Source organism: Argopecten irradians, chromosome 2 (genome assembly GCF_041381155.1).
Source record: "Argopecten irradians isolate NY chromosome 2, Ai_NY, whole genome shotgun sequence".
Taxonomy (NCBI): Eukaryota; Metazoa; Mollusca; class Bivalvia; order Pectinida; family Pectinidae; genus Argopecten; species Argopecten irradians.
Window position 1 is genome coordinate 50,395,072 of NC_091135.1, and position 72,089 is coordinate 50,467,160.

A 72,089-nucleotide genomic window follows, 5' to 3' on the forward strand; every position below is an offset into this window, starting at 1 on the left:
AAGACACCATAATAGTTTTTAAAGATGGTAGTTTCTATTCGTACTTCACGACCAGAATAAAGGGAGTTGAACAACTGATTTGCATACTATCAGTACAATATTACTGACTATGGTATGTCAGTGGCTCTAATGGCATGTGTCGTGGAGATAATACTATAAAAGGACAAACATGTAGCTATTATAAACTGTCACAGAACATACTAGGTCGTCCTTAACCTACTTGGTTGTTCACAGGAAGTTAATAAAAACAACCAACCGCCAAACTAAACTAATCGTATACTAAATATGTATCCACGCAATATATATCACAAAGATCTACAATGAATCTGAGTTGATTTAATGTTGTTATTTTAGATTTAAATGTCATTTGAAACATGGGCACCAGCAGTCATATGGACAAGTTCCGCGTTATTTAATATAGGTCAGTGAAAGGAAGCAACCCAGCGGGAAATCATGGACAAAACCAAAATAGTGACCATCCTCCAAGAGATAGAATTACTTGTAAGTGATCTGATAAGAAAGCTTGACAACACGCCTGCGTACATTCAGATACAGCGTGAAAGTCTTCTTCGTTTGAAATAAACCTTCAATGTGATTACACTAAGACGAAAATATCCAGTTTCTAGTTTTTAGTTTTAAAAGCAAAGGTCACTTGGATATTAATTTTGTTAATCTGACCTACATAGTTACCCCCCCCCCCCCCCCCCCCCCATTCAGTCAGATATACTTATGTTTCAATCTAAACCTAGTTTCTATGCCTGGTATTTCAACAATACTGCAGTCATATCAAGCATACAATGAAACATTTTATATTTATGATGCAATTTGTAGTGTAAAGACTTTTATAAGCTAGGTATATAAAGATTAACAAACGACCCTGTGTAAATGTCGAATAGCCACAGAATGGCCGATTGTTACACGAGAACGTGGCTGTGGTCGACATTACAATTTAGCATAAAATATTAATGAGACTGAAAAGGCTAGTAACTTAAAGGAAGAGTTCTTTAAGAAATTCTTAACACTGCCGGTGAAACTCACGTATTACGTCCCATTAGTTACAAATAAATCGTAAGCTATATGTGTCTCAAAACCGTTATTCTTCTGATATCGTTATTTTGTTTTATGAACCTTGTTGTGATAAGGAGACTATAGTAGTCATCGTATTAACTATTTACCATTTAGCAGTGTTTGAATAAAACAGTGATTATAAGAATGATAAGGGTAAACAGTTATTAATATAGAGCGGGTATTGCTCATCGGCTAAATCGCACACTTTGGTGTCCGCATACTTTTAAAAAGCAATGCCTAAGTATGAAACAGCGATTAGAAGAAACGTAATCAATGAGTTGTATTAAATGATTTAAACAGAAATTTTCCATAGATATATGAAATACATTTGTCACAAAGATATAACAGACAAAAATCTTCCACAACAAATCTTTCATTGCTTTATCAAATACACTGTTTCGTCTAGCACGTAAAGATGTCTGCAGTCTTAAATATAAGTTTTTATTGCTTGCATTTACATTTAGGTTAAAGTTCGCCTGTGGCAAGCAAAGACGTGTAACCTACCGTTAATGTAGCTGGAGTTGACTGCCACATTCAAGCAGCTGGATTGTGCCCAGCATGAACATTCATGTGTGAGTAGACGCCTCTACGACTTTTTACGCCTCTCTTTGAAAGGTAAAAAGCAACATACATACAGAGTGCCGGTGAATTACTTACAATTCCAGCACGTCTTGTGAATCGATAACTCCTCGTCCAGCCGCAGCTCGACGAATTACTTTTATCTTTAATGTGGTTTCTCTTGAGTTTGATTCTGACACAGTTTCAGGTAGTTCCTCTGCTGCTATTCTTCATGGAGTGTTGACAATCTACACCAGTGATTTTGTTTCTATTTGAGAAGAATTTCCTAGTGTAGTTAAATCTGCCTGTGGTTTTGGTTTTTCACTTTACGCGTTACCATACCTTGGAGATTTGGTTACTTACCTGTGATGATTCGGGACCAATGGGCGCGGAACTCCGAGTTCCTCTTGTCGTGTGTAGGGTTTGCAGTAGGGCTAGGGAATATCTGGAGATTCCCCTACCTTTGTTACAGAAATGGCGGCTGTAAGTTTAACATAAATTTTGCCACTGAGATGTAACTTAATACAGAATGTGGAATGAAAATAATGCATGCATTGATATGATTAAAAATGCAATACAAATAGATGTGAAAATATACATTGCTTCCAATTTTATACGCAAGACAATGCCATTTATGGATACTCAAGAAATACTTGGAAAGAACAAGGGATTTGTTATGTGGAGTTGCTAAATTTCGTTTACGAGTCTTAAGCGTCATTTCAAATAAATTTATTTCATCAATATTCGGTGTGTAAGTACGTCAGTAGACATGTGCTATAACCAAGGGCACGTGCATTTTATGTGGCATTAACTTTAAATATTTTATTAATGCGGCAGAGAATTTAAGAATGCAACAATTAGATGTAGATTCTTATCTGTGTTAGAAAACAGCGAGAAAATGATCGCTAAGATGAAAACAAGAGCATGGTTCCAGTAAGCTTTAGTTACCTAATGTGTGAAAGCATTAAATAAGATTTTGATTATATTGATGCTTAAGTACACGTGGTGTTTTCATCCGACATGTATTACACTCCTTCGTTATCTGTACTGTTAAAATTACCCGATTGTTAATTTGTTGAGTCCGCTAAATCAAGGATATGGTATTTTAATGAGATGGGAAGTATGTTGGTCTGCAATGCCTATATACACATACCGCACTATTTACCTGAGCAGAGACGCGCCCCATTCTGCATACCGTGTTAACACTTATACAGACACAGGCTAACATGCTTTACAATCTGGTTATAACACTATACACTACGTTATAAGACGCAGCATAATCCATGAAGCGTACAGTGAAGATTTTTGTTTTAATCTGATTGGCCTTATTATCCCTGTATCGAACCTATCCATATTCATTTTTAATTCGTTTTATTTCTCTTTTTCATTATGAATACACAGAGATAACATATTTACAATATTATATACAATCATTAGTATTCGAAAAAGGTATACAGTAGCTGTTTACATGAATAATATGAGTTAAGGAGAATAATATTGTTAAATATCCTAATAAAAGTACACAATTTCTTCAGTGTTTTTATGTAAGCAGAGTTCATAAATTTAATAAACTTTATAACATTTGGTCGTAGCCAAAAATATCGATCAATATACAAAGTTCTTTGGGCAGATAAGGTACTACATTCTAAAACATAATGGAATGCATCGCCAATTTGCTGACTATTACAATGTTAACATTTTCTTTCTGACTATACAATATGTTGGCCTGTTTCAACAATAAATATATGGTTGGTTGTACAAAATTTGCATAATTTTATTCTGTCTTTATCATCCATAATATCTACATTTGTAAATAATTTTAAAAATATTTTTAAAAATTCTATAATATATAGATTCTGAGGAGTAAGTTACACCACTCTGCCAGTTAAGTAAGTACTGGTCATGTAATCTTAATTTAATGATATGTTTTAACCATTGAAAACCAAAACTGTCGACATCAATAACCAACTAACTACACAACGTAGACCACTAACCCTTCCCATCTGACCGCATGTTACCATTCTGTGCTAACTACACAGGGATGACCACAGGTTGGTTTACACCTGATTACAAATGTAACTATTTACATTGTAACTACCGATCTGACTTATTTCAAAGCTGGAGGAAACCTTTATCATCACATTTCTTTAGAGATGAAAAGTTATTACCATTACTTGTTGAAATATCTTAGTCACCTTTCCTAATGCCTCCCTTGGCAACGCCTCACTTTTGGCCTTGAGTTGAGCGTTCGCCCCTGTGAGGAAGGCTGTGGGTTCTGTCCCCTGGCCGAGACACACCAAAGTCTATAAAAGTGGTAGTTTCTTCTCCTGCTTAGCGCTCAGCTTACAGGGAGTAGGACGACTGGTTCGCCCGTTGTCAGTATAATGTGACCGGGTGGGGTTTGTTGCTTGGTGTCTTCGGCGGCATGCTTCAGTGATATAGCACTATAAAAAGGGCAACAGTTCCACTATACAAGAAGACACTACATGAATATACCGCAGTCTCCCAAAACACACACCTCGCACAACATACACGCAACACACCGCATTCATGGGAGGCCGTCCTTACATGACCATAGCTGTTAATAGGACGTTAATAAATCAAACAAACAAACAAATCTTGGTCAGAAACACCGCATTAGCAACAATATGTATCTACAACAATGAGAATGAATAGATTAGATCGTTCTTCTTGTTATAAATGTCTTAATTGACGACATTGTATGCAACATAAGGTGTCAAAAGTATATATTTTATGATCAATATAAATATTTCTTTACATATACATTGATATTTAGATGTAGGTCGATACGTTCATTTGTAGAACTCATCTGTGGTACAAATTTCAACCCTTGTCGCTATCTCAAATACATGCTACATCGTGTTCCATGTTACAAATGGCTTCTATACATAAAAATGGTGTCGGAAATTACATCTTTCTGTCTTTCTTTGTATAAAAGCGTACATTTACACTGTAGGTAGGGCGCTAGGAATACTCCCTCCCATTGTAAAAGGTGACGACTAATTTGAGTTTTCTATTCTTTCTAACTGACATTCCTCTTCCTAATGTCTCACTTGACATCGCCTAACCTTTGATCATGCGTTGAGTGCTCGCCCCTGTGAGGTAGGCTATGGGTTTTGTCCCCTGGCCATAACACACCACAGTCTATAAAATCGGTGTTTTCTGCTTCTGCTCATCGCTCAGGACAACTTGTTTACCTGTTGTTAGTATACTGTGATTGGGAGATGTGCTTGTTCGGCGTGCTTATAGCACCATAAATAGGACAAAAAGTACCAACACCAACATACTGCAGTCGCCTAAAACACACAAACACGTCACATGCAACACACTGGCTACGCGGGATGTCATCCTTAGAATGACGTTGGTTGTTAATTGGGCGTTTAACATAATCCAATCATAACGTTAAAATGACTTTGACTTGCAATCATGTAATTACAGTACAATTTTTTTGGACTTTGTGTTCATTGATTCTAAATTCTGTATATGAACGGTTTTGTATATCAGACAAAATTAATAGCGCATGTCTCATTTGGTGAAGATAAATCACTAAAGAAATGGTGTCGTTTTCTTTTAGAAAAAAAGTATCTTTATTTGTCATCACAAAATGTACAAGATTATGCATTGTGTAAAGCTTACTTGAAACATTCGACGTATAGAAAATTATTATAAAATCGTTGGTCCTAAAGATGTTTTATTGATAGTCACTTGCCTCATATTAATGTGCCGGTCTACCTGGTTGCCAGTATGGGACCATCATTTTACATAATCAATAATTTCACCATAGTTGCTATAAATCACGATTTCTGAGGCTATGGAAAAAATACATTTAATGGAGATATCAGGTAATTGCCGACTGGATCTTATGTGGTTTTTGATATGTTGGTGATAATCAATTAGTTTGATATGATTTATGAAAAATGATACATTTTCTGGCCCTGCAGGTAGGGCGTTAGAATTGTACTTGCTGCCCCTATTGCATGATCGTAAAAGGCGACTAAATTTAGGATCTTATCTTTTCTATTCTTCCTAACTGACTTTATCCTTCCTAATGCCTCCCTTGGCACCGCCTCATTTTTGGCATCTTATCTTTTCTATTCTTCCTAACTGACTTTATTCTTCTTAATGCCTCCCTTGGCACCGCCTCATTTTTGGCCTTGAGTTGAGCGTTCGCCCCTGTGAGGAAGGCTCTGGGTTCTGTCCCCTGGCCGAGACACACCAAAGTCTATAAAAGTGGTAGTTTCTGCTCCTGCTTAGCGTTCAGCACACAGGGAGTGGGACGACTGGTTCGCCCGTTGTCAGTATAATGTGACCGGGTGGGGTGTGTTGCTTGGTGTCTCCGGCGGCATGCTTTAGTGATATAGCACTATAAAAAGGGCAACAGTTCCACTATACAAGAAGACACTACATGAATATACCGCAGTCTCCCAAAACACACACCTCGCACAACATACACGCAACACACCGCATTCATGGGAGGCCGTCCTTGCATGACCTTAGCTGTTAATAGGACGTTAATTAATCAAACAAACAAACAAATGATACATTTTCATTTGTAAATGTGTTCTGTGGTATAAGGGTGAGGTAGGAGGGGGTTCTTTCCGTTTAAAAGATAGAAAAAAAATGATTATTGACTCCAGATGAAAAATACTCATTTTAACTAGTTGACCTACTGCAGTATAATCCAGTGCCTTCCAATGCATGAAGTGTAATAGCATAAATTGTGATAATAAAATGTGTACAGATTATGCTACCTCAGTATTCATTAGTATGCAATGATTCTCGCTGCAAATAAACCGATTTACTAGCCTAGCAATATTTGTTAGCATTCTTCAGGTCACTACCTTTCCCCGGGCATTATTCATAAAACACGTGTCTCCATGGTAACAAATACACTTTCTATACTGCTTTAATGTATTGAACGGTTATCTATGGATAAATCATTGATAGACGGATTATGGTGGAAACGCATCGCCGCAGGATAGCCAATACATTGATTCTATATGCACGCTGTTGTTGTTGATGATGACATATTAAGTACAAAATCTGCATCGCCCGAGATCTAAACCTACCTGTAGATCATTTCAAAATATAGCGAGTTCATGCCCAGGAAACATCAAGTGATATTGTATATCACCGTTAAGAGTACATTGCTACTTTGGAACATTAACTAATGGACATAGTTTGAAGTGGGGAATGCGATTTGAACGATTGCCTCTATCAACTTAAACATGCACTTTTCGTATATTTGCCGAAATCTACTCAGTAAATACGAGTAGCTCCCCATATGACCTATCAACAACAAGACATAGTATAGGCCATGAGGCAAACTAACAATAACCACATCATGTCAACTACACCAGTGGTGCTACAAACTATTTCAGTACAGATATAAGTCAATGTTCTATTGCCATCTAATTGTCGATTGCAACTATTATAGGATATATCATTAGTTAGTCATTGGTATGACTGACTTTTCTTGTTTCAGTTGTCTTGTGACCATGTCGCGACCGAACACATAATGCTACGAGTTGGTAATAGTGATCAGCGTCCTTGTCTGCAATAAAATGTAATCATAATCAAATTATGATCTGCTCTAAATAATACCACACTTCACAAAAATGGAAAATGTTCCCATATATTCATAAAGGAAATGTTGAAGCTGGCCTTGAACCAGGCATGTTTAAAACAAAATCGATTTCCTGTTGCCACAGACTTCTGGTACAGTGGATCTAGCCAGACGATCTCTATATTGTGTTTTCTTACTCTCCTTCTTATGGAATGAAGTTGGTGAAATAATTTAATGAAAAGAAAATACAAATGTCAGAATAATCAATATTGGCGCCATGTTACCTATGGCAGGTTGGCTTAGTATTTCGGTTTGTCGCTGTAATGTGTTCTAGATCTCTGGAAGGAGTGAGATATGTGTCAATGTGAAAAGTCTGGCACGTTTATCACTCCGGAACACATGACTCTCAAGTACAAGCCCATACATGTACATTCTTCAAGTCGCGATTGTTCACTTAATTTTGGGAAATGCAATAACGGATTTGGTAATAATATTTTAGGTATTAATGATATTGGTAATTTTAGGTATCAAATATGAAATATGGTACATCTTTAGACAATGGTCACTTGTCTTTGTATGTGTATTGATTGAACAAATGAGAAGCGAAAATGTAACAGAATATCAAAATCCGTTATATTTGTCTTTGATAACAAAAAATAATCATTTCACAAATTTATTTCATTTCAGGCGGCAGCGTCGACCATTTCATTAACGCTTAAAATTCGTTGTGCTTTACAGATTGTGAATATACAAAAATGAAGTGAAGCCCAGTGTCATACATGTAACATCATTTATCTATTACCCTCCGTTTCCGATCTAAGGGGAAACGGGTCAAACACCAGTTTGTTAGTGTGATGTTTAGTGTTAATATGTTACATCATCGTTCAATTTACAAGACCTGTCGTGCCTTTTATATACAGAGGGGGCAATGCGTCTTCGCCATACAATAAAGAGTTATTGCCGATATAACACTTGGCGGTACGCTACTTCATCTCTGTCCCAGGTTTCTCTAGGATACGTATACCATCAGCCATAGAAATTGGTAAAGCATGAATGCATATATGAGAATAGCTAATATACAGATGGAAACATTAACAAAACATATTATGTTAGGTGTACCATTAACACCAGGATGTTTTGATAGTTTATGCATAATTAGTTTGGTTCATTCCTTAAAGTATTTGGCCAAAAAAGAATCTCACACCAGTATGTAATGAAATTAAAAATATGTTAAACAAACAAAAGAACCACAACAGGAAGATAATTTATGAATGAGATATGCGTTTCTCGTATTCAGACCTAATCACAACATATACTGTATTGATTAGCAACAATAGAACGCTTACCTCCTAGGGACACATGTTTCTATTTCCCTGGTACTCTTCGTGTGTCCTTGAAAAACTCCGTATTATGCTTTGAGTTCATGATACTAATATATATTAATCTGAATACTAATTAAATGAAGCGCATCCTTTTGAAAATATCCAGATTGAACGAAGTGAAATATTAAGCTTAATCATGATATTAAAACTTGGCTTTCTTAGAAAAAAGATCATTTTCGTGGTGATCTTCAGAAATTAACATCTGTAAAGTGCGTTTATTCTGTATAAATTGAAATACTCGACAGACGAAATAGCGAAATTACGATAACAGTACCTAATATCTTAGTTTATACATATATAGTTCAATTTCATATGTTACACTCATTCCTATCGGTTAAATCTTTGAGAAATCCTTCCGTTTTTTGTCTATGACTTCATAAACCCAAACGATATTGAGAATAATGCTGAAGTAATAACGAGTGATAATGTTTATTTTTAGCCCACCATCATCAGATGGTGGGCTGTTCAAATCGCTTTTTGTCCGTGGTCCGTGGTCCGTCCTGCCTTCCGTCAGTAAACCATTCTTGTTATCACTATTTCTCATAAAGCACCGAAGGGATCTTTCTCAAATTTCATATGTAGGTTCCCCTAGTGCAATAGTTGTGCATATTGCATTTTGGACCAATCGGTCAACAAAATGGCCTCCTGGCAGCCATCTTTGATTTTGATACTTAAAGTTTGTTACCGATCTCTCTCAAATTTCACATGTAGGCCTCTAGGGGTCTTGTTGTGCATATTGCATTTTGGGACCAATCAGTCAACAAGATGGCCGACAGGCCGCCATCTTTGATTTTGATAGTCAAAGTTTGTTAGTGCTATTTCTCAGAAAGTATTGAAGGAATTCTTCTCAAATTTCACATGTAGGTTTCCCTAGGGCCCTTGTTTTGCATATTGCATTTAGGGACTGAACAATCCACAAGATGATCGACAGGCCGCCATCTTGGATTTTGACAATTGAAGTTTGTTACCGCTATTTCTCAGAAAGTACTGAAGGGAGCTGTCTCAAATATGATGTGCATGGTCCCCTAGGTCCTTGGTTATGCATATTGCATTTTGGGACCGATTCATTGAACAAGATGACCGACAGTATGCCATCTTGCATTTTGACAAATGAAGCTTGTTACCGCTATGTCTCAGAAAGTGCTGAAGGGATCTGTCTCAAATTGCATGTGCAGGTTTCCCTAGGGGTCTAGTTGTGTACATTGCATTATGAGACCGATCGATGCACAAGTTGGCCGACAGGCCGCCATCTTGGATTTTGATAGTTGAAGCTTGTTACCACTATTTCTCAGAAAGTACTGAAGGGATCTGTCTCCAATTTCATGTGAAGGTTCCTCTAATGGTCTAGTTGTGCATATTGCATTTTGGGACCAATCAGTCAACAAGATGGCTAACAGTCCACCCGTTTGGAATTTGATAATTAATGTTGATTACCGCTATTTCGGCACAGATTACATCCATGGATGTGTATACATGTTGAGAAAGTTATTGATGAAGGTTTTTAAAGGAATGGTATTAGAAAATCGTTTTTAATCATACACAGAATTAATAATATTTGGAGAAATCTTAAAACTAAGATCAAACATGTAAGTTAAAGAAGAAGTTTGTATGAATTAAATGTTTTTTTTAAGATTTTGAGTATTATAAGAAATAATCACCTTCAAGTTGTCAATCGTTATCTTTTATATGTCATCTTTCACGCAAAAGCATGCAAACATCATTGCAAAATATCGGAATGTGTAATGCGAAGAACTACATGTTTGACCACTGTGGCTATTTGCGTATAGGTCACAGCGATACCAACTTATGTATAAAACTGCAATAAACCCAGTCATCAATACATACTTCACACTAAATTATCTCCATAAAGAAATAGAAATATTACATTTAACGTGCATGCTACATTTCTCTTGAATGCAGGTAACCGTGTGCAACTAGGTATAGATCAGGGACATGGAAATTAGTTAAAGTCTTTACATTTGTATATATTTAGATTTGATTGTTTATTGTTGGTTGTTTGTAGTCAAGATTTAGGTTACAACCTCTACTCGAGACTATGTCCCTCCTCCTTTCTCAACACGGGGGTTCATATAAATATGAAGCAGACCAAAGTAGATTTGTACAATTTATGAAATTAAGGCAAAATACTGTGAAGTGTAAAATATTTATAGTGACAAAAGCATAAACTGTATCTAGAACAAATCAGCAACATGTATTTCCCACAGTTGAAGCCTAGAATAGATACTAATATATGAAGACTGTAGCTAATTACATGTCCCTATGGTGCATGCCACGACTGATAATCAAACAGGACAATATTTATGTTTATTTGAATGTATGAAAACATTTTAATATAAAAGGCGTGCATATACACCGGATACAGCCTTTAAAATCTCTGATATACATAATCAATGTTATATAGGGCAAAGAAGTAATTCTAACAGTGTGGACAAAAGATTGTCGAATTTTCGAGGCGATATGTCCCTTTGTCAAGACACAAGAACAAATAAAATTACATGTTAAGGACGGTCATGGACATTCACAAAACTATAAACAAAGAACACATATAGAGCAAACAGATAAACTATAGAGACAATAGATATGCGTATTGTCAATGTTATTTATGTATATATATAAGAAATATGTTTAGAAAAAAGAAATATGTGTGGAAAAAAACCCATTCGTGACATCTACAGATGTGATAGAAAAGACACTATAGCTCTCTTATAGTGCAAATTGATATTTTCAGACGAAATGCCAAAAAATACAATGTATAAGAAAATAACATCTAAACATCCATTATGTTCCATGCTAGAATTTTTTTCACAAACAATGGGATTTGTTATCCGTGTAACCCGTATTGATTTCAAGCCACGGTGTACAATGTACCTGTATGTGTATCGGTCACAAGGTGTTCTGTCTTTTAACTTTTAGGCGGTCGAATTATTTTGTTGTATACCACCTAATGGGCAATATTTCAGCAGGAGTTTTTGTTTCGTTCTACACTTTGATTTGTCTATAAGTAATATGATTCCATTAACCTTCACTACTTTTGGTTCCGGCTGTCCCGGACAAGAGTACATTAAAGACTGTATGTACTTGAGACGGACGGCAAACTGTGCTGTTGTTGATGTAGTAACTACGTACCCAGACAACATGCTGACGTGATCCTGCGTTCGTAATACGAGTGTGTATTGCTATACGTGTACTACCAGACACTTCATCAGATTAACCGATTTCCTTAGTAGCACTGTTCCCTATCAGACTAACTAGCTTCCTCCTTGATTTCTGTTTTTATCTTCATCTGAAAAATAGATAAACCAGATTTATGATGTCATTTATAACGTGGCCTATTTTGATGAACTTTAATGGGTTTTAGGTCATCTGACCCGAAGGGCTAAAACTTTCATGAAATGATCCTGACATGGTCCCGACAAAGTGTTGTTATTTTTCCGGCAGATCCGAAATCCAAGATGGCCGCAACAGCCGCCATTTTGAAAACACATTTTGAACTTCTTCTGAAGTTCTACCCGTGCGAATTGGCTGAAACTTGCATGAAATTATCCTGACATTGTCCTGACCAAGTGTTGTTATTTTTCGGGTCTATCCGAAATCCAAGATGGCCGCCACAGCCGCCATCTTGAAAACACATTTTGAACTTCTTTTCAAGTTCTACCGGTGCGAATTGGCTGAAACTTGCATGAAATGATCCTGACATGGTCCGACAAAGTGTTGTTATTTTTCGGGTCGATCCGAAATCCAAGATGGCCGCCACAGCAGCCATCTTGAAAACACATTTTGAACTTCTTATCGATTTATATCAGTGCGATTTGGCTGAAACTTGCATGAAATGATCCTGACATGGTCCCGACAAAGTGTTGTTATTTTTCCGGTAGATCCGAAATCCAAGATGGCCGCCACAGCCGCCATCTTGAAAACACATTTTGAACTTCTTCTCAAGTTCTACCGGTGCGATTTGGCTGAAACTTGCATGAAATGATCCTGACATGGTCCCGACAAAGTGTTGTTACATCTCTGGTTGATCCCAAATCGAAGATGGCTACCATGACACTATATCTAATTCATTTCCTATATGGTTATTGCCAAGGTAGTCAGATGACCGTTAAGGCCCTTCGGCCTCTTGTTATGTTATGAGGATATATCGTGATAAATCACAAAAACTTAGAGTGTACTTAGAATTACACCGCGACAAGAACACAGTCTGTTTATAGTGTTTTACTTAAATAACAATTAAACATTCTTTTCGAGTTCATCGATACAATTCAGTGAAATTTTAATTTTTAATTTCTCGTCATTATTGCTACGCCGTTGCATAGGACAATAAAATGTGTCAAAACTAAATATATCAACCGTAGGACTTTTCAAAAGTACTTTTATTCCTTAGAAAAAGGTAAAGAAAATCAAATGAAATACAAGATGAAAAAACATGAAAGAGAAATACTCGGTAAAAATTAAAAACAAAAATCTAAAATGTATGATAAGCTTTGCATTGGACGTTTGCCACGCCTAAACGAATTATGACTTGTATAATTTAAAATCTAAATTAGATGGATGTCTTTATATTGGCCTCTGTGGCTGATTAAACCTCTGTAGCTAAGGTACAATGTAAACTAGGGTTTGTGAAAGTTAGGTATGTGTTGTAGCTAAGGTAAAATGTAAACTAGGGTTTGTGCAAGTTAAGTATGTTCTGTAGCTAAGGTACAATGTAAACTAGGGTTTGTGTAAGTTAGGTATGTTCTGTAGCTACATACAATGTAAACTAGGGTTTGTGTAAGTTAGGTATGTTCTGTAGCTACATACAATGTAAACTAGGGTTTGTGTGAGTTAGGTATGTTCTGTAACTACATACAATGTAAACTAGGGTTTGTGTAAGTTAGGAATGTTCTGTAGCTACATACAATGTAAACTAGGGTTTGTGTCAGTTAGGGGGTATGTTCTGTAGCTAGGTACAATGTAAACTAGGGTTTGTGTAAGTTAGGTATGTTCTGTAGCTACATACAATGTAAACTAGGGTTTGTGTAAGTTAGGTATGTTCTGTAGTTAAGGTACAATGTAAACTAGGGTTTGTGTAAGTTAGGTATGTTCTGTAGTTAAGGTACAATGTAAACTAGGGTTTGTGTAAGTTAGGTATGTTCTGTAGCTACATACAATGTAAACTAGGGTTTGTGTAAGTTAGGTATGTTCTGTAGTTAAGGTACCATGTAAACTAGGGTTTGTGTGAGTTAGGTATGTTCTGTAGCTACATACAATGTAAACTAGGGTTTGTGTAGTAGGTTAGGTATGTTCTGTAGTTAAGGTACCATGTAAACTAGGGTTTGTGTAAGTTAGGTATGTTCTGTAGCTACATACAATGTAAACTAGGGTTTGTGTAAGTTAGGTATGTTCTGTAGTTAAGGTACAATGTAAACTAGGGTTTGTGTAAGTTAGGTATGTTCTGTAGCTACATACAATGTAAACTAGGGTTTGTGTGAGTTAGGTATGTTCTGTAGCTACATACAATGTAAACTAGGGTTTGTGTGAGTTAGGTATGTTCTGTAGCTACATACAATGTAAACTAGGGTTTGTGTAAGTTAGGTATGTTCTGTAGCTACATACAATGTAAACTAGGGTTTGTGTAAGTTAGGTATGTTCTGTAGCTACATACAATGTAAACTAGGGTTTGTGTGAGTTAGGTATGTTCTGTAGCTACATACAATGTTAACTAGGGTTTGTGTAAGTTAAGTATGTTCTGTAGCTACATACAATGTAAACTAGGGTTTGTGTGAGTTAGGTATGTTCTGTAGCTACATACAATGTAAACTAGGGTTTGTGTGAGTTAGGTATGTTCTGTAGCTACATACAATGTAAACTAGGGTTTGTAGTTAAGGTACAATGTAAACTAGGGTTTGTGTAAGTTAGGTATGTTCTGTAGTTAAGGTACAATGTAAACTAGGGTTTGTGTCAGTTAGGTATGTTCTGTAGCTAAGGTACAATGTAAACTAGGGTTTGTGTGAGTTAGGTATGTTCTGTAGCTACATACAATGTAAACTAGGGTTTGTGTGTAGGTTAGGTATGTTCTGTAGTTAAGGTACCATGTAAACTAGGGTTTGTGTAAGTTAAGTATGTTCTGTAGTTAAGGTACAATGTAAACTAGGGTTTGTGTAAGTTAGGTATGTTCTGTAGTTAAGGTACAATGTAAACTAGGGTTTGTGTAAGTTAGGTATGTTCTGTAGCTAAGGTACAATGTAAACTAGGGTTTGTGTAAGTTAGGTATGTTCTGTAGTTAAGGTACAATGTAAACTAGGGTTTGTGTAAGTTAGGTATGTTCTGTAGTTAAGGTACAATGTAAACTAGGGTTTGTGTAAGTTAGGTATGTTCTGTAGTTAAGGTACCATGTTAACTAGGGTTTGTGTAAGTTAAGTATGTTCTGTAGCTACATACAATGTAAACTAGGGTTTGTGTGAGTTAGATATGTTCTGTAGCTACATACAATGTAAACTAGGGTTTGTGTAAGTTAGGTATGTTCTGTAGTTAAGGTACAATGTAAACTAGGGTTTGTGTAAGTTAGGTATGTTCTGTACTTAAGGTACAATGTAAACTAGGGTTTGTGTAAGTTAGGTATGTTCTGTAGCTACATACAATGTAAACTAGGGTTTGTGTGGGTTAGGTATGTTCTGTAGTTAAGGTACAATGTAAACTAGGGTTTGTGTAAGTTAGGTATGTTCTGTAGCTACATACAATGTAAACTAGGGTTTGTGTGGGTTAGGGTTTGTGTAAGTTAGGTATGTTCTGTAGCTACATACAATGTAAACTAGGGTTTGTGTAGGTTAGGTATGTTCTGTAGCTACATACAATGTAAACTAGGGTTTGTGTAAGTTAGGTATGTTCTGTAGCTAAGGTACAATGTAAACTAGGGTTTGTGTAAGTTAGGTATGTTCTGTAGTTAAGGTACAATGTAAACTAGGGTTTGTGTAAGTTAGGTATGTTCTGTAACTACATACAATGTAAACTAGGGTTTGTGTAAGTTTTATGTTCTGTAGCTACATACAATGTAAACTAGGGTTTGTGTAAGTTAGGTATGTTCTGTAGCTACATACAATGTAAACTAGGGTTTGTGTAAGTTAGGTATGTTCTGTAGCTACATACAATGTAAACTAGGGTTTGTGTGAGTTAGGTATGTTCTGTAGCTACATACAATGTAAACTAGGGTTTGTGTAAGTTAGGTATGTTCTGTAGTTAAGGTACCATGTAAACTAGGGTTTGTGTGAGTTAGGTATGTTCTGTAGCTACATACAATGTAAACTAGGGTTTGTGTAGGTTAGGTATGTTCTGTAGCTACATACAATGTAAACTAGGGTTTGTGTAAGTTAGGTATGTTCTGTAGCTAAGGTACCATGTAAACTAGGGTTTGTGTAAGTTAGGTATGTTCTGTAGCTACATACAATGTAAACTAGGGTTTGTGTGAGTTTAGTAGTAATGTTGTTCTGTATGTCTAGCTACATACAATGTAAACTAGGGTTTGTGTAAGTTAGGTATGTTCTGTAGCTACATACAATGTAAACTAGGGTTTGTGTGAGTTAGGTATGTTCTGTAGCTACATACAATGTAAACTAGGGTTTGTGTAGTTAGGTATGTTCTGTAGCTACATACAATGTTAACTAGGGTTTGTGTAAGTTAGGTATGTTCTGTAGCTACATACAATGTTAACTAGGGTTTGTGTAGGTTAGGTATGTTCTGTAGCTACATACAATGTAAACTAGGGTTTGTGTAAGTTAGGTATGTTCTGTAGCTACATACAATGTAAACTAGGGTTTGTGTAAGTTAGGTATGTTCTGTAGCTACATACAATGTAAACTAGGGTTTGTGTAAGTTAGGTATGTTCTGTAGCTACATACAATGTAAACTAGGGTTTGTGTAAGTTAGGTATGTTCTGTAGCTACATACAATGTAAACTAGGGTTTGTGTAAGTTAGGTATGTTCTGTAGCTACATACAATGTAAACTAGGGTTTGTGTGAGTTAGGTATGTTCTGTAGCTACATACAATGTAAACTAGGGTTTGTGTGAGTTAGGTATGTTCTGTAGCTACATACAATGTAAACTAGGGTTTGTGTAAGTTAGGTATGTTCTGTAGCTACATACAATGTAAACTAGGGTTTGTGTAAGTTAGGTATGTTCTGTAGCTACATACAATGTAAACTAGGGTTTGTGTAGGTTAGGTATGTTCTGTAGCTACATACAATGTAAACTAGGGTTTGTGTAGTTAGGTATGTTCTGTAGCTACATACAATGTAAACTAGGGTTTTGTGTAAGTTAGGTATGTTCTGTAGCTACATACAATGTAAACTAGGGTTTGTGTAGGTTAGGTATGTTCTGTAGCTAAGGTACAATGTAAACTAGGGTTTGTGTAAGTTAGGTATGTTCTGTAGCTACATACAATGTAAACTAGGGTTTGTGTAAGTTAGGTATGTTCTGTAGCTACATACAATGTAAACTGGGTTGTGTATAAACTAGGGTTTGTGTAGTTAGGTATGTTCTGTAGCTACATACAATGTAAACTAGGGTTTGTGTAGGTTAGGTATGTTCTGTAGCTACATACAATGTAAACTAGGGTTTGTGTAAGTTAGGTATGTTCTGTAGCTACATACAATGTAAACTAGGGTTTGTGTAAGTTAGGTATGTTCTGTAGCTACATACAATGTAAACTAGGGTTTGTGTAGGTTAGGTATGTTCTGTAACTACGGTACAATGTAAACTAGGGTTTGTGTAAGTTAGGTATGTTCTGTAGCTACATACAATGTAAACTAGGGTTTGTGTAAGTTAGGTATGTTCTGTAGCTACATACAATGTAAACTAGGGTTTGTGTGAGTTAGGTATGTTCTGTAGCTACATACAATGTAAACTAGGGTTTGTGTCAGTTAGGTATGTTCTGTAACTAAGGTACAATGTAAACTAGGGTTTGTGTAAGTTAGGTATGTTCTGTAGCTACATACAATGTAAACTAGGGTTTGTGTAAGTTAGGTATGTTCTGTAGTTAAGGTACCATGTAAACTAGGGTTTGTGTAAGTTAGGTATGTTCTGTAGCTACATACAATGTAAACTAGGGTTTGTGTAAGTTAGGTATGTTCTGTAGCTACATACAATGTAAACTAGGGTTTGTGTAAGTTAGGTATGTTCTGTAGCTACATACAATGTAAACTAGGGTTTGTGTAAGTTAGGTATGTTCTGTAGTTAAGGTACAATGTAAACTAGGGTTTGTGTAAGTTAGGTATGTTCTGTAGTTAAGGTACAATGTAAACTAGGGTTTGTGTGAGTTAGGTATGTTCTGTAGCTACATACAATGTAAACTAGGGTTTGTGTAAGTTAGGTATGTTCTGTAGCTACATACAATGTAAACTAGGGTTTGTGTAGGTTAGGTATGTTCTGTAGCTACATACAATGTAAACTAGGGTTTGTGTAAGTTAGGTATGTTCTGTAGTTAAGGTACCATGTAAACTAGGGTTTGTGTAAGTTAGGTATGTTCTGTAGCTAAGGTACCATGTAAACTAGGGTTTGTGTAAGTTAGGTATGTTCTGTAGCTACATACAATGTAAAACTAGGTATTTCTGTAGATACATGTATAGGTGTAGTTAGGTATGTTCTGTAGCTACATACAATGTAAACTAGGGTTTGTGTAAGTTAGGTATGTTCTGTAGCTACATACAATGTAAACTAGGGTTTGTGTAAGTTAGGTATGTTCTGTAGCTACATACAATGTAAACTAGGTTTGTGTAGTTAGGTATGTTCTGTAGCTACATACAATGTAAACTAGGGTTTGTGTAGGTTAGGTATGTTCTGTAGCTACATACAATGTAAACTAGGGTTTGTGTAAGTTAGGTATGTTCTGTAGCTACATACAATGTAAACTAGGGTTTGTGTAAGTTAGGTATGTTCTGTAGCTACATACAATGTAAACTAGGGTTTGTGTAGGTTAGGTATGTTCTGTAGCTACATACATGTAAAGGTTTGTGTAAGTTAGGTATGTTCTGTAGCTAATACATGTAAACTAGGGTTTGTGTAAGTTAGGTATGTTCTGTAGCTACATACAATGTAAACTAGGGTTTGTGTAAGTTAGGTATGTTCTGTAGCTACATACAATGTAAACTAGGGTTTGTGTAGTTAGGTATGTTCTGTAGCTACATACAATGTAAACTAGGGTTTGTGTAGGTTAGGTATGTTCTGTAGCTACATACAATGTAAACTAGGGTTTGTGTAAGTTAGGTATGTTCTGTAGCTACATACAATGTAAACTAGGGTTTGTGTAAGTTAGGTATGTTCTGTAGCTACATACAATGTAAACTAGGGTTTGTGTAAGTTAGGTATGTTCTGTAGCTACATACAATGTAAACTAGGGTTTGTGTAAGTTAGGTATGTTCTGTAGCTACATACAATGTAAACTAGGGTTTGTGTAAGTTAGGTATGTTCTGTAGCTACATACAATGTAAACTAGGGTTTGTGTAGTTAGGTATGTTCTGTAGCTACATACAATGTAAACTAGGGTTTGTGTGAGTTAGGTATGTTCTGTAGCTACATACAATGTAAACTAGGGGTTTGTGTGAGTTAGGTATGTTCTGTAGCTACATACAATGTAAACTAGGGTTTGTGTAGGTTAGGTATGTTCTGTAGCTACATACAATGTAAACTAGGGTTTGTGTAAGTTAGGTATGTTCTGTAGCTACATACAATGTAAACTAGGGTTTGTGTAAGTTAGGTATGTTCTGTAGCTACATACAATGTAAACTAGGGTTTGTGTAAGTTAGGTATGTTCTGTAGCTACATACAATGTGAACTAGGGTTTGTGTAGTTAGGTATGTTCTGTAGCTACATACAATGTAAACTAGGGTTTGTGTAAGTTAGGTAGGTGAAGTTTGTGTAGTATTTCTGTAGCTACATACAATGTAAACTAGGGTTTGTGTAAGTTAGGTATGTTCTGTAGCTACATACAATGTAAACTAGGGTTTGTGTAAGTTAGGTATGTTCTATGTTCTGTAGCTACATACAAGTTGTAAACTAGGGTTTGTGTAAGTTAGGTATGTTCTGTAGCTACATACAATGTAAACTAGGGTTTGTGTAGTTAGGTATGTTCTGTAGCTAAATACAATGTAAACTAGGGTTTGTGTAAGTTAGGTATGTTCTGTAGCTACATACAATGTAAACTAGGGTTTGTGTAAGTTAGGTATGTTCTGTAGCTACATACAATGTAAACTAGGGTTTGTGTAAGTTAGGTATGTTCTGTAGCTACATACAATGTAAACTAGGGTTTGTGTAAGTTAGGTATGTTCTGTAGCTACATACAATGTAAACTAGGGTTTGTGTAAGTTAGGTATGTTCTGTAGCTACATACAATGTAAACTAGGGTTTGTGTAAGTTAGGTATGTTCTGTAGCTACATACAATGTAAACTAGGGTTTGTGTAAGTTAGGTATGTTCTGTAGCTACATACAATGTAAACTAGGGTTTGTGTAAGTTAGGTATGTTCTGTAGCTACATACAATGTAAACTAGGGTTTGTGTAAGTTAGGTATGTTCTGTAGCTACATACAATGTAAACTAGGGTTTGTGTAAGTTTAGGTATGTTCTGTAGCTACATACAATGTAACTAGGGTTTGTGTAGTTAGGTATGTTCTGTAGCTACATACAATGTAAACTAGGGTTTGTGTAAGTTAGGTATGTTCTGTAGCTACATACAATGTAAACTAGGGTTTGTGTAAGTTAGGTATGTTCTGTACTTAAGGTACAATGTAAACTAGGGTTTGTGTAAGTTAGGTATGTTCTGTAGCTACATACAATGTAAACTAGGGTTTGTGTAAGTTAGGTATGTTCTGTAGCTACATACAATGTAAACTAGGGTTTGTGTAAGTTAGGTATGTTCTGTAGCTACATACAATGTAAACTAGGGTTTGTGTAGGTTAGGTATGTTCTGTAGCTACATACAATGTAAACTAGGGTTTGTGTAGTTAGGTATGTTCTGTACTAATGTAGCTACATACAATGTAAACTAGGGTTCTGTAGCTACATACAATGTAAACTAGGTTTGTGTGAGTTAGGTATGTTCTGTAGCTACATACAATGTTAAACTAGGGTTTGTGTAAGTTAGGTATGTTTGTAGCTACATACATGTAACTAGGGTTTGTGTAGTTAGGTATTTTGTAGCTACATACAATGTAAACTAGGGTTTGTGTGAGTTAGGTATGTTCTGTAGCTAAGGTACAAAGTAAACTAGGGTTTGTGTAAGTTAGGTATGTTCTGTAGCTACATACAATGTAAACTAGGGTTTGTGTGAGTTAGGTATGTTCTGTAGCTACATACAATGTAAACTAGGGTTTGTGTAAGTTAGGTATGTTCCCGAAATCTCTGTACGTTCGACATGCATCTATTTACACAAGTAATTAAACAATTACAAAAATGGTAAAGCTGCAAAACTCACTTCATGAGAATGTCCAAGTAAAGCTTACAAATAGGAAAATATCGTAAATTAAACTTACTTCAGATTGTGCAGTCTCTCTTGCCCTCATCATTAGTTTTTGGTATCTTATGATATCCTGAAAGTCAATTAAATGCATTCAATGTAATTAATGAAATTATTCATTAATTAATTAATATGAACTGTTTACAAACCTTTTTTTTCTGATGAAACTTTGTTTTACTTAATACGTATACCCCAAGAGGGTCGCAGTTGCTCTGCACAGTATGAAAACCCATTTTATGTGAAATCAGTTAGAATATACATTGTATCAATTACTAGACACCAGTTAACGTTATCTCCAAGTTTATACAAGCATTAGATGTTATTTAATACGATCGCTCAATCTAAATGTCGTTGAGCTGCTGCGAAAAACAAAACGGAAAGACAACACGAACCTGCATTATCCCTTGTCTTAACATGGTGCATTCCTCAACCAGGTAATTCCTATGACTTTCCAAATTTTCCACTCTAGATCTGTTTCTTTCTCCTACTTTTCGCAATTGTTTCTGTCTCTCCTCTAATTCTCGTCTCTCTCTTTCCTCTAATTCTCGTTTCTGCCTCTCCTCTAATTCTCGTCTCTCTCTTTCCTCTAAATCTCGTCTCTGTATCTCCTCTAATTCTCGCCTCTTCTTCTCCTCTAATTCTCGTCTCTGTCTCTCCTCTAATTCTCGCCTCTGTCTTTCCACTAATTCTCGTCTCTGTCTTTCCTCTAATTCTCGTCTATGTCTCTCGTCTAATTCACGCCTTCGTAGACTTTCATCGAATGCCCTTCTCTTCCTTTCCAAACACGCTTCCCTTCGCCGTATTGCTTCCAACCGCCTCCCTTCTATTTCATCTTTCTTTTCAATAAGAAGTCTCCTTATGTGTAATTCATTGGCAATTTTCGTGAACTTTCTTGCGCGCATTTTATAGCCAACGGACTCGGAAATAGTACGACTTCCCGTGGTCAGCAGACACAACGTGACTGGTTTATGAAACCAAAGCCTAATACTGTTTACATGACAGATTCTATTGATCTGTTTATTAACAAGCTACACGTATATATGTCTTACATATGTCTGTATAACGGTATCATTGTTCCCTCAGATGGTTAAAACATTGCGTAACGGATATGTTGGAATGTCCACAGCTGCCCCGCACGGAACTTTAAACTCTGATAATTAGGACAGGATCAAAATAACCTCGCTTTTAGCTCGTTAGTGGACCATTCTAGGGATCTCTTACTGTCATACATGTAGTTATCTAAATACCTTTCAGGCGTTATGGCCGCGATGGTATATACATTGGATCGTGTCTCTTCATACTACCACTTACAACGTGAATGTCCATGTTTAAGGTTATCTATATATTGACACGCTTTTAATCATATCCCTGGGGCCCAATAGTCCGAAGGCCTTATAATCTAAAAACGGATCAATACTGAGTGTAACAGGGCGAGAGTAGTAGTGTGTCGCCAGCTGAGCTCGAGCCCGTGACCCAACTTAAAGGTCCCCCTAACGCGAAGCAAGAAGGCAGATTTCTTTTTTCTTTTCTCTCACATACTTACGTGTGTAACAAGAGTTAATATCAGTATACATGTATTACATTTTGACATGACGGAACACAATCAACAACATTAACATCAACATTAGTATAATACAAACACCACAACAATTATTGAATATAATGGACTTAATTAATCTAATTATTACAAATAACATATCAACCTGCTAAGTTGCGAAAGAATACGTACATTACACAGTGAGATTAGACCTTTCATTTTGCTAGATTAGGGACCGTAAAATAATATTTTGGTATATGTTTTGCCGAAATTGATGAACTGATATGTGAGTACAAGGACGTATATGACACTTATAAATAATGAAATGAAATTCGTCGCCAATACTGTCTAAACAAAAGGGGTAATTTTTTTCATTGCGTGGTACGTGTGTATTAGCTCATCGCCGCGTTTCTATGAGCAAAAGGAAATAAGATGTACGGAATTTACAATATTTTTCCTTCTTTTTTGTTTAATATCAATATCATTAAACCATTATGAATAAATTGATCCTTATTATCCGAATTATACCAAAACATGGCCATTCTACATTTCACTTCAATACTTAACGGATATCTACCCAATTCACCATAGAGCGTAGAGTTTGGTGTACAACATCTTAAACCTAAAATACGTTTACAGAATTGCAAGTAAATTTGCTTTTTGCTTTAGCAAATCTACTATTATAGTTAAATAAAATGCCTATGATACGGAGGCGTATTAGGGCCACTTTGTAATTTTATTTATCTTGTACGTACAAGTTATTATCTTGTACGAACAAGTTATTATCTTGTACGTACAACTTAGTATCTTGTACGTACAACTTATATTTAGTATCTTGTACGTACAACTTAGTATCTGGTACGTATAGAATAGTACAATGTGTGATCGGGTGGTGTAGTGGTTGAGCCACTCACCTTTCACCTAAAGCTTAATTTTTTTAATGATAGTTTAAGTGTAAAGTATTTAACTTTTGTCATTGAAGAAAAACCCCGCAAAGATGTTAAGGGGGTATACTGAAATCGTGTTGCTCCCGTCTATCTGTCTGATTGTCTGTCTGTAGACACAATATTGTTCGGCATACTCCTCCTAAACTACTTGACAGATTTTGATAAAATTTGGTACCTGACAGAACCCTGACCTAAAGGAAGTTGAGTAAACTATATAGGATTCTGCAATGTCCCCTATTAATGGAGCAACTATGAAACGCCAGTATCAAACCAGTGCGTGTACATGAACAGTTTTAATTGAAAGTCCGGCAAAGTCAAATTACAATTATGAAACATTAATTCTTCGGTGGTGAACAGCAGATCAACTCAACTTGTACGTACAAGATACTAACTTGTGCGTACTAGATACTAACTTGTGCGCACCAGATACTAAGTTGTACGTACAGTATACTAAGTTGTACGTACAAGATACTAACTTGTACGTACAAGATACTATGTTGTACGTGTACGTACAAGATAATAAATTGTACCCACAAGATACTAAGTTGTACATACAAGATAATAACTTGTACGTACAAGATACTAACTTGTACGTACAAGATACTAACTTGTACGTAAAAGATAAATAACATTACATAGTGGCCCTAATACGCCGCCGTATTATGACGTATGTGAAAAATTCCAATATTTCTAATTCTTCATTGCAAAATAAAAAGCGCAAACGCGTTTGACCCTTCTGTTTTGAGAATACACCAATTTTAATTTTTTGCGTATTAATCGTAAGTTTCCACTCATTACAGTATATTTCAAACATATCCAATAAAGTCTGTAGTCCTTCTGCTGATTCGGAAACAATAACAGTGCCATCAACATAAAGGATAAGAAACAATAAACAACCCAATATCATCACTCAAGCTTTGCTTAGTTTGGAGACAACTGGCGTCATTTTCATGAAAAAAGTCTTCTAAATCATTTAGATAAATCGTAAATAAAAAAGGTGACAGCTTCCGGGATACTTGTCGTATTTAAAACTATATTAAACAATTTATGATAGACATTTTAAAATAGGTCCAGTGAGTTTTTTTATATATTCATTTATAATACAGTCTATACCACCTGCCTTATTATTTTTAAGATTTTTTAACTGCATGCTTTATTTCATCCACAGTATTTCATCAAACAAACCACCATTTACATCATCAAAGTCAAAATGTTCGTCTATATTATCTCCCTATTTATATTTTTAAAATAATCATAAATTCGTCAGTTTTAATATCAAAGTTTTGTTCATTTGAATTACCTCCAATATCATTTAACAACTTTCATGGAAACTAGCAAAAGTAATGTCATTATTTAGAAAGGGTGATAAGCACTCTCCATCTAATTATCGTCCAATTTCTCTATTATCGACTGTCGGTACAGTTTTTGAAAGTGTCCTTTAAAAAAATATCTATAACTATTTTCTCAATAACTCGTTATTTTTTTTAAATACCAGTCGGGCTTTTTGCCAGGTCACTCCACTGTATATCAATTAATAGAAATGTTTCATAATATTGTTTATCGCTTGAAGAAAAAAAAACATACCTGTATTGTATTTTGGGATATTTCTAAGGCCTTTGATCGTGTCTGGACTAAAGGTCTATTAGTAAAATTAAAGTCATATGGAATTGGTGGTGAACAGATCGTTTGGTTAAAGGACTACTTAAATTGATGCCGTAGTTCCGCAAGGTTCTATCTAAGGACCTCTTTTATTTTTGATATACAATGTACATAAACGATACATTCGATATTTATTATTCCGCATCTCGTCTGTTCGCTGATGATACCTCTCTCTAATGTTCCTCATCTTCCTGTGTTAAAATTCAAACTTGGAATTTTCAATTTCATACTAAGTATATTTTCAAATAAAACGCAATTTTCTTTCTCCGAATACCTGAAAATTGCTACAGTAGATAGGATTCATACTAGGAGGGGATGCCCTTACTCGGCACGAAAAAAAAAATTAAAAAAAAAAAAAAAAAAAACACGACATAATTAAGTCATTGCATCCCCATTGTTTTAACCCTGGCTACGCCCCTGGTTGTATGGTGGTAAGTTTCTTTGAATGTAGACGAGATTATCACCACTGTATAAATATAGAATAATACTTATTGGATAAACAGGTTCCACAACGCGTCACTGTTATTTACCATGTTTATGTGATCTCACTAAAGTTCTTGTCATTACAAAATATGAAAATTAACTAATTCGAAATCGAAAACATGATGGACAACAGTAACTTGTTGGGAAACCCCTGTTTCTCCTACAAAGAGGAATATCATTGATTCTGTACACTCATCACTCGAAAAAAAATCTTATTTGAAACTTGAACTTTCGAGATACGTCATGACACGAAAGACGGTGTTTACATATGTACATGCTAATATCTGTTCTTTCACAATAAGATTAATTAGGTCACACACGAAATATATACACAGTCACATGTATCTATAATTAATTACAAATACACATGTTGTAAGAGAAGGTGAAATACTGCTGTAGGTTAGTGTATAAAGTTCGCTTTAAAAGACTAGACTTATCCTCGTCGACAACACAATGTGTAGGATAATTAATGGTATTTCTTGTGAATTTCCTTGGATTATTATCTTACTTATTACATTTGAAGCAATATATTAATTTAAGACACTCGTAGTTTGGTCCAGACTATCTCTAATAGACGATTAACAGTATAAAAACACATACATGTACTTACTTCATAATGATGTGAAAACGGTATAAAGCTAGTATATTAATAATCCGAAATAAAAGGCCAAAATGAATTCAAAATAAACTCAAATCATGTCTATGGAATATATATTCAGCCATTGTAGGGCCTTCTTCAGTCCGAAATAACACTAACACAACGTGTTACTTACTTGTACTTCCTTGTAAATGACTTTAATACAACTGCACGCGACAGTTTCTACACACGTAACTTGGAATTAAAACAAGCTAAAACTTGTTTTCTGGTCCTTCATATTCACGAACTTGTATTGATATTGGATGATGAATAATAAATACAAAACTATTTTTTAAAGTATTACGAGTGTACATGCTCCGAACAAGTACAATGGATTACGACCAAAAGCAGTTCTACACAAATGTTAATTGAAAGTTGTAACTATATATAGACCCAGCGGGCTTAATTATGTTTTAGAAAGTTCATATTCTAACCGATATTCTCTTGTAGATTTACAGTTTGCATGCTTATTTTCTTTAGCTTGAAAATTACTTTTACCTATATGTAAGTACACAATTGCCATGTATAATATGGTGCTATATAAAATGTGTAATGGAGTGATCGTAATTTACATTTCTCCATCCGTATATCTGTACTTCTTCATTTACTACTTACAAGCCTTTTAACAAACCAGGGCCTATTTTCACAAACATTCGTTAAATTTAATAAATCCCTTAACTTTAATTGTCCAAAAGAAAGCATTAGAGAACGTAAGGCAGGAATCTCAAGTTAATGAGCCATTCAGTATCACTCATGCCGTACTGAACCATTTTATGTGTACTATGTATCTTGTGTAGGCATCAGTAAAAATTCTCAGAATAACACAGATGTTCACCATTTCACTGTACCGCCGTATTTGTGTGTTTTTTTATATAATAATATCATGCTACTGTACCAATGAACAAGGCTAACATTCACACACAAGAGAATAAACACAAAATTTCCTTAAGAACCACGATTTTGATGTTTTATACGCCTCATTATCCAAATAAAGATTATTTAATTGATTTTTTTAACTTACAGAAGGGTTTTTATTTTAATAGAACAGGGAAAACCCTATTGCTTATTGTACGCTGCATAAGCAGTGTTTGTTTACCCCTAGTGGGACCTAAAACCTACCAGTCTGTGGACGTTAAACAGAAAAAAACACAACCTTGGCCTAACTATTCAAACTGGAAATAGAGGCTTCCTACGAGTGCCTCTCCACCTACCACATCTCATCAAGGTTTTCTTATGTATTACAGAGATGGTACCCTTCCATGTGCTAATGCCATGCAAGTATCATAACGCTACAGCTAGTGCATTGGAGAAATACACGTAGCTCTAATGTAGTCTGTGAAAAATGATAATCCATTACAGTCGGTGCGGAGAAATATCCAACTCTACACTACAAGTAACACAGAATGATAATATACAAAAGATACAGGGACAAAAATGTTAACAGCACATAGTCTAAACGTGATATACAATAGCCATACATTAACTGACGTAAGAGTTACCGGTTTTGAGAAGTGCTAAGAAGGATTAGCTAAGAGAAACACAGGTAAATACGTTGAAGCAATAGATCGATATAAAGAAACGGCTATAATATTTAAAATGAAGCTTTGTATTTTACTTCTAAACTTAGAATATTAATTATGTTCAGTTAAATTAACACAAATAAATATATCACAAATGTCCGAATATGAACCTGTCATAAACCGCGTGACACAAGTGAAGCCAACTAAATTGAACTTTCCTTTGATAGCATGTTGAAACACGAAAACAAATAGTACAGTTACTTTAAACCACTTCCGTAAATTAACTTATACCACCACTGCAAATTAACATATACAACCACTGCAAATTAACTTATACCACTACAGTAAATTAACTTATACCACTACAGTAAATTAACTTATACCATTACTGTAAATTAACTTATACCACTACTGTAAATTAACTTATACCACTACTGCAAATTAACTTATACAACCACTGCAAATTAACTTAAACCACTACTGTAAAATTAACTTATACCACTACAGATTATACCACTACAGTAAATTAACTTATACCACTACAGTAAATTAACTTATACCACTGCAGTGAATTAACTTATACCACTACAGTAAATTAACTTATACCACTACTTTGTATTAACTCATATCAAAACAGTAAATTAACTTATACCACTACAGTAAATTAACTTATACCACTACTGTAAATTAACTTATACCACTATACTGTAAATTAACTTATACCACTACAGTAAATTAACTTATACCACTACTGTAAATTAACTTATACCACTACAGTGAATTAACTTATACCACTATACTGTAAATTAACTTATACCACTACAGTAAATTAACTTATACCACTACAGTAAATTAACTTATACCGCTACTGTAAATTAACTTATACCACTACAGTAAATTAACTTATACCACTACAGTAAATTAACTTATACCACTACTGTAAATTAACTTATACCACTAAGTAAATTAACTTATACCACTATACTGTAAATTAACTTATACCACTACAGTAAATTAACTTATACCACTACTGTAAATTAACTTATACCACTATTGTAAATTAACTTATACCACTATACTGTAAATTAACTTATACCACTACAGTAAATTAACTTATACCACTGCTGTAAATTAACTTATACCACTATTGTAAATTAACTTATACCACTATACTGTAAATTAACTTATACCACTACAGTAAATTAACTTATACCACTATTGTAAATTAACTTATACCACTATACTGTAAATTAACTTATACCACTACAGTAAATTAACTTATACCACTATTGTAAATTAACTTATACCACTATACTGTAAATTAACTTATACCACTACAGTAAATTAACTTATACCACTGCTGTAAATAAACTTATACCACTACAGTAAATTAACTTATACCACTATTGTAAATTAACTTATACCACTATGTAAATTAACTTATACCACTATACTGTAAATTAACTTATACCACTACAGTAAATTAACTTATACCACTATTGTAAATTAACTTATACCACTATTGAAATTAACTTATACCACTATACTGTAAATTAACTTATACCACTACTGTAAATTAACTTATACCACTACAGTAAATTAACTTATACCACTACAGTAAATTAACTTATACCACTATTGTAAATTAACTTATACCACTACTGTAAATTAACTTATACCACTACTGTAAATTAACTTATACCACTACAGTAAATTAACTTATACCACTATTGTAAATTAACTTATACCACTACAGTAAATTAACTTATACCACTACAGTAAATTAACTTATACCACTATTGTAAATTAACTTATACCACTATACTGTAAATTAACTTATACCACTACAGTAAATTAACTTATACCACTATTGTAAATTAACTTATACCACTATACTGTAAATTAACTTATACCACTACAGTAAATTAACTTATACCACTATTGTAAATTAACTTATACCACTATACTGTAAATTAACTTATACCACTACAGTAATTAAACTTATACCACTATTGTAAATTAACTTATACCACTATTGTAAATTAACTTTTACCACTATACTGTAAATTAACTTATACCACTACAGTAAATTAACTTATACCACTACTGTAAATTAACTTATACCACTACTGTAAATTAACTTATACCACTACAGTAAATTAACTTATACCACTATTGTAAATTAACTTATACCACTATACTGTAAATTAACTTATACCACTACAGTAAATTAACTTATACCACTATTGTAAATTAACTTATACCACTATACTGTAAATTAACTTATACCACTACAGTAAATTAACTTATACCACTATTGTAAATTAACTTATACCACTATTGTAAATTAACTTATACCACTATACTGTAAATTAACTTATACCACTACAGTAAATTAACTTATACCACTACTGTAAATTAACTTATACCACTATTGTAAATTAACTTATACCACTACAGTAAATTAACTTATACCACTACTGTAAATAAACTTATACCACTACAGTAAATTAACTTATACCACTGCTGTAAATTAACTTATACCACTATTGTAAATTAACTTATACCACTATACTGTAAATTAACTTATACCACTACAGTAAATTAACTTATACCACTATTGTAAATTAACTTATACCACTATTGTAAATTAACTTATACCACTATACTGTAAATTAACTTATACACACTACAGTAAATAACTTATACCACTATTGTAAATTAACTTATACCACTATTTCAAATTAACTTATACCACTATACTGCAAATAAACTTATAACACTACAGTAAATTAACTTATACCACTATTGTAAATTAACTTATACCACTATACTGTAAATTAACTTATACCACTACAGTAAATTAACTTATACCACTATTGTAAATTAACTTATACCACTATACTGTAAATTAACTTATACCACTACAGTAAATTAACTTATACCACTATTGTAAATTAACTTATACCACTATACTGTAAATTAACTTATACCACTACAGTATATAACTTATACCACTATTGTAAATTAACTTATACCACTACAGTAAATTAACTTATACCACTACTGTAAATTAACTGATACCACTACTGTGATTTAACTTATTTTGGTTTTAAATGAGCAAGCAGGCCATGTATATAACATGATTTGGGCATCGAGAGTAATTTTGGAATCTATAACGTATATCTTTATGTTGGATTTTCTTGTCATGACTTGTGCTTACTTAATATGTCACTTACCCGAATCATATTGACAAAGACGTGGTCCAGTCTGTCAAAGTGAAATTTGCATTATGTACAAAGTCGCCACCAAGTCCGACATATCGCCATGAAAATCATCAGAAAACCAGAGGTGTTCTGAAAGATGCAACGGCTCCGACATTACATTTGAAATTTTATTTCGATACATTTATTATTATCATATACAAAGGTAGGGTTGCAAAACCCGCCCACATTCAGATTTTGCAGTGTTCAAGGTCTAGGTATATAACTACTTTATATGAGCTTTTTATTTTTTTGTATGTTTTAAAAAGGCATAAAGGGCCTAAAATTATGTTTTCTAACTATACTTTGGGTATGTGGCAAGGGGATCCTTGTGTCCATTTTTTAAACATATTATTTATAATTTTAATTGTTTTTGTTAATAAAAGAAACTTCATTCTTTATTTTTGATAGGATAAAAATTGAGGATAAAGGGTTTGCTCGAAATAGTTGGTATGTTATCTATTTTGTCCACACTTTTAAACCATTTTAAAAACATGCTTATAGCAGATACTTTTTTCAAAAATTAGTGATACCATATCATTCAGCATACAAATGTACTTCATAACCCTTTCATAACAATTTTCACTTAAATCTGACAATATCAAATTTCAACCAATCAGAGGCCTCCATTTCGTTTCGATGGCAACCAATCTTTTTTGAAAGTGATACCATGTTAGCTTACCTCATAACCTCTATATACTAATTTCACTTAATTATGAGATCATTTAAATTTAAGCCAATGAGAGGCCTCCGTTTAGTTACCATGGCAACTAATATTTTCAAAGGTGTTACCATGATATTAAGCATTTAAAATTATTATTGTACACTAATTTTCACTTACATAGGACTAAGGAATCATAAACTTAAAATATATAATTAGGCATACTAACAAAGAAGTGGTCCGTTCCTACCTGCACTCTCTATTTTCAAATTACTCAAAAACTGTTTTCGTGGATTTTAATTTCTAAACTAATTTATACATAGACAGAAAATATCATCAGAATATTTTTAATGTGGGGTAAAATTGTGGACAAAACCCGTAACAGGGTGAAATGAGATAACAAAGAGCAATATTTTGTTTTCGTTTTTTTCCAATAGTGTTAATTTTTCGTAAAAAATGATTTTAAATAAAATTTTCCGTTAAAAATCTAAAAGATATTACTACTAAGTATACGATGTACTCAAATGGTTTATGAATAAAAAATTAAGAATATTTAACAAAGGCTAACCCATTTTGGCATGTTTGTAGATTTAATGAGTATGGATGCGAAGAATTAAGGCCCTTTGGGCTTTTTGAAAATCAGAAAAGGAAGAAGTAATGCTATATTAAATGGATAACTAGTAGTATTTTCGATATGCAAAGTTTCAAGAAAGTTGGGCTGTTGGCAGTTTCTATGGGATTTTTTACTTGAACACTACCTTTGAAACATACTACAGTAATTATGTTAGTTTGCTAAACCTGCCTATATCAGAAGAAATTGTGAAAGTCCTTGAGATGTATGACAAGAATGTTAACAACAGTATCCATATCCACATTAATTAGTATACATGTATGCATGTTACATTCCTACTTTTATTTTGTTTATTTAAAGAGTCGAATTTGTTATAGTTTTAAAATAATGAGAGTAAACAAAATAAAAGTAGGCTGCGTTTGTATGATTGCATTCAAATTCAGTCAGTCTATCTCCATTTAATGATTTTGTTACAAAATACGGAGATGCATAATTGATGTACATGTACAAAGAGAATTATAAAATAACCCATGGTCAAGGTTGCCGAATTGTTAATTTGGATGATATTCTTGCCCTATTCCATAAACTGACCACAACCTTGGAATCTTTTACAATCTCCATATATCTAATTATATAGACCATCTAAGGCGATTAAGGTTATAAACTAATGTAAAACTTAACACAAATCATGCTTTTATTTGGTTATACATTTTATCTAGATTATTTGACGCGAAATCGTCTAAAAATCATGCGTGCCTCTTTTTTCTGAAAACCTAAAATTCTCTGGAACTACATGTACACGTTAAATATTCAATTAATGCTACATTATAAATTGAAAGATAATAGATAATAGTCATTGTTTGTTTGTTTGTTTGATTGATTAACGTCCTATTAACAGCTATCGTCATGTAAGGACGGCCTCCCATGTATGCAATGTGTTACGTGTATGTTGTGCGAGGTGCGTGTTTTGGGAGACTGAAGTATCCCATGTTGTGTCTTCTTGTATAGTGGAACTGTTGCCCTTTTTATAGTGCTATATCACTGAAGCATGCAGCTGAAGACACCAAGCAACACACCCCACCCGGTCACATTATACTGACAACGGGCGAACCAGTCGTCCCACTCCCTGTATGCTGAGCGCTAAGCAAGAGCAGAAACTACCACCTTTATAACTGGTGGTAACTTTGGTGTGTCTCGACCAGGGAACAGAATCCAGAGTCTTCCTCACAGGGCAAACGCTCAACTCGAGGCCAAAAGTGAGGCGGTACCAAGGGAGGCATTAGAAAAAATAATAGTCAAAACTAAATGTAAATCTATTATTTGAAATATATAGTTCGCCAAAGAATATAAATAATAAAAATAAGTATAAATAAAAGTTATAAAAAAGAAATATACATAAAATGTCGGCTACGGAGTTACGTAACTAGTAATACGATGCATAGAACAAATATGAATTGGTTGCCAAGTTAATGTAGATTTGAACGTGGTTTCAGCCATAAGATAAACTAATTAATGTCCATATTATTCGTCTAGTACAGAAAGGCAAATAAATTTAAATTAAAAAAAAATATCCATTAACAAAAAAAAAACAACAACACGTTCCTTCAACTACAAAAAAGATGAAATATGACTAGCATTGATTATATCCACACACATGCGATATGCAATCAGAACAAATCATATTTCCTAAATGAACATACAAATGTATGTACTGTACATCTAGCTTTTATAAGATTTGGATCAACCTGCTCAGTGTTAGTGATTTATATTGACTTTATGACGTTGTACTAGTCCAGGAAATAATAAGCTTCTTATCACTTAACTTGCTATGGGAATATGTATGGATCAACAAGCACTACCACCAGGTATAGTCCTCGCCACACACGCACAAAACAACCGTAGCTTACATCCTACAATCTGCTGTTAGTGTTTTTGCCTTTTTACATAGAAACTCACATATAGTTATTAAGGTTTAATTACAAAGGTCTCCTTCTGTGGAAAGTTGATGTGTGAGTGAAAATCGATTTCCATTAATACCCATTCTGCCGTGTTAGTTATCGGGTACAACTTGCTGGTCGGGATAAATGGTTAATCTGCAAACATAAGAATAATCTTTATTGATTTTCAGGAAAATGATGCTAAGAAATTAATATGAAGAAAATAATTATATTAAAACAAATGTCAAAGATACTTAGTGATAAGTATCAGACAAAAAGTGTATTGCGTACTTCCGCTCAGTTTTATCATATGAATACATTGGATGTTACAAAAAGTAAGAAAATATAGTTCAATGAATAATACAATATAGAAAAAAAAATGCTTTCAGTAGATTTTGGATAACACCCTATCAACCTGGACGGCCTCTCCAATAAGCGATGCCTTGCGAGAAGTGTCATTGTATAGCGCTATCTCATTAAATCATTCTGCCAATCACACACGGTGATCACATAATACTGATGATAGGCAACGACATTCTCTGTGCAGAAAGTTAGATAATGGCTATATAGACTGTGTTGTGTAACGGTCAGGGACTACAACCTGGAACTTCCACACTAGAGCGAACACTCAACTTGAAGCACATAAAGCGTGCCTGTGTCAATGTTTATAAAACAGTCATTTAGGAATAAAGAAAATAATGAAAAAAATATCGACTATTCCGATTCATGTAATCCGGGCAGAAGGTACAAGTCTAAACGATTTTTGTTTGGTTGATTATGTATAATATTCCATCAATAGCCAATGTCATTTTAGGACGACGTCCTCTATACATTATTTTGTATGGATGGTCATGTATGGAAGGCTGCAGGATTGAGTTTCCCTGTAATAGTGATACTCTAGAGTCTTCTATAGCGCCATCGCACTGCAGAATGTTTCTTTAACACAGCAGTGTTTTGTCGATGTATAAACACATTAGAAAACAAAACTATTTTGATATTTTATAGTTTTCAATCTGTTTCAGAAACCGGTACAAGGGTAATAATGTCTTGAAACTATTTCCTTTTAATTTAAGTTTTCACTAAACTTTGTCTATATAATTGAACTGATTCGGGATCACATTTTTATGGCAAAAACGAATGAAACACGCATTAAAAACCACACTTAATGCAGCATGTGTACTGTGTTGATAGATATGCATAGCAAACTGCAACTATCTGCATCCGACCACGATATTGGTGTGATAGTTATCAGGTAATGGAACACATGCTATCCTTAGTGCAATCCGAACCAAACTTATCTGGTTTGGTGTTCCGTTGTTGTATTGCGCTCTATTTACAGCTGAAGGATTTTTTTAAATAATGTAATGCTGTCTTACAGTGAAGTCAAATCTCGAAATTGTGTAGGAGTTGCATAGCTAATGGTAGAGTACGCTCTATTTTCATCAATATTCAATTTGACTTAAGAAAACGTCAAAGCTTAAACTTCTCATTGCAAACGTATTAAAAGTTAATGAAGGAATGTGAAGGTAAAACAAACATTCTAAAAGAGTATTGAAAACACCAAGTAAAGGAGTAAGTTTCCATAAGCTATTTATAGTTATTGGTTGTTTTGCTATTACACTGTACTTATTCAACAGAAACATTACATTTTAGTTCTAATTTCAGGCGCTTTCCTGGTCCCCTACCTGTTATTTTTGGTATGCGGGGCGGCACCCGTACTGATCTTGGAAATAGGGCTCGGTCAGTTTATGAGTGAAAGTGGAACAGGAGCATGGAACATTTGTCCTTTATTCCAAGGTATTAACAGTAGAAGTGTCTAAAAAAATAACAGTGGAATTATACTCGCCATATATTTCAACCCATGTATTTAACACATATTATTATATATCTACCGCAATTTTATCAAACGCGTTGTTTATTTGTAGTAATGGTGATACATACTTGTCTTTTTACATGATGTTTAAATACTTTTTCTTCCTAATTGTTAATGTTGTGTTATATAAAATAATGTTATATCTACAGGTATCGGGGTAGCCAACTTGGTGATGATGATTCTGGTCAATATATATTACATTGTGGTGCTAGCCTGGGGCTGTTACTACTTCGTAATGAGTTTACAGGCAGTACTACCCTGGTCTCACTGCGACAATCCATGGAACACACCCAGGTAACATCCATCTCACCTAACTTTTATACCCCTATAGCCCCTTAACATATGTTACAGTGCTACTATGAAGCCATATAAACCCGGAAAAACAAATTAAAAACACAGACAAAGATTATTGCAGCATGACTTACGTTATATGTGTTATGTATTAAAACAGATCAGTTATTACTTGGTGCTATCCATTCTGCGACGTATTCAAATTTTATACTCAATGCGCACATTGTTTCTGGTTTGCTATCACTATAGGTTCGACGTGACCGTGCATATATCATTTAAAGTTGGAAGACTGTACAGTACATGTAACTGTAACACAATCATTGCGAATTTTAGGATAATGTAATGGTTACATAATTTACAAACGAAACTTAAAATCATCGTTTCTTGTACATATCAAATACATGAAAGGGGCCATGAAGATTGTGCGATTCATATATAACCACCTGTTTTCGCTAGGAATCAAAGCATTGCAATTGTCAGTTTTTGTTTGATTATTAAAAAAACCACCAACAAATTAAACATTTACATCACCTTCTAAACAGTCTCTTTAGGTTGGTAAGAATGGCCTTTTGAACGTTTTTCCAATTTATAATCATACCAACTCAACATTTATTGTTTCAAAATGAGTTTTCTCTAGTGTTTTAACCAAAACTGTTTCATTTAAAACAACCTTTTTATCAAATCAAAATGTACGATCTATGTTTAAGTTCTTACTTGCTTTTGTCTTATCATGATCGTTTATATGCAATCATTATTTATCTTCTATTTGAATATTTAAAAGTAATGAATGTCGTGTAATACGGTTGGTCATTTAATGACCTTATATATTTAGTTGTCGGTGGGCCGTAAAACTAAAAAAACCAAACAAAGTTAAATTGTATAATGATATTGTTATACGACCAGTGTAGTTTTTACGTGTGACGTTTCGATGACGAGTCCACGTACAATATATACACTGTCATCTTCATCAGGAATCGTGCATATCAGCTGAACACCTCTACAGGCTAGTGACTAAACATACCCTTTAAATGAAAACAATATACAGCTTACTTTACAACAATCTTAGCTATACGATGACTGAAAGCGGCCGGACACATCTGAGTGATATTTTAAAACTGTACCGCGATACACCTTTCTGGTACACTTAACGTTGCATATGTTTTGTCTATTTCTCTCCTAATACCGCAGTCGATAGCGCCCATGGTACACTTTTAATCACTTCTACTGTATGTGCGGGCGATCTGTATTTATGATATTTCAAATACTGTTCTTCTTCTGGGGTCCTCTTTAAACAATAATAAGGACTGGGGTATTGTGCAAGATGAAGGAGGTCCATATAAATGTAACCCGAAATATACCGAAATAGCAACATCGGTTAACATCAAAACAACAACGAAATGTACAGAACTGTTCTGGTAAAAATGTGCGAAATAGATATGATTTAGTTCATGATCGTAATCATCAGTTGCTTTGATATTAAAAAAAATCCATTGAAGTTTCCATTCGAGTACCCCGGCATCAAAAGAAAGTGAATTTCTAAATATCATGTTATTTCTTGTTTCATCAGAATATCAATAGCCGTGCACTGATTGTCAATTTGTATCATGGATCAGAAAGGAGTAAAACTGCTTCTTTGGGTACCGCATAAAAGAGAACCATGATACAGAAACGAGTAAAAATTTATTCAAAAATTTTAAAAGATTTATAAACATAAATTCCTTCCACATTAAAACTGAAATTGAGACTATAGTTCATACATTATGGGACTGTGAAAATGTTCAGTAATTCCTATCAAATTTTGAATCCATATTAGAGATGCTTTTAATTCCATTTTCGATTAATAAGGAATCTTTCATTTTTTGGACTCTAATTGTAAAAATTATACAGATAATGTTGTCATTTTAGTACTAAAGCAATATATTTATAGTGCTAGATGTCTTCAAATTGGTTTATCAATGAATGCATTTAAAAATCTTTTGAAGGATATGTACAGGACTGAAAAATACATTGCAACCACCAAGGGTGAAACACATATTATGAAATTTGTCAATGAGTGGAGAAAATGGGAAAGTTTTTTAGAATAATGTCACTTTTTAAACTTTTTCTCTTAATATACTTTAATTTCTTTTTTGCATGATCTTGGTGTGGTATCTAATCTTTTTACATATGATTTTATAAATCTCATTGAGAATAATGAGCATTGTCAGTCCATTGCCACTTCTTCCTTCTCTCAGTTCTTTCTACTATTCTTCTTTTTTTACTTAATTTCTTCTTTTGCTTTTCTAAAAGTAATCGTTCAATTAAAACTCAAGAAAATTACTATCATATTGTATAGGGAATACCTAGTACTGTAAACCACTTTGTCCACAGGCAAATATATTTTTTTTCAGATTTGATATAATCCAGTCGAGTATTATATATATGTGAAAACACATAATAACTAATTAATATATATAATGCATATATACATATCTACAGAGAGAGTAAATTTTGTTTTTTTCAATGAACACCTTGAGAGTGCATTATATCTAGCAACCCTTGTAAATAACTTGGTTTACAGTATTAGATAAGTTCAAAGTTTATAAATGAATATTACGATTTAAATAATGAATATTGAATATCATATGTAAATGTTTTTTGTACCCATGTAAAATCTCTTCAAAAATTAAAAAAAAATACAAAAAAAAATTCCTTCCACATTTTTATTCTAATGTATTATATTCTATATATATATATTTCCAGATGCAGTCCAATAAAGCTTTTACCATGTAACGGGACGAACGGGGCGCTGAACGATACCTTAAACGTCACCTCCGTTGTGGCTTGTTTGAAGGACAATTCAACCTCAACGGTAGACCCGACAGTGGAATTCTGGGAGTAAGTATCTATATTTAATGAAAACATTTACCACGTATATAAGTATTTTTGTCGTCCCTGGAGGCGGGATAATATAATTCACAATTTTGAATGCCTTACAATGTTAGTGAAAAATTCCATTGAATATGCTTCGGCAGTTTTAGAGTAGTAGTTGAAAAAGTCGATCGTTTACGGATTTCGATTTGATTACTTCCTTTCAGATAAAATGAAAGGTCAAAAGTAGAAAGTATTGAAAATAAGATAAAATAAACTCGATACCTGATCGCCCGCCTCATTCTGGCTGTTTAATTGTAGACGGAGAGTTCTCCAGATGTCGGGTGGAATTGAGGAGAGCGGAGGAGTGATCCGGGACATTGCTCTGTGTTTACTTTTTGTCTGGGTATTTGTCTACTTCTGCGTTTGGAAAGGCATCAAGTGGACCGGCAAGGTCAGTAAAATCCAAGCACAAAACTGTTATTATAGATAAATAGATTATAGATTTATAGATTAGATAGATATATGTTACTCAATTTGCCAGTTGTGTTTTATACTATTACCTTTGTGTATGATTGTTTTGCATTCCCTGCTGCTGTAGGCTGTGAATTTTGAGGGTAAACAATATCTTTGATATTGTATGATTTTTGTGTTGATTTTACTTTACTAACTGTCAAGAGTTCAGTATCTCGTGAATAACATCTGTATTTTATGATATGTTTAATTTTGATCTGAAGTATGTTGTGTGTTATAATGATAATTTATCTTTCTTTAATAATATTAAAGGTTTTGTATTTATGTGAAAATGTAACTCTCTTTACTGTAGTTAATTTTTGTGTGTCTGTATTCAGGTTCTCTTCCATTACTGAGAGCTAGTTTTACCATTTTAGGTTGTATATTTCACGGCTACCTTTCCTTATGTTGTCCTCATTACCTTACTGGTCCGTGGTCTAACCCTGGACGGAGCACTCTACGGCATCAAATATTTCCTCATTCCGGATTTCTCTAAACTTTCCGAGGCTCAGGTATGTAAAGTTGCATAAGGGGTCCGTAATCCACTTCCCCAAATGCTTTCTAATGGATTTACCTTGCAGTATCTCAATACGTTTACCTATTTCTAATACATTTTAAAGAAATGTAATGTCTTCATCCGTTTAGTTTTCAAATGAAAAATCGTCAATATTGCAAATATAAAAATAACTACAATTCGTGAAGTGCGTATTTTAAAGTCATAATGTTTTAATTTGTGAAATTAAAATAATGCTGATTACTTTTGTACAGTTTTTAAACGAGTAAATTTCAAGCACAAGCACACAAATCTTATATGATAATAGTGTTTGTAAAATTAAAAAAAAAAAAAAAAAAACATTTTTGTGATGCCTTGGTTGAAGCGATGGCTTGTACATGAAGGCCATCAGTCTATTCTATCTAAGAGTGTACCAAGCTAGTATCTCACACCAATACGTAATATGAAGCCTATGCCTTCCAATGAGGCAATTTTTCGAACATTGATCATTTTTCCAGCCAGCAGGTGTATGCCATTATACCTGGTATATGTAACTAGTTGAGATCTGATTTACTTCCAGGTATGTGGACCTCCCGCCAGGGGTTACAGCCATCATATCTCCAAAGTTGCTGGCGGACGTTAACGCTTCATACATTGGGATTCGACTGTTATTTCTTCTTATTTTGAGGCGGGATGCAGCGTCTAGAAAATTAGGCAATGCATGGTTTTGTGTGCGAACTTTTATACAAGCAGAACATTTACGCCATTTTTATGCTGTTTTTGTTTGTTCAATTTGATTACATTTTGTATTTAGATACTGTATAGTTGGGAATTATCACGGAAAATTTAACTCATAAAATATAGAAATAAACGTAAACAAAATAAGCATGTAAATGCACAAAACATCGTGAATACTATAGCCTTTAATGATGTTTTGGTTTAATACAGGAAAAAATGGCGCCGCGATAAAAGAACAACTGTACAGTATTTCAATGTTCTGTTGTCAGGAAGTAGATTGGCCACCGCCGAAAAGTGTTGTTTATATTTTGTTTTACAGATACTGGAGCAAATATCCTATCACAGCAACCTAACGATAGAAGGATGTTTAACCCCCTTTTGTTACAGACATGTTATATTCATTAACCATTAAATTGCAGTGCCGGTCCCATCGTTGTCCGATTCATGGGTTGCTACGTGTATAATTGTTTTGCAGGAGGAGAGAGGATGTGGTTGTTGTAGAAATGATTATTTTACAGGTTTGGGTAGACGGAGGGACTCAGATATTTTTCTCCCTCGCTATTGCCCTAGGAGCCATGATAACGCTTGGAAGCTACAAGAAGTTTGACAATAACTTTTACAGGTATTCTTATCGCAAAGGGAATGTACTCAGTTACGCTGAGCTCGCAACCTGTAACAGCACAACATTTCCGTTTTAATGTTAACATGTTCATGAACAATACCATTCCCTTTTGCGATAATACAGCCATATCTAATACTCAGAATGCAGTATCATTAATATATGTAACTGCTTGCTTTAGCCATAACAAGAAACATCCTCGCTGCCCAGATATTAATAAAAGATATCTTGCCATATCATACTCAGTTTTTGTTTCATCAATATTTACCATGTAGATTGTATGCGTATTTTTTTCTGAAAATAGAAAAGGAAACTTTCTGAAAATCTTTTTCCGGGTTTCTTTAGTAAGTTTTACCGTTTTGTCTAAAAATGAGATTCGGGCTTTCACTGCATGTGATTTGTTTCAAACCACAGAATCTTGGTTTTGACTTTATAATCGTTAAATGCACTTTTCATTTCAGGGATTGCTTCCTCATCATGTGCATCAACAGTGGAACTAGTCTACTGGGAGGATTCGCTGTATTTTCTATCCTTGGATTCATGGCGACAGAACAGGGAGTGGATATCTCAGAAGTCGTGTCATCTGGCAAGTTTTTATCCGATATATTACACTGAATAAAAACCTGATAAAATTTAGCTGACTTGGAAGCTCAAAAGCGTCAATTTACATCAATATAAGAGAAGAGTGACCGATTCATAGTTAAATGTGAATTTTTGGTTAATCTGAAAGAAGATTGTGGGAGGGATTGAAGCCTATATCCGTTGATCGGCGTCCTTTACGCCGGGGGTAGTACGGCTTTTCTCCAAGACGTTCTACATTTGTAAATAACTGTGTTACTAGGACGTTAACCAATAGCGGAATATCCGTTTACTGTTATATAACAACCGCTAGCATTCTTTGATGCTCTTCATTAGATTTTTTAAAATAACAATATGTCGTTTTTACAGGCGCAGGTCTTGCCTTTATCACATATCCGAAAGCAGTCCTCAGTATGCCTCTGTCTAATCTATGGTCAGCGGTGTTCTTCTTCATGCTCTTCCTCGTTGGCATTGATAGCCAGGTGAGGGAGTAAAGAAATCTTCACTTTCCATTGATATTCTTCAATAAACCTGACATTTTAAACATAATGCCGAGTTCGGATGATGGCTGGTTACACAATTTAGTCAATCTAATATCGTCGTCGGAATTCTACAAATGTGATTTACATGAGAGGGAATTTTCACTAATTATGCCAAGGCCTATACATATTCACTATATCCACGGTCACAGTTTTCACCTTGATGGTTGTATATTGAAGGTTATCAATTTTCGAATTCAATTTATTTTGAAATGAAAGACCATACTTAGCATATGTGCACAGCAAGCATTTATATAAGCAGTATGTAAACGGGAAAATGATCTGTGTGAGGTAAGTTAAGACTAATATTTACATAACAAACTACCATTTAATTGTTTCCGATTTAAATGTTATCATAACGTTCTATTGATATATAAATTAAACATATGGTCAGTGATTTTGATGTGGTTATTTTCGTTTTCAGTTTGTACATGTGGAAGCTGTCATCACACCGTTTATTGACATGTTCCCTAAGTACTTAAATAAACCTTGGCACCGCATGGCTGTCACAGCGATATACTGTGCATGCGCCTTCCTCATCGGTCTGTCAATGACAACAAGGGTAGGTGGATGACTGAAGCTAAAGTTCAGGAAGACAGTCATACTGCAGCTAAATCCTTCAATTTGACTGTTATCATTGAAAGGAAAATTGTTATGATAGACTAAATGTTGTAATATCAAATTCTGAGTATAGATTTCAATATATGACCAAAATGTAAAGTTTTGCAATTGGCACAACGTTCTAATAAACAAGTTCGAGATTGGTGATCAGTTATACAACTTGGTGAACAACCTTTCAAAGTAGATATATTTGATGAATTAGACCATGAATGAAGGTCCCTTACACCCTATCATGCTACTAATTCAATATGCAGTCTCTAGGCCTCCTAGTTATTTACAAGAGGTCGTTTAAAGATTTTAGCCTATTTATCACTGTAACCTTTAATGAAGGCCAAGGTCATTCACTTGAACAAACTTGGTAGTCTTTCGTCCATGCATGTAACAGGCTCAATATCAGGTCTCTTAGTTAATCATAAGAAGTCGTTTAAAGATTTAAGCCTATTTCACTCCTGCGACCTTGAATGAAGGTCAAGGTCATTCATTTTAACAAACTTGATAGCCCTTCATCTCAGCATATCACAGGTCCAATATAAGGTATTTAGGCATTTTAGGTATTTACAAGTTGTTTAAAGGATTTAGCATATTTAATCCCTGTGACCTTGAATGAAGTTTAAGGTCAGACATTTAAACTAAGTAGCCCTTCATTTCAGCATATCACAGGTCCAATATAAAGTCTCTAGGCCTCTTAGTTATTCACAAGAAGTCGTTTAAAAGGCTATTTAACACCTGTGACCTTAAATGAAAGGCAATGTCATTCAATTGAACAAACTTCGTGCTAGCATGCTGTAGGCCCAATATGAGTACCTTGGGCCTTTCGGTTAAAGTTGTAGAGAAGAAGTCCTTTGAATGAAAAGTTTACGCACGGCGCACATCACACAGCGCACGGCGACGGACGGTACATGATGACAATAGGTCATCCCGACCTTCAGGTTAGATGACCTTATAACTACAGCATTGCCCTCTGGTATACTTTGTAGCAACAGTGGATCGTAAAGAAATTGAGTAAAATCTGACATTTTCCCTCTGACGGTAGTTACTGTTTTCACACAAACATCCCACCTTGATCGAAGAAAACATACTTATTGGTCTAACGTTTTCTTTATAATTACAGGGTGGAATTTACATCTTCACTCTATTCGACTACTACTCAGCCAGTGGAATGGTGATGTTGTGGGTATGTTTCTGGGAATGCATCGCCATAGGCTGGATCTTTGGTCAGTATTTATCTATTCTAGTGTTATTCCATATTCATATAAAGTCCAATAATGACGAAATACAAACGCATTTGTCACATGGTAAAAAAAAGTTCCATGTGATATCAGAATAATCTAATTTCATATGTTTACACTAATTTCTATTGTTTAGATTTTTGAGGGTATTTTTCCATAGACCGAAAACAATGCACATTGTACGTCAAGTATTCACTGAACGTTAGTCTCAATATCTTTGGGGTTTATGAAGTCCTAGACAAAACAAGATTTCCACGGAAGTGGACGTGTCGACTGCATAGTAGTTTAAAACATCACAAAAAAAGTTATTACAGTTGAAAATATTGTTAACAACTAATTCAATTTCAATTTCCAAATATTTTATTGACAAAAGATGTTAGGGTAAATTGAATTAGACATCAAGCATAGCCTATCTTAGTCTTCTCCTGATACTGGTGGTACAGACAACAGTTATATAAAACACTTATAATTATACATGGTGAGGTTTATGAAAACAAGGGGAGGTAACTCCTAGATGAGGAACGACATAATTTTTGATCATATTTATTGTAACTATGAAAAATTAAAAGCTAATTTTCATTTTTTTTATATAATAACCAAGTACATTGTATTATGACATGATTCTAACTATACTTGATAGTATGTATTTTTTGTGATATTGGTCCTATTCACCACAACAGATACAGGCTATAAAGTCCACATGTGTATAACACAATTAGCCATCCACCGGTGGGAATCAAGAACCATTCTCACAAAATAGACATATATTTGTTGTGTTGAGTTACAACTTTATTTGTAATTAAAAGTGTTTATCCATAATTAGTTACTTAGGAGAGGTACTTTACTTAGATATTTGATGTTTTTAAAATAATAAAAGAAAAGAAGAAGAATGATAATCATATTAACAGAAAGACAATTCAAAAATGAATTTGGATAAGTCTCATTAGGCTGCCCATAGTACAAATATATATAAGTTATCAAGTCTCGTAACCCTTGCAAATATTGACAGATTTTGACCAGTATCGAACCCACCTAAGATCTCATTGATATAAAGCAATATACATAATTTGGTTGAAATAGGATGATAAAAACGAAAGTTATTGATAGGAAACCAAGAAATTATCTGTTTTGATGATTTTAAAGTCCCGTAACTCTTCTACATATTAACGGATTTTGACCAGTATCAAACCCCTGAGATCACATTCATATAAAGCAATATACCAAACTTGGTTGAAATCGGACAATAAATACCATAGTTATCGAGCGGAAACCATGAATTTATCTGTGTTGACGATTTCAGTAACTCTTGCAAATATTGACGGATAATGACAAGTATCGAACTCATCCGAGATATAATTGATATAAAGCAATATATCAAGTTTGGTTAAAATTTGACAATATTTAAGGTACCATTTTCCAGACGTCGCCACCGTCGACATAGTGATACCTATATGTTGCACTTGCGTTGCAGGCGACACAAAAACGGACGGACATTATTTTTCATAGACGCCCGTTTTGGCTTTGACTTCATAAACCAATCAGATGTTGAGAATCATGCTTAAGTAAATCTATACATTATGCATATTTTTATACAGAAAAAAGTTAGAAACTTCGTTTGCAGACACAAACTAACTAATAATTTTTGCAGCTAGTCAATATAGCAGCAAAACGAAAACATGACAACATGCGGCCTCTCGACCTATATAATTTCTTCTTAAATTTTAGTCATTATGTCTGGTAGATATTTCTGGTTTGGAATACTTGTAAACACATACATTATCAATTTAGCACTTGAACAGTGAACAAGAGAATTTGTAGCCTCAATTATCTATCTTAATTTTAGGTGCGACACGGTTCTACGACGTAATAGAGCACATGGTAGGGTTCAGAATCAATCCGTTCCTGTGGATTTGTCTGAAGTTCATCACACCAGCTGTCACCGCGGTATGACAAATATTAAATAGAGAAAATTAATGATTGTTAAAAAGTGTAATCAAACTATGACAAATTAAAATTTAAATCTGAAAATGATGTTAATGAAAGTTGATTGTTATGATCTAAACATTGCGTTGAAAAAATGAAATATTAGTTTTTAAGTGTTTACTAACCTTTTCATTTCAGGGCATTTTCGTCTTCCAAGTAGTAACATTTAAGTCGGCCACTGTGGGAGATTCGTACCAGTACCCTGCTCTCGGAGAGGCGTTCGGTTTGTTGCTGGCGTTTGCCTCAATGATCTGTATACCAATCACTATGATCGTTAAAATTCGTCAGATCCCTGGAACTCTCACTGAGGTACGTTTAGAAGCACATACACATTTTACATGTTTATCGAAACACAGAAACTTTTATATTACAGTCAGTTGAGTGCATCTCTCAATTCACATGAGCAAATGACACAATAAAACTTCTGATGAACATTATTTGAAGGTGGTGAATTTAACATAACAAATATATTTCACACAATTATTTTCTATTGAGAGTAAAAAGCAACTACATATATTGGTATACCTTATCTGTCATTATTTTATCTTATCGAAGTCTTCATAGAAAAGGTTTTTTCGGTCATCATTTTAATTGACTCGCGAGCTTCTAGTAAGCAATCCTTTAATCCTTGTTTGTTTGCGTTTAATGGCCTATCGACAGCCAGGGTCATGTAGAGCCAAACTATAAGAATAAAAGACAACAATGACCATAATAAAGTATAAATTAAGCAAGTGCGTTCTAAAAGGAATGCGGTATTTCTACACGAGTTTCAATGGCTTAACATAAATGTGAATCTCCTCTCACTGTAATGTTGTGAGACTCATGCTATTTTCATGACCTTTAAAAAGATGGCTTGCTCTAATAGCTATGAATTTTAGTATTAGGCGACTCTAAAATTTTATCAACTTTTCCATATGATTGTTATCTGTTTTAAATTACAAAATATGTAATACGTGTACCATATTAATAACTCTGGATAAACTAGTTATTGTAAGTATAGTTCGGTAGATAACTACCATTTATGAAGCATAAAACTCATTGAGAGAGTAAGGGAGATATTTCGTGAATTGTGGGAGTGCCGATCATATGTTGATGGAAAGGCAAATGTGTGGTGTTAACTTCTAGAGCAATTGTGCTTTTTTGTTGGTATTGTTCATGGGAATTCTTTTATTTTATTGTAGCGATTACGAAAATCGGTAATGCCAATCTTAAGAAAGAAACAAATTCCAAGGGCATGGCTTTCACAAGGATTCTGCAAGGGTGTCACCATCATCGAAGACGAAGCTGAGGAAATGTTCGATATAGAAAAATCTGTAGCAATGCTCTGAAGGGTTAACACATTGGAAGATCTACATGATTTATGTACACTACGAATTTTATTTTAGTAATGATAACCAATGTGTATTTTTTGCTATACTAAACAACATCTTTATCGACAGGAAATATATTCTTGACGTAAGGTAGCACATCAACGATTTACCATGATCGTGTGTTACATTGATTCCTTGTGGTGTATAAAATGAAATTATCTGCTCGCGCTCTTTTCTATCTCGAAGTTTACCAAATTTTACAGTTTAAACATAACAAGAGACTTATGGGCCTTAACGGTCACCTGATATTTGATACAAATTAGTAATTTACTAGCCAACTGATGTCTTTTGTTCAGGAAATAGGAACATACATCGAATAGGTCTACATACAAAGTTTTATTAAGCTTGGTGCATACTTACTCACATTACTGTGTTAACAAGGTTCAATAATTATTATTGCAAAGGGCAATAACTCTGTAAATAAGTTAGAGTCTAATCAAGCTTATATTCAAACTTGTTCAAGATATTTCCAATGTTAACTACATAATCTATATGCAAAGTTGCATTAAGTTCAGATCATATTTACTCAAGTAATCATGTTCACAAGATTCAATCATTATAATTGCAAAGGGCAATAACTCCGTAAGTTATAATTGAATCAAGCCGAGATCATTCCAAAGATTCCTTAAGATCGGTGCATATTAAATTAGGTTATCATAATCACAAAATTCAATAATTATAATTGCAAAGGGCAATTACTCCGTAAGTTACGATCTAATCAGATCGATTTTCGCACTTGTCCGAGATCTTTTCAATTTTAGTCTAAATACAAAGTTTCATGAAGCTGAATGCATATTTATACAAGTTATCGTATTCACAAGGTCCAGTAATAATTATTATTAGTTCAAAGGGCAATAACTCCGTAACTTACTGTCGAATCAAGCTGATTTTTGAACTCCTCCGAGATAATGTTCTAATGTTAGGCTACATACAAAGTTTCATTAAAGTAACTTAATCGTCAGTTGATTTAGAAAAAAAAGACATTTTTATGGAAAGTCAATAGTGATACTCCAGACTTAAACTCAATGATCTATGTCCACTGTGGACAAAGTACTTCTGGCTATTACCTATTATCATTTCAGTTTCACGGATGTAGTGATAACTTTCAGAATAACAAAATACAATTTGAATACCTTTCCGTATAAAAGAGGTCGATATTAAGTCGTGAAGATAATCATTTGCGACTTACATTTCATAGCAAAATTTGCGAAAGTACATCGCTCGCATATCGGTTAATATAACTTCCTTTACTGTTTTATATAGTGTCAATTTACCTCAAGCATTCAATAACTAGTGGCAGCATTAACGTTATTGATATGAAGTAATAGAGGGTGAAGCTTTCTGTTGTGATATCTGTGTTTGTAATTGTATATAAGAGGGAGGTGACTGATCACTTCCGATATTATTCTACATTATCGTCAGCGTTAAAATGTAATTTGATTCACCTATCATTTGAATCAACAGAAGATATCATTTTTTTATTTATATGAAAAAAGTCACATAATGGATTTTATATTTTGAAGTGCGAAAGACACCCTTTCTTCTGCTATGCGTACTCTATGTTAAGGAACAAAAAGCAGAATGATGATAGCCGACCAAATGCTGGTAAGCGCAACTTTGAAATGAAAGTGAATTACTTTACCCATCACCAGGAAATGTCATTTGTGTTTATTTCAAAACAAAGCATTATAGGATATAATCTTGTGTTATTTCTGTTTAACTTAAATGATTCATCAGGTTTTTTTCATTAGTTAAGTAACTTTATCGCGGAAGAATGAAATTAACAATAAACATACATGTGATACATTGCTAGTGATAATTCTATAAAACATACATAATTGCTTGTGAGACTGGCCAAATCTTACATTACAGTCAATGAAGGTATTCGTGAATCAATTATTTGTTTTAGGTAATACTTGTTGTTCATTAGGCTTAACATCCTATCAGTACGAATGTATGATAGGGTCATAAGATCTAGTCACGACTGTTTTGTATTTTATATCTAATTTTAAAACGATTAAAGATGCTCAACCGCCGACTGAGCGTGAACGATTATGATCATTTGAACAATTATTGGTGTTTGATTGTATATCTATATCAAATCAACACAACAAATATTATAAAATAACGTATTTTGCTTTTGGTGCATGCGCAATTAGTACTTTATTCCATATAGGACATAGAATTTCTTTCGGGATGCAATTATTTATTTTTAGTATCTTATCATAAAGTAAAATTATGAGCTCAAACTTTTCAATGATGATAATGGTGTAAAGTTAGTCGAAAAAGAACACTAATTTATCTGTTCCTGTTTTGACAAAAAAATCCCATCTGTCAGCGTGTAGCATCTTTAAGTATTATTTGTTGTCAGTACATTATTGACGACCGGCGTAAACCTGTATTATTTAAACACTATGTAGATTTTTCGATTTACAATAAACCTTATAGACATTATTTTGTATTTCAATTTTATCAATAACAATGCAATGGTGACCGACCATTAGGGGGTCAGTTGGATGGATACTACAAGTAATCAATATAATATAATTAAGGTTCTTACAACTGGGGATTAAAAACTTTCAGTTTCAGTTTTAGCACAATTTACTTACTGGTGTATCATGTACATGTATTTTTCACTTATTGTAGTATACAGTGTCCGATATCGATCTACTTAAATCTTTTGAGTTGGTTCAGGTAATTTACTTTAGATACTTCAAAGGAGGTATTGTTTTAGCATACATTCCCATAGCGGTGCTTAAATATACTATTCCTGTTATAGATTTCGTCATCCTTCAAAATGGTTACCTCATGAAAAAGCAGATGCCTTAAGAATATATCTTTGCTGACATAATTTCATTAGCTCCTTGTTGTCATTATATTTGTATTTATATTTTTGAATACAAATCAATCCGATGTACAATAAATTCATCTTAATTTGTTACATTAACGAATAACAGAAAGGAGAAACCAGCAGCTAAATTCAAAACACAGTTTAATTATATGTACAATATTATACAGAGATGGTTTACAATGTCTAAAGTAATTGGTGGTGGTACAAGAGTAGTACGATGATTTAAAGTGTTACTTATCTGTATGCGAATGTCCTGGTATAATCCTTGATCCTTCCAGGTTTCAAATTCACAATAATCACAAATCCACAAGGAAATTGAATGTCCACCGATGATTTGTAAAGTTCCAGGCAATATGAATAAATCCACACAAAGTGTTGTAATAATCCACAGATAAAGTCACAATAGCTCTCCCAATAGAATCTTATATGGCGCTGTACAATTCTTGGTATGTCTTATTACAGGTCTCATTACAGTTCTGATTAGCCTTGGACAGCTGGAGTATATATAGCTAAACCGTAATTCAAGAATATTGGAGAACCTTCTACTTCTAGAAATATCTAACTAAAAACAGTAAACAAGTAAACACACATAACTTTCTGGAAATAGATCATTCTAGATCTCTACTTAAAATCAACATGTTTACAAACATATTTGTTTATACATGATTATATTCTAGAAAGTTCTATAACCTAAATCAATGATATGACCTTCATAGGATGTATTGATAAAAAAAGCTATAGGAGTTATCTCCCTTATCTCATAACTACATGTATTTAGTGTCATACATAACACACCCCTCCTTAAAGAAAAGAAAGTTTTCTTGAAAAGGAAACTTTCTTCAAATATTAAGTCATATTTAAATCCTTGATAAAGCATCTGCTAGAATATTGTCTTTCCCTTTGATATGTTTGATGTCAAGATTGTATTCTTGCAAAGTCAAACTCCACCTGAGAATTCTTTGGTTTTTGTTTTTCATTTTCCCAATGAATGTCAAAGGGTTGTGGTCGGTAAAGACCAACACAGGCACAACTGTAGTGCAGAGATACACATCAAATTGGTTCAAGGCCAAAATCAACGCTAAACATTCTTTCTCAATGGTAGAATAATTTCTCTGGTGTTTGTCAAATTTTTTCGAGAAATAACAAATTGGATGGTCAATTTGTTCAGTACCTTCTTGCATCAAAACAGCACCTACACCTACATCGCTGGCGTCAACAAACAGTTTAAACTGTTTATTAAAATCTGGAGCAGTCAGAACTGGTGAGTTTGATAATATGGCTTTCAATTTCTCAAAGGCAGACTTACATTCGTCTGACCAGACAAATTTGACATTTTTCTTTAACAAAGCAGTAAGTGGAGCTGCTATAACAGAGAAATTTTGACAAAATTTTCTGTAGTATCCAGCCATACCAAGAAATCTCATCAGCTCTCTCTTGCCTCCAGGAGTTGGAAAATGTATAATTGATTCTACTTTGGCCTGAACAGGTTTAACCTGCCCCTGTCCTACAACATGGCCTAAAAATTCAACAGTTGCATGACAAAATTCACATTTCAATAAGTTTACAGTCAATTTCATGGTAGTGAGTCTTTCGAAGAATTCACGAATCCCGCGTAGATGGTCTTCCCACGTGTCGTGGTAGTTGATGACGTCATCAATGTATCCATCACAGCCTTCCAGGTCTGATATCACGCTGTTAAGAAGACGTTGAAATGTTGCCGGGGCATTCTTCATACCAAACGGCATAACTTTATACTGGTACAAACCTTGTGAGGTTACAAATGCCGACACTTCTTTAGCTCTTTCTGTTAATGGCACCTGCCAATACCCTTTCAACAGGTCAAACTTGCTTACGTACTTGGCTTTGCCAACTTTGTCAATACACGAGTCAATCCTTGGAATTGGATAAGAGTCTGTTTTACTGACAGAGTTTACTTTTCTGAAGTCATTACAGAACCGGTACGTCTTGTCTGGCTTTGGCACCAGAACACATGGAGAGCTCCATTCACTTTTGCTTGGTTCAATAATATCATTGTCCAACATGTAGTGAATTTCTTTCTTTAAGTGTTCTTCTTTCAAAGGATTGACACGGTAAGGATGTTGCTTGACAGGTGGCGCATCGCCTACATCCACGTCGTGATAGATAGCATCTGTTTTGCCTGGTGTATCCGGAAACAAATGTTTAAACTCAAGTATCAAATCTTTCAGTTCATTGCGTTCCTTTTCTGATAGATGACACAGTTTCTTGTCCAAGTTCGCGAGCACATCTGAATTCCGTAACTTAACACCACAGTCTAAACCTACATCTTGTACACCACCATCTAAGTCTAATTTACAAATATCAGCTGTACTTTCACTTTGTGATGGTACAGAGGCCAAAGTAGCAATAGGTTGAGAGGTCTTGCTCTCTTCTCTATCTACATATTTCTTAAGCATATTAACATGACATAATTGAGTTTTCTTGCGCCTCCCTGGAGTTTGTACAATGTAGTTAACATCATCAACCTTTTTCTCAACAATATAAGGTCCAAAATATCTAGCTTGCAAAGGCTGACCCGGTATTGGTAATAGAGCCAAAATTTTGTCACCTGGATCAAAACTTCTTGCACGGGCATCTTTATCATACCATGTTTTCATTTTGGTTTGAGTAAGGGCCAAATTTTCTTTTGCCAATTCACATGCCCTTGTCAACCTTTGCTTAAAGTTACACACATAATCTAAGAGATTCACTTTAGAATCTTCGTCCAAAATTTTGTCTTTCAAAATTTTCAAAGGACCACGTACAGTGTGTCCAAACACAAGTTCAAAGGGACTGAAGCCAAGAGATTCTTGTACAGATTCTCTAACGCCAAACAACAACATGTGTATACCTTCGTCCCAATCTCTTTTGTTTTCAAAACAATAAGATCTCATCATATTCTTCAATGTCTGATGAAAACGTTCTAAAGCACCCTGAGACTCTGGATGATAAGCACTAGACTTATACTGCTTGATCTGGAGCTGGTACATGACTTGTTGAAAAATACCAGACATGAAATTCGAACCTTGGTCCGATTGGACAGCTTTTGGAAGACCAACCAATGTAAAGAATTTAACCAAAGCCTTGACTATGTTAGGGGCTTTAATATTCCTGAGTGGAATGGCTTCAGGAAAGCGTGTGGAAGCACACATAATAGTTAAAAGATACTCATTCCCAGACTTAGTTTTGGGTAGAGGACCTACACAGTCTATAATGACTCTACTAAATGGTTCCTCAAATGCTGGAATGGGGTGCAAAGGTGCAACAGGGATTTTCTGATTAGGTTTCCCTACCACCTGACAAGTATGACAAGACCTACAAAAATCAGCCACATCCCGTTTCAACTTGGGCCAAAAGAAGTGATCTAAGATCCTGTTATAAGTCTTGGTCACACCTTCATGCCCTGCCATAGGTACGTCATGAGACAAACTTAGAATATCTTGCCTATACCTCGGTGGGACAACTATTTGATTGACAACCTTCCAGTCTTCCTCGGGAGACACATCAGGGGGGCGCCACTTGCGCATCAACACACCTGACTGACGGAAGTAACAAACCGGGACTTTCTCAGCATCTTCCTCACTCAAAGCCCGATTACACAATAAGGAGATTTCAGGATCTTTCTCCTGTTCTACTATAAGCTCCTCTCTAGACAAAGATGATTTACTCATCATGTCAGACAAAGAAGTACCCTTGTTAGGAACAACTCTATTACTATCAAAGTCTACAGGATTGCTCAAAAGATCACACTTGCTCCCGACATCCTCTATATCATGAGCCAAGAAAGTGTCACCTAACCCTGGACTATAATGATCCTCAACTACTGCAACATCAGAAACCTTCTTACTCATTGAACGAGTTACAGCACAAGAAGGGAAAATACCAGGAAATTCCTGTTGAATAGTCTCAGCATCATCTGTTTTATCAGGGATACTGGACACTAAGGGATCTACCCTAACTTTCTCTCCAGCCAAGTCATTGCCTAAAATGAGCGACACGCCCTCTATGGGAAGTTCCGGTCTAACACCAATGGTGACAGGCCCAGTAACCAAATCTGACTTTAAATAAACACAATGGAGAGGCACATTAACAAAACCTAACTCTACACCTTGAAGCAAAACACTACTACCAGATGAGGTCTCCTCAGACAAAGGCACTACGCCATCTAATATCAAAGAATGAGAAGCCCCAGTATCTCGCAAAATCTTCACAGGTTTCAAGTTGGTAATGTCACTAGTAAGTGAAACAAAACCTTCAGAAATGAAGGGAGAGTACTTCTCCAAGACACTATCAGACTCTGAGCTCTTAATCTCAACAGACACTTTAGAATCTTCCACAATATCACTAAGTTTCTGACTAGGCTTTGACATAGCTAACACAGAAGGAACTGACTGTTTACGCCTTTGCTCCTTACGCTGGAGAGAATAACATTCAGACATAGTATGCCCTACTTTCTTGCAGTAATTACAAACAGGACCAGAAGGAGACCACACACCTACCCTATCATCTGTTTTAGAAGCAGACTTAGTTTTATCACCTAATTTAGGTTTGTCGTTGGAAGGGCCACTAAAGGTTGGGTTCCTAGGCTGACCAAATTTACTAGTACCTGTGGTACTGTTTTTGTCTTGAGAACTGTTTTTAACAAATGAGCCTTTGTGGGTGAGAGCGTAATCATCAGCCATTGTAGCTGCTTCACTAAGTGTTTCAACTTTTCTCTCATCTAAATGAGTTTTTATGTTTGTGTGGACACAACGTTTAAACTCCTCTATCAACAATAATTGCCTCAATTTACCGAAATCCTCATCAATTTCTTTAGAATCACACCACCTATTAAATAATTGTTCCTTTTCTCTGGCAAATTCTACATGAGTTTGTTCATCTCTCTTTCTCGAGTTTCGAAATTTCTGGCGGTAAGCCTCAGGAACTAACTCATAAGCTTTCAAAATAGCTTTCTTGACTACTTGGTAATTTGAAATCTCATCTACAGATAAAGAAGAATAAATGTCTCTAGCTTTACCAATCAGGACACTCTGGAGAAGCATTGTAAGCTTATCTTCAGGCCATTTCATACTGTCAGCTATTTTCTCAAAATGTAGAAAATACTTGTCAACTTCTTTCTCTTGAAAAGGAGGAACTAACCTTATGTTTCTACTGACATCAAAACCTCTGTTTCCTTGTAAACCCCTAAAAGTTGGATTACTTGAACTGTCTTGAGAAGCTAGTTCTAATTCTTTAATTCTAAGTTCTGTTTCAGCTTGAATTTTTTGCTTCTCTAGCTCTAACATCTGATCTCTCTCTTTTTCTTTTAATTCTTTCTCAATTTCTTTTTCTCTTAACTCTCTTTCTTTGTCTATTTCTTTTTCTCTTAACTCTCTTTCTTTGTCTATTTCTTTTTCTCTTAACTCTCTTTCTTTGTCTATTTCTTTTTCTCTTAACTCATTTTCTATTTCTCTTTCTCTCATTTCTTTCTCTATTTGTTTCATTTTCATTTCATGTTCAAGTTCCATTTGTCTAATTTGGATTTCTGAAGTGACTGTTTCCTCTATACTATCTAATGCACTAGAGTCAAATTTGCCATTGTCAACAAAATATCTTATAATTACATTCCTAATTTCAGCTTTCCTCAAATTAGTTTTGATAGTAAGGCCTAAATGTTTACCCAATAACAGTAAATCCTTCTTACTAACTTGCAAAAGAACTTCCAGGGATGGCGCTTTAACAAACTGTTCTACCTGCATAGTAGTCATATTTATCTAGCTGTTGGTTTCAAATGTAAACTCAAAGTTTGTACAATAATTTTGAAAATTTCTAAATTAATTTTTCAAAGTTAGATTTCACAAATTAAATATCGATCTCGGACACGAGCCCCCAATTCTGTTACATTAACGAATAACAGAAAGGAGAAACCAGCAGCTAAATTCAAAACACAGTTTAATTATATGTACAATATTATACAGAGATGGTTTACAATGTCTAAAGTAATTGGTGGTGGTACAAGAGTAGTACGATGATTTAAAGTGTTACTTATCTGTATGCGAATGTCCTGGTATAATCCTTGATCCTTCCAGGTTTCAAATTCACAATAATCACAAATCCACAAGGAAATTGAATGTCCACCGATGATTTGTAAAGTTCCAGGCAATATGAATAAATCCACACAAAGTGTTGTAATAATCCACAGATAAAGTCACAATAGCTCTCCCAATAGAATCTTATATGGCGCTGTACAATTCTTGGTATGTCTTATTACAGGTCTCATTACAGTTCTGATTAGCCTTGGACAGCTGGAGTATATATAGCTAAACCGTAATTCAAGAATATTGGAGAACCTCCTACTTCTAGAAATATCTAACTAAAAACAGTAAACAAGTAAACACACATAACTTTCTGGAAATAGATCATTCTAGATCTCTACTTAAAATCAACATGTTTACAAACATATTTGTTTATACATGATTATATTCTAGAAAGTTCTATAACCTAAATCAATGATATGACCTTCATAGGATGTATTGATAAAAAAAGCTATAGGAGTTATCTCCCTTATCTCATAACTACATGTATTTAGTGTCATACATAACAAATTAAAATACAGTGAAAGACATTTTATTCGCTTCTGATTTGTTGTTTGTTTATGTATGTACAATAATGTTACAGGCATCTGAATGTTACACTAGTACATTGTTAAAACTGCTAATCAAGATTTTTACCCTGTCCAAAGACGTCATGTAGGAAGTATATATGTATTGCATTTTGTTGTTGTTGACATTTTCTTGAGTTTTTTTCTTTTTTTTTTAAACGTTAACTAGCTATAGACTTAGTTGTTTCCATGCACAAAGTATATAATGTACCATGTTTGTTTTTCCAATAACATAGACTGATAATTATTATTAGTGTTAAATTAGAGATTTGCTGATGTTGCCCGTTGTTTGTAATGGACATAACCTACTTATTAACGTGATTTTGTAATGTATTGGTCTATATTAGACTCAAGTACACTGGCTTTGTGAATGTTACAATTTAATGAATTTATAGATTCTCTTTACATAGTGTTAATAGATAATACAAAGCTCCTTTCGTTGTATCCATGGATAATGCACGTGTAAACAATTGTGTATTACTGCAGTATTTTAGTTGTATTCATATAGCAGTAAGTTGTTCTTATACGAAATAAGACGGAATTCCTATTTACTGAATATTATATGTGTATGCACATTTTATATTTTTGACGAAATAATACAGAAATGTTCCCAGAGGCAGCAATTGCATTTGACACTTACATCTCGAACCGTACTTTCCAGAGCAAAAATAGCTATAGTAGTCAATAAGGAATATCTCACAAAAGACCAATAAGGAATATCATTAACATTGAAAATCTGGATTGCAAGACATATTTTCACCTATGTCTGCAGATTTTCAAAGGTGTAAATGCAAAAGATTTGCCTTCCGACTTTACTTAGCATGATATGAGTCATGAATAATTATCATTGAAAATGTTTTGTGATATTGGGTAAAAAAACTAAAAAAAAACCCGCAAACGTAATTTCTCTGAATGGTATTAATACAAGTCACTACACTTTCATATTACCGTTAAGTCGTAAATAAAATACGTTTAGAAGCATTTTTATATATACATGTATTCAAAATAAATATTATAGAGGCAAAGTGTGCTTTACTGCTTGTTGTTATTGTTATTTACAAGCTCAGTTATAATTAAATCTAATAAAATATAGCATCCATTTGGTTGGGTTATTATTATAGTTATTGAACAAACCACTAAATTAATGGCTGACTTTTTGGTTTAGGCAACAGAACGACTGGTTTGACCAGATTGACATTGACATAGTGTTCCTAATTGTGGTTTCCCTATATATAAACTATAGTAAATATAATCCCCTTCCAAGGGGAAATCTGATACCCAGGGCCATAGAATTCATAATTGTTTTAGAGGACCGTACGAACTTTCAATCTATGAATTATATCACCTTTGCGAGTAGAGAATAAGGTTTTTGGAATGTGTAGCCAATTTTACCCCTTTTGGACCCTCCCGCTTCGATTCAAAATGGAGAGTCACCGTAAAGTGAGATTTTAGTGGTTTATGAAGCCTTTAGCCTTGGTTCAAGTTAAACAACTGATTAAAGGTAAATTAACATTCATTGATTTGTTTTGTTTGTTTGTTTGTTTGAGTTTTACGGCCCATCGACAACTAAGGTCATTTAGGGCCAAACTACAAGTCAGGCATTAATATCAGGATAAAAGATCAGGGTAAGAAAAGGCAAGTAAGGATTAAAACACAGATTGTAAACGTTTATTTGATAAAACAAGGTTTGCATGTGATAAAATAGTTTTGGCTAAAACACACGAGAAAACTCATGCAAAATGTTGATGAAACGATGAAATGTTGAGTTGATACGATGATATGATGAGAAAAACGTTCATATTTTATCTAAAATACCAATTTCTTTGAGATAATTAAAAATACTATTATGTCTCACGGCATGAAACAAAGTGTACATGTCGGAGACATCGTAGTGCTTATCTCGTATGTGCTTAAAATCAATACAGTGCACTAAGATATGCTCCACTGTGAGAGGAGAATCACATGCATGACATGTTGGAGGATCCTCCCCTCTCAATAGATAGGAATGTGTAAAATATGTGTGTCCAGTTCGGAGCCGAGAGAGAACAACTTCCTCTCTGCGGTCTCTCCGACTGGACAGTTTAGGATTAAGTGTAGGTTGAATTTTAAACAGTTTATTGTTTGTTTCGGTAGACCACCTTTGTTGCCAATGGTGTTTGATGGCTGACTGAATTGAAGGTTTGATGTCGGTGTATGGTAGTTTCAAATCTGTTTGTGCTAGGCGAAGAGCAGTCTTAGCTGCTTTATCAGCCTGTTCATTCCCCTTTATACCCACATGACTGGGAATCCAGAGATAAGTAATTTGAGTTTTAGAAGATAATTGAAATGTTCGGATTAAAAGATTTTGGATTAGAGTATTTCTAGGACATCTTGATTTCAAAGCCTGAAGAACCGAAAGAGAGTCTGAACAGATGATTGCCTTTTCAATGCGGTGTTCTTCGATGTGGTCAAGAGCCAGACCGATAGCACAAGATTCCGCAGAGAAAATGGAGGCAACATCTGGAAGTCGGATAGAGGAACAGTGATTAGATGTACAGCATGCTGCCGCAACTTTATCACCATCTTTTGAACCGTCAGTGTATATCTTAACATGATCAGGGAAAGCTCTGATGCACTCCCGAAAGGAGGATTTATGTTCTTCGGGTAATGCACTGGACTTTGCCCTCTCATGCAAAGATAAATTGATATCAGGTGTTTGAATGAGCCATGGTGGTACATCCGATATGGTGTACTCGTCAATGGCGTCGAAATTTATATTTAGTTCCTGCAAAAAATTTGAAATTCTGATGCCAAATGTTGGTATGAGCTTTTGATTTTGTCTGAATATGTCCTGGTGTTGTGGATTAAATACAAGATCGAATGCGGGGTTTTTTGGATTGGATTTCAGTTGGGCAGCATACTGTAAGGATAATTTCTTTCGTCGATCGTCTAGAGATGGCTCATTAGCTTCCACATGGAGACTCTTCACAGGTGTTGTTCGAAAAGCTCCAAGTGCCAGACGCAGTCCCTGATTCTGGATAGGGTCAAGCATCTGTAGATAGGAGCTGCGAGCCGATCCATAGACAATAGAGCCGTAGTCAAGTTTTGATCTAATAAGTGCCCGGTAGATACGCAGAAGCATTTCACGGTCTGCACCCCAATCAGAATGGGACAGAACACGTAGAATGTTCAGCGCCTTCGAGCACTTATCCTTCAGATGTTTGATATGTGGAACAAAGGACAGTTTCGAATCAAATATTAGTCCAAGAAATTTAGTTTGTTCAACTACTGGAATTTTAATTCCATTGAGTGTGAGGTCAGGATCATTGTGTGGTTTTCGTTTTTGACAGAAGTGCATACAGACAGTTTTTGATCTTGAAAATCTAAAGCCATTTTCGTCAGCCCAATTTTGTAATTTGCCTAAACATTGTTGTAGTTGTCGTTCTATAGTGTGCATGTTTTTTGATCTGTAACAGATCAAGAAATCATCCACAAATAGAGACCCTTCCGTAGATTGGCCAAGACATTTAGTTATGCTGTTAATTTTTAGTCCAAAAAGTGTGACGGACAGGATACCACCCTGAGGGACGCCCATCTCCTGTGTTTCTGTTTCTGAATAAGTTGAACCCGTTCGAACTTTGAAATGCCTGTCAGATATAAAATTTGATATAAACTTTGGCAAATTACCACGTATACCAATGTCATGGAGATCGTTCATGATTCCATATTGCCAAGTTGTGTCGTATGCCTTTTCAAGGTCAAAGAATACGGCCACAAGATGTTCTTTCTTGGCAAATGCTTCTCGTATAAATGTTTCTAGTCTAACTAAGTGGTCTACCGTTCCCCTGCGGTTTCTAAAGCCGCTTTGCAAAGGACTTAAAAATATTGTTTGATTCCAGGAACCAAACTAATCTAGTATTTATCATACGTTCTAGAGTTTTACAAATACAACTCGTCAATGAAATAGGACGATAGTTATTGGCATCAGTAGCATCTTTCCCTGGCTTCGGAAGGGGTATAATAGTAGATTCCTTCCAAGACTCGGGAATTTTGCCAGAAGAGTAAACTTGATTAAATATAGTTAAAAGACATTTTAGTGAAGATTCTGGTAATTGTTTTAAAAACATATATGGAATTTCGTCTGGTCCAGCTGCCGAGTCCTTTGATTTCTCAAGGGACTCGAGCAATTCTGATATCTCGAAAGGCCTATTGTAACTTTCACTATTTGGAGGATTTAAAATTAAGACGTCTCTTTTCCTTTTCCTTTTTAAATTTTTGAAATTTTTTGGAATGATTTTTGATGGATGAATTTTTAGCAAAATTTTTGGCAAAGGCGTCAGCTATTTCGGATTTTGAAGAAAATATTTTATTGTTGTTAATGAGGTGGGAGGATGGTGTTGCTTTTCTTTTCCCACTGATTTTACCAATCATTTCCCAAACTTTCTTCGAAGATGTATTGGAATTAATTTTTGAGACGTACTCTTTCCAAGTACTTTTCTTGTCGGATTTGATAGACCTTCGAGCTTTTGCTCTCCAAATTTTAAAATTGTTATAGTTTGAGACGGTTGGCGAAGCCAAGTACCGCCTCAGAGCGGAATTTCTACATTCATTGACTTTTATAAAGTTTTTCTTATCATTGTTTAGGCTTTATCATTTGTTTGTAACGGAAACGTTCTAACGTAGTTTAACACGTCACACAGGGACATGTCACCTTTATATTCTTTTGTGGTAGGCAATGTTGCACGACTCGAACGTTAAACAAGAGACAATAAAATAATAAAAGGACAGAAACGTATCCGATAAACCCAATCAAAACATATGTTAAACGTTATGTGTATAATAAGCCTACTGATTTAGGTCAACACCTCCAAATCCCCCCTCCTCCCAAAAAACTTCACGTCTCACTCCTCCTTTGCTGACGACGTGAGCAAACCTAATGCTAAACCTTCAAAATGAGAGTTCATTAATGTTTTTATAATTGTAGAAATCTGTCCATAATAATTTTTCACTTTTTAAACCACAACTGTTTAGATCTATCATCGAGGCCTACAATACATGTAGGTTTAGTAGAAAACTATGCCTTCTTAGGCAAAGTATGTCTAGATGACATATTTTCCTGCGCGAAGTCCAATGTTAAGATACCCAAGTTCAAGAGCAAATGAAACAGGATTTTTAAAATAGTTTCATTGATTCCAGCTTAAATGAGAGTTAATTATAGCTTCATGCGCATAAATTTGGCTAACCAACTGGAATAAGGTGTCTACTCATTTTGATGACGTACATCACAGCTCAAACAACGAGTCATGATTGATAAAAAGAAACTCTTGTCAGATCAAGATACACAATCCCATGATAAGATACGTCTTGATATGAATTGACCAATCTATCGTCATTCTGCTCAGAGTTTTTTCCCTTCCTTTCACAGCGGTATTAGGATTCTGACGACTTGAAATTAAGGGAGGTAACTCTGAAATATCAGAATGGTATACAGCAAATCGACATAATGTATAGGAGCTTGATATAATATATAGGAGCTATGCTAATATAATCGGGTATGCATGTACCTGTTGCACATCCAACATATGAAGTCAGGACGTCGACTTGACAAATTATGCAGTTGATATGTACAGTGCATAATAAGGTTACATGTATTCATACAATCTGAATTGAATTGATATTAACAAATTAAGGCTTCCACAAGATAAATTCTCAAAGAGGTGAGGCATGTTAAATAAGTGATGGGTACATACAACGTCGTCAATTTGATATGCCTGTATACAAAGTGAATGCATTATTAGCAATTAAAGGAAAAGATTACAAAAATGCAGACATACAGGTTTGTTAAGAATGAAATAAAAATAGAAATGCAGAAATTACACGAAGGTGCAAGCTTTTTTTCATAAACATGTTTACAAAGGTACGATAATACACCGACAGGATACGATTTGATGATACATGAAGCTAGCCACGTATGGATAATACGTAGATCATTCAGCCGATAATTCGGTCGCATATCCAGGGCTATATAATTACCAGTAACAGCTGGTATTGACAGGCCAGCTCCCAGTACTGTACGACACACAGACAGGCTGTCCACGACGACACTACTGGACGGTGAGTGTGATTTATACCTACACTAATATTTTATGTTAGTCTGACAACATTTATACTTTTTGGAAAAAAGCAAAGTAAATCACTACATAAGATTATATACACGTACTGCGTATTTTAAGAAAAATCCGAAAGTCATACTGATATTAAGGTTTGATTACGGCATCATCATATGATTCATGTAAAGAAGTCAAGCAACAAGTTTTATTTATTTTAGCTGTAGAATGTTATTTGTCGACCTTTTACATTTGAAAAATAGTCCTCCACAACATGTGTATCATGATTATAGAAAGTAATAATGCACCAACTACACACAGTAAAAGTAATAACAATCTGAGAGATGAAACCTTTGGGTAACGATCTATCTTCATTAGTTAAATACCATTCTCATTATAGACGATTGACAATATTTATTTCAGACAAATTTGTGAAATTGCTAAGGTGATATCTCTTCGTTAAAGCAGGTATCTAGTGTTAAAACATCACAATTTAACTGCAGTCCACTACATGTCAAATAATGTTTTTTTTTTCAATTTTTGAGCAGAGATACACAATCAAAGAATATGATACTTCGTTGATATCATTGAGACGATTATCTTTACAAATGCCCGTAGCGATAAAGAAGCTTTATGTGAAGTCCATGTTAACAGTGTTTTATTGACATTTCAAGGCAGACGCATTAAACGTTTAGACCACTAGTAATGTTGAAATAAATGACTGGAGTCCATCACGACATTTATTTACAATCATATGAAATGTAAATTAGAGATAACTGCTGACCTTATCCTTAGTAGTAATTATTTCTAAAATCCAATATACATATTTCATCTTACATGTAAGTGAGTCATGATTATTTATTTATGAAATGATATCAGAAACTGCTTGACATAACATTAGCCTACTAGTAGTTTCGTGTTGTTTAAGTATTCCTATCTACAACTGCAGTTATAACAGGATATGTGAGACTTGTATTTGGCGGAGTTACCCAGTGAAAGACACACGTATCCATCTGTGCTGTCTACTTTGTTAATCCATAACGGTGGCGTTAATGTCATGCTGGGACAAATACCAATAACTTTTGTTACGATTCTCCGAAAACTTAAAAATAACATTATCCTTTCAACTCTTATTCGGATAGCCAAGCTGTTTAATATTCCAGCATTACATACACGCAAATGATTCATAAAACTATTGCAATTTACCAAATTATGAAAAATCTGTTAACAACAATCCCGTTCATGCACATGTTAACAGCTAAAACGAATAACTACGTATCACATAGAAAAGCAGTAAGATAGATGCTCCATAATCCAGGTTTAGATACTTCTGCAGGTTTAACCCTGAAAAAAATAGAGGGAGGTAGCTGGCCAACTTCTCCCATTCTATTTCTCAAATCTTATTAGTTTATTCTTTTTAAAATATGAACTTATTAAATTATTTAAATTAATCCACATCAGTTTTATTAATTTAATTTGCAAATTGGTTTTTATTAGCAAGTTTTCCATTCAACAAGTGTGTTTACTCAAACCAGTAGCTTGACTTACACGGGCTAAGGCAGACTCCAATTGTACTAAGCCACTAACAGTTGTTTGTGTGACCTATTGTCCATCATAGGCAATACGTTAATATCATTATCGAAGTCCTCAGGCTAATTTCAATCTGGGTCAATTGAAAATGAGTTAATTTAACTTAACAACACGTACGGCTGGCCTGTAAACTTTCAAAAAAACACCATTAGAAGTTGATTGTACTGGTAGACCACAAATATTATATCACACAGCTCAAAGAGTGTCACACAAAAGATCAAATATATAAAGGATGCGTAGCACTCGTCAGATTGAACATCACACCGATGTTTCGGCCTCTTATGACTAGCTTGTCATATTAACGTTAAGTACCAGTATGAATAAAGGCGATTTAATTGAAAACCAAATTGTATTCAAGATTGAAATATTAACACTGCAGTTGCTTTCGATTTCGAATTTGGCCGGACCTGTACAACTGTATATTTGGTAACTAGACAGTACTATAGTTGTCAAGTTACCAGTTGTAACAGGACAGTCTAGTAACCAGTTAGAAATACGAAAGACCATTAATAAATGCTAAAAACCTTTCTGCACAAAAACATAATATATGTACATATCTTAAAGACTGCATTATTGTTTGAAAATTAAAGTACAGAAGTTCGCCGTATTAAAGTCAATGACAAGTTAAAAAGCATATTCTGCTTAGATGTGTTTGGATCATCATTACATGAATCTTGCTACCTGAAGGCAATATTTCAATACACGAGATATCGTGACATTGGAACACACCACCTATCGGAAGTGCCAGTCAGTTATCTGTCATATGACAAACTTTGACTTGTTGTACACACATGTCGAGTATTCCGACAAGCCTTTAAACAAGCATCAACTCTCTAGGACCAAAATCAATGTTTGAAGTCAAATGATAATCATCTGAAAAGCAAAATGATACTCCTTCAAATCTTCGAAAAGTGATCCCATATTATTATTCAAACATGAGAAAAGGTTCAGCAACTACCGCCACAGGTCTGTCCAACTGAATGGATCAATGTAACTAAGGATCATGAGCAAATGTTAATTGCCCTTTAGGACGAAACCCCATCTCGTCTAAACACTTTTAAATCAACCAACAATACATGTGGGCCGATATGTTCTGTTAGCATATTCTGTCAGATTCGCAATCCATTCATTAATTTTGTCGGGACACTAACAGACACAACAATCCAAAGGATTAATATAAATTTCCTTGCAATCGAAATGTCGCCACCGGCAGCATTGACATTCCTATAGATATAAAAGACATGTGCTAAATTTTACATGACGTACCACTAGTTAGATTAGCGTGTACCACCAATAAACATTGCGTCATGGACGAGCAATGGCACATGCTTAAAAGCAGATAAAGAAAAGGAAACATGTCCTTTTCTAGTAGTAAATATCCTTATCCCACATATGTGTCTCTCTCGTATGGAAATGGTTGTCAAGCAAAGAGTCAGTTAGTTTTGACACAAACCCATTCTGAAAATCAACAATCACGTGAGGACATGTCGTTTGGATGTCGATCTACTTAAGTGAGAGAGGTTTAACTACGGTCTAAGGTAAAAGTGTAGTATATCTATTCATGTCATTACAACAATGCTGGTACAACATAAAACACTCCTTTGGGATCTATACCTACCGCCAGATACCATCTGACCACGCACGTTAGAGGGGGAGAGTGCTTGTGTATTATTATGTGCACTGTCTGGAGTTTTCTGACGTAATATGTAACTTTCGATCAATTTTGCAGATCAGCAATCGACCTACCAGCATGCGCGCCTAATAGTAGTAGTACTATTGATACAGGGGTGTAAGTGCATATCGTATCACCTTCGTCTTAAGTCTTGGTGTGTAAGCAAGGAGCAACATTCATGGAGAAGGTGGCGGAACTTCGACTACGTATGTCCGAGGTAGAACCCTTGGAAGACGAGGTGGATTTTTTTAACAGTGACCAGACGTAAGTAAATATCATTGGTTATGTGCATACATGTATCTTTGTGTTATATATCTTAACATATGATAAACCCTTATCTATGTGATTTTACGTAAGGAGATCACAGTACAAAATATGTGCATGTATAGTGTGCACTATATTTTTCGTGATTTTTCGATGTCTAAGTAATAGATCCACTTATCTTTGTAGTGTTCTACAAGAAAATATTTAAAAAATTACAGTTAAGAAATTGAGTTGTCTATAATCAATTGTATAATGATCATTAACAAGAGGCCCAGAGGGCCTGTATCGCTCACCTGGTTTGTAATGCCTAGTAATGTTCTGAATACAGGTTCATTGATTCTTTTCTGAAGGAATTTGAATATTTACCTCTAATTCCCCTATTGGGCCCCACTCTTTCTGTTCTAGGGGGTCAAAGCCAAAATTTATACAAATTCTGTTAACCCCAAGGATGTTTCTGGGCCAAATTTGGTTAAAATCCAAACAGAACTATATGCCTAGTAGCGATTTACATAATTTACCGCTATTTCCCATATTGGGACTTGCCCCTCCTGCCCCCGGATGTCATAGCCAAAATGTATACAAGTTCTGTTCCCCTTCCACCAAGGATGTTTCTGGCCAAATTTGGTTACAATCCATGCAGATCTCTAGGACAAGTAGCGATTTATCAGATTTACCTCTATTTCCCATATTGGGCCCCGCCCCTCCTGTCCTCGGGGGTTTAGAGCTAAATTTTATACAAGTTCTGTTCCCCTTCCCCAAGGATGTTTCTGGCCAAATTTTGTTACAATCCATGCAGAACTCTAGGATAAGTAGCGATTTATAGGATTTACCTCTATTTCCCCTATTGGGCCCCGCCCCTCTTGCCCATGGGGAGTTAGGGCCAAAATTTTAGTTCTGTTCCCCTTTCCCTACAAGTTCTGTTCCCCTTTCCCCAAGGATGTTTCTGGCCAAATTTGGTTACAATTCATGCAGAACTCAAGGACAAGTAGCGCTTTATAGGATTTACCTCTATTTCCCATATTGGGCCCCACCCCTCCTGCCACTGGGAGTCAGAGCCAAAATTTATACAAGTTCTGTTCCCCTTCCCCTAAGGATGTTTGTGGCCAAATTTGGTTACAATCCATGCAAAACTCTATGACTAGTAGCGATTTAAAGGAAATGTTGACAGACGGACGACGGACGCCGCACCATGACATTAGCTCACCGGCCCTTCGGGCCAGGTGAGCTAAAAATTGTATAACGGTCTGCTGTTCAGTGGCATTATTCATCTATTTTTGCCAAATTCCTATGATTTACATGTGTGAAAACCAACTGTATGATATCAATAACCTCTATTATCAAATTTAGATGTCCGGCGCCTCGATGATGTACCATGAATACATTAAAATGCATATACTTAAACTAAAGCTAAGGCTGATTTCACATGTTTGTTGATATAAATTGTACGTCATATGTTTTACTTTACGCCAACAGAATTTTGATTAATTAACGTTCTATTAACAGCCAGTTTCATTGACACACCTTCAAGTCACAACAATGACATTATCATAATCGAACCTAATGTCGTGAGTGAAGCAACTGGCAATTACTATTATTGTTGACAAAAATGGAAGCTTAAGGCAGGGAATTGAACCAACGTCTGGGTCAAATCTAAAGCTACATGTAACATAAATATTGGTTCAAATATAATCAATTATAGAGCAATGAAATAAATACATAAATATCGACGAGTATGTTCGCATTACGGTTAAATTACTGTTACCACTATATGATATGAACACCATTTATTACACAACTTCAGTACTATACTAGTGTGTGGTCATTCGTCCAAGATCAAACCTTGGATGATTTTGGCATTTTGTTGTTTAAATCATGCATTAAGTCATTAAAATCAACACACAGACGTCATTGTTCAAAAGCACCATCTGTTAGTAAGTTGCACAAATTCTTAATCGCATAGGTATGGTATTTCAATTTTTCACAGTTCAATTAAAAATCATAAGAGTCAAGTCCCATGGGTCAGCCCTTCTATTCAGCGCCCGCTCTTGTGAGAAATTCTCTGGGTTTTGCCTCATGGCCGAGACACCATAGTCTACAGTGTACAAAAGTGGTAGTTTCGGGTCCTGCTTAGCGCTCAACATAAGTAAATGGGACGATTGGTTTGCCCGTTTTCATTAGGAAGTGACCGGGTGAGGTGTTCTTTTCGGTGTCTTCGGTGGCATGCTTCAGTTTGACAGCACTATAAAAAGGCCAAGAGTATTAAAAGACACAACACGAATATATCGCAGTCTCCGAAAACACCCAGCATCTCGCATACATGGGAGGCCGTCCTTAAATGACACTTGCTGTTAGGTGGAAAAGTTAATTAATCAAACAAACAAATCCATTAAGATTATCATTGATGTACCATAAAATAATATGATAATACAGTTCCAAATATGCGGTACAATGTGATCTCAATACATCCTTTTATGTTACATAAAAATAAATACTAATTCCATTCTTTTTTTTATATAATTTCTGTAATTCTTAAATTCGGAAAAGGGTTATCCAGTACCCTAATTACACAAATTATCAAAATAGAACTGTTGGCATTAGTTGCCACATAAAATATTACCCATAGGTACAATGTATTACACTCATTTATCATTATATAATCAAGGTAAGTAACTCGATTGGTGTGATAAAACAATCCAATTTTGTATCCAAACATGTACTTGTGAAATAACTGTTACAGTTATGCGGTTGGCATTAGATTGAAAGATAGATAATTTGCCTTTAATTTGGTATATAGTTCACCATAAACCATGTAGTGTATTTATAATCAATGAAAGATAGGGAATTTGTCAAATTTCGGTTAGTCGGACACTTATCTGTCCGGTGCATAACATGACATGACTCACAAGAGGAAAACTTCATACGAATCCATGTCAACGCCAGTCTAACTTTGTCCGCACCATAAGGGTACCCTATTGCAAGCCCTGCAGGTAGGGCGTTAGATTTGTACCTGCTGCACCTCTTGCATGATCGTAAAAGGCGACTAAATTTAGGATTTTATCTTTTCTATTCTTCCTAGCTGACTTTATCTTTCCTAATGCCGCCATTGTTTGGCCTTGAGATGAGCGTTCGCCCCTGTGAGGAAGGCTCTGGGTTCTTTCCCCTGGCCTAGACAGACCAAAGTCTACAAAAATGGTAGTTTTTGCTCCTGCTTAGCGCTCAGCATACAGGGAGTGGGACGACTGGTTCGCCCGTTGTCAGTATAATGTGACCGAGGCGGGTGTGTTGCTTGGTGTCTTCGGCGGCATGCTTCAGTGATATATAGCACTATAAAAAGGGCAACAGTTCCACTATACAAGAAGACACAACATGAATATACCGCAGTCTCCCAAAACACGCATCTCGCACAACATACATGCAACACACCGCATATATGGGAGGCCGTCCTTACATGACCATAGCTGTTAATAGGACGTTAATTAATCAAACAAACAAACAAACCGTTGATTATTATGCATTACTGATTTTCGTACACAGACCGCCATGACGCATAATAATCGACGGCGAGTGTACCCCATACAACACAATATTTGATTATTGTTTTGAGCACAATCCCAATTTCAAAGCAACTCTAAATGAGACATCCATAATACACAACGCATATTTGTGTTGTACATGTATCATTTTTAATTGTCAACTGCATCATCGGTATTTGTGAGACCGATAATAGATATCATTCGTAACTTATCATTGACAATGCTCCTCATTTTTTATGAATTATCCACGTAACATGTTGCGTAGCAGGCTAAACATTCTTAAATTATTTTAATTTTTGTCCTTTTTTTCCCTAATATCGTTTCTTTCGACTCACAACATAATTTTATGGATAAAACACTACACACATATTCTTTATCTTCCACACGGTATTTCTTTTTAGACTGATTCGGTTTCTGAAGGCTCGTGAATGGAATGTGGATGATGCGGAAACGCTCCTGAAATCTACAGTTCAACACCGACGAGTTACAAAACCTCTGCATATAGATTGCCACTGGTGTCACGACAGACCGGGTCATCATTCGATGGTAAGTTATCCAGTCCAACAGGAAGTTTCTAAATTTATTAGATCATTGTCACAGGCAACGGATTTTAAACGTTCCTTTTGTCAAATGCATCAACCATTGCGCGAAAGAAGAGGATAAACGGACCAGTGACATCACATTAGATTCGCCTCCAGTAATTATTTTCGTGTGAAGATATTACAACATATTCTATATGGACTTAATCTTGCTATATTAATGCAGAAATGTAGATTTTCCATGTGCTGTTGCCCACTTGTTCTGTCATATCATCTCATTTACATGAAAATGGTGCAATTGGGAACATGCCTTAGTATTTTCACTATTTTATTCCAAACTGTCCTACAACGTTAATTATTATATGAAGGCATCCTCGATATTCCAGGATTTGTTTGATTAAATTTACGTCATATTAACAGCAGGGTCATGTAAGGACGGCCTCCAATCTATGCGTTGTGTAGCAACTTTGACTAGCGCGGTGCGTGTTCTGGGAGACCGCGATATATTCGTATTGTGTCTTCTTGTATAGTGCAACTCTTGCCCTTTTATAGTGCTATATCAATGAAGCATACCACCGACGACATCAAGCAGCACACCCCATCCTATCACAAAGTGAAAACCAGTCGTCCCACTCCCGGTGAAGAGTGCTAAGCAGACACAATCACGTTAATAGACTTTGCTGTGTCAAGGCTAGGGGACAGAACCCAGAGTTTGTACCTCGCAGGGGCCGAGCGCTCATCAGAAGGAAAATGTGAGGCGGTGTCCAGGGAGAAGTTATGAAGAACAAAGTCAGTTAGGATGAAGAGAAATAATGATATCCCAAATTTAGTCGAAGGACATTCGATATTTACTACTGGAATGCAATGGTAAAGCGATCCAGTCT

General features: G+C 34.9%; 3 protein-coding genes across 4 annotated transcripts in view; 2 read left to right on the forward strand and 1 right to left on the reverse strand.

Moving 5' to 3' along the window:
- Positions 1 to 1,521: 1,521 nt before the first annotated feature.
- On the forward strand, positions 1,522 to 50,955 carry LOC138315842 (sodium- and chloride-dependent taurine transporter-like). The gene is made up of 14 exons (XM_069257140.1): positions 1,522 to 2,109; positions 35,980 to 36,111; positions 36,337 to 36,481; positions 39,221 to 39,355; positions 39,650 to 39,782; positions 40,219 to 40,353; positions 41,591 to 41,694; positions 42,153 to 42,277; positions 42,640 to 42,752; positions 43,234 to 43,371; positions 44,542 to 44,644; positions 46,503 to 46,603; positions 46,781 to 46,951; positions 47,824 to 50,955. Exons 1-14 carry the CDS (start codon positions 1,995 to 1,997, stop codon positions 47,968 to 47,970), a joined length of 1,797 nt encoding a protein of 598 aa, XP_069113241.1. The 5' UTR covers positions 1,522 to 1,994; the 3' UTR covers positions 47,971 to 50,955.
- Positions 10,230 to 22,185, reverse strand: LOC138315841 (uncharacterized). The gene is made up of 3 exons (XM_069257138.1): positions 21,492 to 22,185; positions 21,116 to 21,172; positions 10,230 to 11,899 (listed from the first exon to the last, which is right to left on the reverse strand). The coding sequence occupies exons 1-3, from the start codon at positions 21,999 to 22,001 to the stop codon at positions 11,861 to 11,863; spliced, it is 606 nt and encodes a 201-aa protein (XP_069113239.1). The 5' UTR covers positions 22,002 to 22,185; the 3' UTR covers positions 10,230 to 11,860.
- Positions 50,956 to 63,466: 12,511 nt separating the features above from the next.
- The window catches only part of LOC138315840 (uncharacterized), a 13,572-nt gene continuing 4,949 nt past the window's right edge, over positions 63,467 to 72,089 (forward strand). The window contains exons 1-3 of one of the 2 annotated variants that reach the window (XM_069257136.1): positions 63,467 to 63,614; positions 66,927 to 67,133; positions 71,068 to 71,212. In XM_069257136.1, the coding sequence (XP_069113237.1) occupies positions 67,048 to 67,133; positions 71,068 to 71,212 (231 nt within the window). In that variant the 5' untranslated portion in view covers positions 63,467 to 63,614; positions 66,927 to 67,047. The remainder of the gene's footprint in view (positions 63,615 to 66,926; positions 67,134 to 71,067; positions 71,213 to 72,089) is intronic. The other variant, XM_069257137.1, reaches the window with a different exon arrangement.

Excerpts from the sequence above, each read along its gene's own strand:
- LOC138315842 (XM_069257140.1), top strand. The coding sequence starts at position 1,995 with ATGATTCGGGACCAATGGGCGCGGAACTCCGAGTTCCTCTTGTCGTGT. Across the intron at positions 36,112-36,336 it reads CATTTGTCCTTTATTCCAAG|GTATCGGGGTAGCCAACTTG; the intron begins GTATTAACAGTA and ends TTATATCTACAG. Across the intron at positions 46,952-47,823 it reads TCCCTGGAACTCTCACTGAG|CGATTACGAAAATCGGTAAT; the intron begins GTACGTTTAGAA and ends ATTTTATTGTAG.
- LOC138315841 (XM_069257138.1), bottom strand. The coding sequence starts at position 22,001 with ATGCGCGCAAGAAAGTTCACGAAAATTGCCAATGAATTACACATAAGG. Across the intron at positions 21,173-21,491 it reads TAAGACAAGGGATAATGCAG|GATATCATAAGATACCAAAA; the intron begins GTTCGTGTTGTC and ends ATTGACTTTCAG. Across the intron at positions 11,900-21,115 it reads GAGAGACTGCACAATCTGAA|ATGAAGATAAAAACAGAAAT; the intron begins GTAAGTTTAATT and ends TCTATTTTTCAG.